The following is a 60,948-nucleotide window of genomic DNA, read 5'->3' on the forward strand; positions in this document are numbered from 1 at the left end:
GGGGAAGCCATCATCTCACTGGCAGAAGAGACTGAACAGGGTGGAGAATAGACTCATTCCCAGTAAAGTCTAGGGGACATAGGGAAGATACTTTCCTGTCAGTCACATTGGCCAAAGTAGGGGTGACCATTGCAAGCGAGGAAGATTTGAGATACTTAATCTCCTAAACAAAAGAATTTGCTCTTTTGTTTTGCTCTCTTGCTCGCTTGTACTCTTGGGACTCTTGTTGCATGGGGTGTGTTCTCCTGGCTCCCCTGCATTCACCCACATGGCCCACAGCCGAATGCTGTACTGGACCTATCTCCACCATGGAACAGAAACTGTGGACACTGGCTCTGCTTCTAGCTCTGCTGAATCCCCAGCTGCACCTCTTCAGGACTGGACTTAGGGAAATGGGACTTTGAAAATGGAGAGACATAATTCCATGAAAATAAAGCTTTCTATCACATTTCATCCTCCTGTGGGGGCCTCCAGAAATGCTTATTCCAGCAGTACTACAAGATCCCCACTCCTACCAACAACAGAAAAACCATCCACACATTTATCTGATAACAAGGATTGAGCAGGACAGATACTGAGAAAGAATTTTGGAATTGCAGTTGAGTAAGTCCTTAGAAACCATTTAGAAAAAAGTTTTTGGATGGGTAAAAAAATGGTAAGAAATGAGTAATGACAGCAAATGTTGACTAATATTAGAAGAATTCAGTATAGGTAGAAATGGAGAGAAGTGAGGGGGTGAAAGGAAAGCTATTAATTTGAAGATCAAGGACAAGAAAGCAACAAAGATTAATTTTTAGAATAGGAAATTTTTGAGCAGTTTTGTAGTTTAAGGAGAAAGAGCCCCTGGAGTGGGAGACACTGAAAATGTATTGTATTTTCTATTCAAACTGTGTTCTAAAGGTTTACCAGTCATATTTGACAGGGTCTCCAGTTCTTTGGCAGCAGAAGGTCCCAGAGCAATGGTGTGGATGATCGCCCCACTTTGCTTCACCTCTTCGAAGCATGAGCTTATTTTATCATCTTCCCCATCTGTTAGTAATATGATTTCAGACCAGAAGTGCTCTGGTTACTTTGGATAATTGCCTGATAGTGAAAAACCAAACTATTAATTACAGAATATCATATCTAGATAAATTCAAATTAAGAATAAACTTGTTATTTAGTTTTAGAAAAGTCTTCAGGCCTTTGCATCAGAGTCAGTAAAAGAAAATTGTTTTGCATTGCCACTCCACTCTGAGTTGGCATGGAAAAAAAAAAAGAGTACAATGATCTTGTTTACTTTCAGAGATAAGGTATTAATAGTTCTATTCCTTTCCATTATAGTCAAATGACAGAAAAGAGGAAGAATAAAACACTTAGAACAATGCTTAACACATAGTAAGTACTCAGTGAATGTTAGCTGTTATTATCCCAGGAGATTTTTGGGTTGGAGGTATATGACCCAGGCAGTTTTAGAAGGCTGCTGACTAGACTAGATAGCACTTGCAAATTCATGACTAAAGGCAGGTGAGCAAGGTTAAATGATATGATGTGTGCCTTTTAGGCATGTTAATTGATCACTGAAGAATCTTATTTTTTTCCTGGAAAAAAAACGTTGACTTTCCATGGAGAAGGAATTCATAAATATATCAAATATTGCTTTTTTTTGGATCTATTCCTGACTTCTACCAAGTATATTGGCTAAGATCTTTAGTCAGACATATTGAGAGTAAATTCCAGCTTGGCCTTTTGCTAAGTAGAATAGCTAGTGTTAATCTCACTCTCTGCCTCTTTCTCTCTCCCTGATACATAATAGAATCGAGTTCTATTAATAGCTCTGTGTAGTGATTAACTTTTTGGACTTTCGAGTAAGGAAGACGAGGTTTTGAAACTTAGATTTGCCAGTTACTGACTATATGATCTTGAAAAAGATATTTAATTACCCTGAACCTCAGTTTCCTTAGGTACAAAATGGGCATAATAATGGTAACCAACTAAAAAAGTAATGATGAGGTAAAATCAGATCATGTATGTAAAGCATTTAATATCTATATAATAAAAGCCTAAGCTTTTATGGCGGTCACTATGATGGGCACTGACCACCAGGGGGCAGATGCTCAATGCAGGAGCTGCCCCCTGGTGGTCAGTGCGCTCCCATGGGAGAGTGCTGCTCAGCCAGAAGCTGGGCTTACGGCTGGTGAGCGCAGCGGTGGTGGCAGGAGCCTCTCCCGCCTCTGTAGCAGTGCTAAGGAGCAGCGAGCAGAGCGTGAGCAGTAAGAAGCAAGGGCTTCTGGACTGTGAGAGGGCACTGGCTGGGCTGAGAGAACCCCCCCTCCCCCAGTGCACTAATTTCGTTCACCAGGCCTCTAGTAGTTAATAATGTAGTATATGCACTATAAATTGTAATTATTACTGTAATGATTATGTAAGTAAAATGCTTATATGTTGATATGGTTTCATTACATAAGTGATTAAAAGGTATTTATAGCTTTGAATGTGATTTGACAGATCTATTCAGCAATAGACTCTGTGGTCAAAAAATATATATCAAAATATATTAAGAAAAATATGTGTGAACCAATATATGCAAACATTATGATGCATTTTATATATAGTACTGTCATATTTTAGAAATGAATAGTTTATATGTAATAAGAATTAAGGTTATTATAATAATAGCAATTCTTTCTTGAGCACTTATCTATCTTACATAATTCTCACAATTAAATGAGATAGGTACTATTATTTTCCACATTTCCTTGGTTGAGAAAACATAGTTTCTGAGTTGGGTAACTTCAAGGTTATTTAGCTAATAAATAGTAGAGCCAGAATTTCAGGTTTGTCTGAATCCAGAGCCTGAGTGCCTTCTTAAACTAATATGCTTTACAACAAATAGACATCATGAAGAAAGCTAAGAAGTGGTATTAATTAGTGGTCTGGATAAAGGTAACAATCTCTACATTTTAGCTGAGGCAGTGAAAAGATCAGTGAAAGAAAGCATTTTACTATTTTTGTGACTTAAAGAATGACAATAAATAGGCTTAAATATAGACTAACTTTAGATTGGAAGAAATGCAAATGAGTACCAGAGGTTCAAAAGTCACTCCAATTTTTGATTTCACAATTTTATTTCATTAAACTTCCACCTGTGTGTCTTGAGTTTGGTACTATACTGCTTAGTAACTACCTCTATATTTGTGATTGTCAGATATCAATTTAATTTGAAGAACTGGGTTTTCTTTATTCCATAATACAGAAATATTACTAATTTTTTTCTTCCATAATTCCCTTAACAGCATTATTTTGTACTCATAGAAATTCTGAGTGTGGGAGATGGGAGTGAGAAAGAAATGGAGAGCTCCTCAATAAAATCATGGTGATTATGTACACACTAGATTTTCCTTCCTTCCTTAACTACTCCCAATGCAACTCAGAGAGGCTCCAGCTTTAAACAACAGACTTAGAGGAGTCTTTTAAAAAAATCTTTAAATGAGTTCTTGACCCTTGTACAAAGATGGTTGGACAAAAATAAAAGCCATGGTAAATGACAAATGATGTTTAGAAAAGCATTTTTTAAAAAATATGTGTTTTTTTAAAATTGATTTCAGAGAGGAAGGGAGAGAGAGAGAGAGAGGGGCGGGGGGGAGAGAAACATCAATGATGACAGAGAATCATTAACTGGCTGCCTTCTGCATGCCCCCTACTGGGGATAGAGACTACAACCGCCCACCCCGCTTCCCCAGAATCCAACCATGACCTCTGGGTTCATGGGTTTGTCACTCAACACCATTTGGGCTAGAAAAACATTTTTAAAAATTTACCTGGAATCCTTCTTTGAGTCCATTGCAAATTGAAGTTCCACCATTAGCTACTTGAGGCAGACTTGCAGTGATTTGTTGGTAAGCATTCTCATCAGTCATTTTTGTAAGATAATTTTGGATTGTAGCCGAACTGTCAAATTTGACCATCCCAACCAATGATCCCATTTCAATAATTTGAATCAAGTATAGTTCTGCTGTTTGATTCATTAGAAAGGGACGGTTTTCCTATAAGAAAAAGATGTCTGAACAATTCCAGACTCTCCTCAAATCTTGACATATTGGTGAAAGAAAGTTTAGGGGTCAAAGATCATGATAATAATTGATTACTGCATTTTAGAATTTAATTCTTTTATTTTATTAAAAAGAAGTAATATTAAAGAAAAAAATTAAGAATGAGGCATGTTCTATTAAGAAAAGCCTTAAAATATATACTTTTTATTTAACAGTTTTATATTCAGGAATTTCTGCTAAGGAAATATTTTTAAAATGCCTGCAAAAATGTTCATTGCCACATGAATTTTAGTAATAATTTGAAAATCTCCATAATGTTCAACAATAAGAAATTATTTAAATTAAGTTATGTGCATATGATACAACCATTAAAATTTATGTCACGGAATCATTTTTCCCTGGGGAGAGTGTTAAGGTATAGTAAATAAAAAATTTATATTATAAGACATATAAAATGTAATCACATTTTGAAGATGAAAAACAAATACACAAATAGAAAAAAGATTGGAATGACATAGGCTCAACGGTGTAATTATGGATGATTTTTTTTCTTTTTAGTTACATTATTTCTAGTTTGTTAAAACTAAAAATTAAAAATAGACATTATCCATAACTCAGTAACTTTAATATAACAATTTATTTTAATATATCTCTTAACACTTGTCCATGTAAATTACTATGCTAAAATTTATTAGAATAATAAACATATTTTAATTAGCTAAATCTAAGATTTAGTTATATTTCTATTAGTTTAAATCTTAATTTAAGGTAGCTAACAAATAAATGTCTTACTGAATCCATGCTTCCAGATTTATCGAGTACTAAACAGACTACTCTGTGTTTGGACTTGAGTAAAGAAAATGTAGGATGAGGTGGTGGATTCGTTCCTGTCATGGGAAATGCATTCTGAAAATCTTCAGATTCGCTGATTATAGCTCATGTGCTTTTGTGATCGCACATTTTGTTTTGTAGGTTTGGAGCTTCTGTATTGTGTGTTTTTGCTGTACAAAATTTAGTCACCTGGAAAAAAATCAATTAGAAGATATTACAGTAACTGGTAAGGTATTACCTTCCTTTCCCACGATGCAGTTGGCTGCCATATACATATTCTCTAGAGTTTATCTCCTGACAATTAAAAGTAATTTTATGATCTAACATTTTGACATCAATTTTTCAGACTTGAGAGGATGCAAGGTAAAGCCATTAATATGCACTGGAAAGTTTTTTGGTTATTCTTTAAGATATAGGTACAGTATAGCAGTGTGGTGTGGTGGTGGCTGGTACAACTGCTTAGGCTAACTTCTTACTTTCCCTTCTAGACTCTTGGGGGGACTCAAGCCTTGAATTAAATTTAATGGAAAAAGGAACAGGGTTTCCAGTAATTTCTAGTTGCACCCTAAAAGTGGGATAACAATGGCATTCTTTAATTGCCTAAGTATTTTCTATCTCTTTATAGTTGATCATGAAACTTGAGAACAGACACTCTAACAAAAGGGTTTGTTATTGTCTCTGGTGAATGCTGACATGAATAAAATAATCTATAATAATAAAAGTGTAATATGCTAATTAGACCAGACATCCTTCTAAACTAAGCCAGGGCTGCAGCCACGGGATCGAGGCAGCCACCAGTGGCTGCGAGGGAGGGATCTAGGCAGCTGCCCGCGTCTGCGAAGGCCCACTCTTGCATGAATTTCATGCATCAGGCCTCTAGTACTCCTATAAAAGTAATGAAAATGTAGGGAAAAAATGAGGAAATACAGCTGTTTCTCTTTTAGTTGCAAATGGCGTTTTATCTAGTAAGTCTGCCAAATGTCTCATTACTATAGAATCTATGAAAATCCTACAAGTTTAAAAAACTTAGTAACTTGGAAAAATGCTCTCATAAACTAACGCAGCATTGAGAAAGGAATTCACAGCTTTTAAGTAATACTTTTTAAAGTGTCATTCATTTTTTAAAATGTCCTCCCACTATTAAGTCTTCAAATGTAAGCTCACATTTAGAACTAAATTATTAAATTTGGATACCTTTTCTTTAAGTTTTAACAGTTTGAGACACAAGATGGCCACCACAAGATGGCCAGCAGGGGAGGGCAGTTGGGAGGGACCAGGCCTGCAAGGGAGGGCAGTTGGGGGCGATCAGGCCAGCAGGGTAGGGCAGTTGGGAGGGATCAGGCCTGCAAGGGAGGGCAGTTGGGGGCGATCAAGCCTGCAGGGGAGGGCAGTTAGGGGTGACCAGGCCGGCAGAGGAGGGAAGTTGGGGGCAACCGGGCCTGCAGGGAAGGGCAGTTGGGGGGGACCAGGCCTGCAGGGGAGGGCAGTTAGGGGTGACCAGGCCAGCAGGGGAGGGCAGTTAGGGTTGACCAGGCCTGCAGGGGAGGGCAGTTAGGGGCAAACAGGCTGGCAGGGGAGCAGTTAGGCATCAATCAGGCTGGCAGGGGAGTGGTTAGGGGGTGATCAGGCTGGCAGGCGGAAGTGATTAGGGGCAATCAGGAAGGCAGGCAGGCGAGCAGTTGGGAGCCAGCACTCCTGGATTGTGAGAGGGATGTCTGACTGCCCCTTTAGGCCCGATTCTGGTGGTATCGGGCCTAAACGGGCAGTCAGACATCCCTCGAGGGGTCCCATATTGGAGAGGGTACAGGCTGGGCTGAGGGACACCCCCTGCCACGTGCATGAATTTCGTGCACTGGGCCTCTAGTATAGGATAAGAAGGTAAGAAGGTGGTATAGTTGTGTTTTTTTTACATGTATCTGTCAAGTTTTCCCAATACTGTTTATTGACTAGACTGTCTTTATTCCATTGTATGTTCTTGTTTCCTTTGTCAAATATTAATTGACTATGTAAACTTGGATTTATTTCTGAGCATAAAATGTCTGGACACTGGCCCTATTTCTGGGACTAATGAAGACAAGGTTGAACTTTTTCCGTGGTGGGACAGAGATGAGACACTGGGAACTCAGGGGTAGTCCTTTGATTTAGCTTCTACAATGAATCTTACCGTGAAACCTCAACCTCCCATGTGTGAGTCTCCTGAAATGCCTTTTTAGCAACCCCATAAAAGGACCCCATTTTCACTGGCAGCATTGTGAAAGAAATTTAACCTGGTCAGAGGGGGACTGGAGGAGTTAAGTAATGCTACCCAGAAAAGTGACACCTCTTCTAAGAACTGAAGGATGAACATGTATTATCCATGTGTCTGTAGAAATTAGAAGTGTAGGGTGGTGGCAAGGGGTTTTCCTGGAATTGAAATGTACCTCACATCCTAACAATGAGCGATCCTGTGATATAGTGAGAGAGGGTGGCTTAGTGGGCATGATCCATGCATTTGTGCAGAATCCTGTGCTTAGTAGGTACCTGTACTTGGTTTGATACTTTGCTGTTGCTGTCTTAAAAGTCTTATTGATTTTTGAACATGGAGTCTTGTTGAACAGGGGCTACAACAATGATAGTCATTATTATTTTTCTGAATCTTACTAATTCACAATTAGCTACTGGATGCAGTCCTGGAAATAGATCTAAACCAACACCTGACCAGGAAGGGGAGAGCCCACTACTGAGACTCACCTGAGCACAGTTATTGCACCAGAGCATATGGGAGGGTAATAATAACCAGGCTGGAAGGCTTTGCTAGAGATGCGGGGTGGGTGGGTGGAAACGACACAAGGAAAGTGTAGCTGTTGCGTACTATTTCTGTTGCCAACACAAAATTTCAGGCTTTTAGTCCCCTCAGTAAAAGTCCAGGTGTCCTACACTTACCCCTTTTCTACATTTTCTTCAGGTTCACCTGTACATCCATAACCATTAGCACTGGCTGAGTAGGTGCCAGCCCACTAAAGGAACTAAAGTGCTAATAGACTTTCTGCTTCATCAGCACTGTGTCCCAGTGCCCTACTGCACAGCTTCTTTTCCAAAGATTGCTTTGAGAGTAATTCAAACTGTCCAGTAATTAGAGGTCTCCCACTGATTTCCTCTTCCCTTGCTTTACTACCTTCAATTTAAACCATAAGGCCCTTTTTGTCAGCCCTGCTAATTATACCAAATTAATTATGTCAGGTCAAAAAGTTTGTTCCATGTTTAAAGATTGTTAAAAGTGACCCCAGGTCTCAGTTTATATGGCTTTCATTTTGCTTTACTTCCAAACCTATAAATAATTCCTGCCAAGGCTACAGTAGACAAGGATACAAGTGACTATAGGCCCGGTGCATGAAATTCGTGCATGGGGGGTGGGAGGGTGTCCCTTAGCCCAGCCTGCACCCTCTCCAATCTGGGACCCGATGAGGGATGTCCGACTGCCTGTTTAGGCCTGATCCCACTGGGACTAATCCAGGACTGCTGGCTCCCAACTGCTCACCTGTCTGCCAGGACTGCTGGCTCCCAACTGCTCACCTGCCTGCCAGCCTGATTGCCCCTAACCGATTCTGCCTGCCAGCCAGATCACCCCCTAACCACTCCCCTGCCAGCCTGATTTATGCCTAACTGCTCCCCTGCCAGCCTGTTTGCCCCTAACTGCCCTCCCCTACGGGCCTGGTCACCCCTAACTGCCTTCCCCTGCAGGCCTGGTCACCCCTAACTGCCCTCCCCTGCAGGCCTGGGTCCCCCCCCAACTGCCCTTCCCTGCAGGCCCAGTCACCCCCAACTTCCTTCTTCTGCCAGCCTGGTCACCCCCAACTGCCCTTCCTTGCAGGCCTGGTCCCTCCCAACTTCCCTCCCCTGTTGGCCATCTTGTGGTGGCCATCTTGTGTCCACATGGGGCCAGGATCTTTGACCACATGGGGGCAGTCATCTTGTGTGTTAGAGTGATGGTCAATTTGCATGTTACTCTTTTATTAGATAGGATAGAGGCCTGGTGCATGGGTGGAAGCCTGCTGGTTTGCCCTGAAGGGTGTCCCAGATCAGGGTGGGGGTTCCCTTGGGGCGTGGGGCAGCCTGGGTGAGGGGCCTTTGGTGGTTTGCAGGTCGGCCATGCCCCCCGGCAACCCAAGTGGAGGCCCTGGTATCTGGGATTTATTTATCTTCTATAATTGAAACTTTGTAGCCTGGAGTGAAGCCTAGCCTCCTGCTTGCACTATGGCAGCAGCCATTTCTGTTGAGATTTATTTATCTTCTACAATTGAAACTTTGTAGCCTGGAGTGGAGGCCTCGGCCGGCCAGGGTGTGCAGAAAGCTTGGCTTCCTCCATTGCTGAGGAAACACAAGCCTCCCTCCTGCTTGCTCAGTGGTCGCAGCCATCTTGGCTGGGGTTAATTTGCATACTTGCTCCTGTTTAGATGGTGGGTGTAGCAGAGTGATTGTTAATTTGCATATTACTATTTTATTAGATAGGATGATGCTGATCTTCATGCCTGTTCTGGTGGCAAAACTATTTGTAAAGTGAAAAAAATCATCATTTGGAGGAACAAGGTAACCATATTCTTGTAAACTTGGACTCATAAGTCCACCTACTCCATGGATGAAAATTCTTTCAGTACCATGATAGGCCCATGATTATATGCTCTATGTTTCATTTTGTTTGCATCTTTAGAATTTCTGGCAGGGTTGGCCATGGCCTACCATGTGAACCTGCTCATCCCAACCTACTTTCTCTCTTTAATTGATCTCATTCATTACTATGGTTGTAAATCTTAGGTTATGATGCAGTGATAATTAAATATATTTTTTAAATTTAGTTTTCTTTATTTGAAGTATATATGATTATATTGAACTAAAATAGGGAGACTATGGTTTGACAGGTCGTAACTTATTTTTTTAGTATCCTCTATGTCAGTGAATGGCAGTAAACATGACCTTATTTATATTGTATATAGTACAATATAATTGGAAACTTTGGGCAAATACAGTAACATCAATTTACACTTAAAACTTCCAAGACTAAATTCATTTTTACTCAAATATAGTTTATTTGCTTTCTTACCCTTGTATTTGACTATTCACACAGGCAATTTTAACTTTTTCATGAAATTTGAAGTATTATTCTAGACAGCTGTTGTATCAAATAACAAACAACCTGGCATTCATGTAAAAAATGTTATTATTCATCACTTTTTCTGATAAACAAAATAATGAGTAAATAAAGTTATTAAACTTTAGCACTGACTTACAATTTTTCAAATACCCTTGAGTGTTTATACTTAAAGTATCCCTTCTAGAACTTCTGAAGTTATTTTTAGGAGTTCATGATCACACAAGATGAATTTAAAAATTCAGAAATATCCTTCACTTTTGTTGTTGAAGTGTTTTAAAACGCTGTTCTAGGTCGGCTTGAATTCTTTTTCTTGTTTAAGATACAAATAGTGACACTTAAAATAATACTAACAAGGACCACACATCCAACCACTAACAATACCAAAGAAGAAATGCTAATTCCAGGATTAGGATTTGGATGTATTTCATCAGGATTAGGATTTGGATGCATTTCATCAGGATTTCCTTGAGGAATAAACAAAGCTACTTGTGCAATGTTGGATAATTTTGATGTCAAACTGCTATTATCCACACTTTGAATGGCAATGAATATGTGGGTTGCATTTTCTTCTGAGATATTTCCTGGTTTAAATGTAAAGGTTTCCTTGGAGTTGGCCTCATTTGGTAGCAGATTAGTAGTGTTTACTTGCAGAGCATCATCAAACTTGTCTCTTAGATCGAGGATACTTCCACTTATTCTTATGATATACTGTTTAACTAAAAAAAAAAAGTACATGTAGTTTAGAAACTAGATTATACCATGTTAAATTCATTTTTATTCATTCTCCTCAAAATATTGTTTAGTTATTTCGAGTTATACTCATATCCAAAGCTTTAATAATTTTTTAATATAAACTGAATTCTTATTTTTAAACTGCCATTGCTACCTTTTTTGTTTGAAAATGGGACCAGTTAAAATGTGTTATATTTGATTGATTTAGAATATCTATACTAATAAAAGGGTAATATGCTAATTAGACCAGGTCGACTGGACATCTTCTGGACATCCGAATTCCTTCTGGACAAAACCATGGTGGCAGGGGCTGAGGCAGAGGCGGTTAGGGGTGATCAGGCCGGCAGGGGAACAAGCAGTTAGGGGCGAGATCAGGCCAGCACAGGGGAGCAAGCAGTTAGGCTGGCAGGGAAGGGCAGTTGGGGCAATCAGGCCAGCAGGGGAGGGCAGTTGGGGATGATCAGGCTGGCAGGGGAGGGCAGTTGGGGGTGATCGGGCCAGGAGGGGAGCAGTTAGGGGGCAATCAGGCTGGCAGGCAGAGGAGGTTAGGGGCGATCAGGCAGGCAAGCAGGTGAGTGGTTAAGAGCCAGTGGTCCCGGATTGTGAGAGGGATGTCCAATTGCCTGCGGGATTGGGCCTAAACTGGCAGTTGGACATCCCCCGAGGGGTCCCATATTGGAGAGGGTGCAGGCAGGGCTGAGGGACACCTCTCCGTGCACGAATTTCATGCACCAGGCCTCTAGTCAGATTATAAAATTAATACTTTATTGAGTTATTAATTAAAAATTGTTCTCCCATCCACCCTTATACTTTTGTTTTTGAATGAGCATATTTCACCTAATTAATGCTGCATGACACTTCATCCTTACCTTTTCCAACATCAAAATTGTCTCCTGGTGCTGTCCATGTTAGATTAATCATATCCCCATCAGGTGTGGCCTCAAGGTCTGTGATTTGACTTGGTGGGTACAGGTCAGGCAAGGGAAATGTTGAAATATTTGAAACCACAAATGCACTTCCAATTGCTGTTCGGGTAAAACTCTCCAAATTTGTCTGAGTATCTTTATTAATTTCAGGTCTTGGTGGATTCCCTTCAATTTCCCCTGCATTAAAAATTTCCTTGTTTATAATGAGCACAGCACTACTAGTATTTTCAATTGAATCCCCATCCTACTTGTTCTCTCTTTTTATCTGTATATATAAAAGCCTAAGCGACAATTCGACCAGTAGCTATGACAGGCACTGACCACCAGGGGGCAGATGCTCAACACACAGGCATGGAAACATGGAACAGACTGATGAATCTCAGATGGAAGGGGGGAGGGGAGAGGGCGGGAAGAGATTAACCAAAGATCTTATATGCATACTAGAGGCCTGATGCAGAGATTCGTGCACAGGTGGGGTCCCTCGGCCTGGCCTGCAGGGATTGGGCCGAAACTGGCTCTCTGACATCCCCTGAGGGCTCCCAAATTGTGAGAGGGTGCAGGCCAGGTTGAGGGACTCCACCAGTGCATGAATCCATGCACCAGGCCTCTAGTATATATATAAAAGGGTTGGGCAAAAGTAATTTTACAGTTGTGAGTATATGAAACAGAGTTCTTATATTATTTATTATTGTCTTATTTTCCACATGAACAACTGTAAATCTACTTGTGCCCCACTATATATATATATATATATATATATATATATATATGAATAAACTTGTGCCCCACTATATATATATATATACATATATATATATGTATATATATATATATGAATTAATAATATAAGAATAAACTCTGTTTTGATTAGTGATATATATCACTAATCAAAACAGAGTTTATTCTTATATTATTAATTATTGGTTTATTTTCCACATGGACAACTGTAAATCTTTTGCCCCACTATATATATGTTTTACTAAGTTTAGTGACAAAGTCATAAGCATCAATTGGTGGGAGAACTTGTTTTCTTTAGTATCCTGACCAGGATATTGTAGGATAATGAATTGTTAAGGAATTAAGTCTTTCCTGAATAGAAATAATACTATAAAATTTAATATATACTTTCAATGGGAATTCTTTGTTTCTCAATTTATCTTTAAGTTGGGAATAAACCTGGGGAAATTGTTTCTGGTTCCCCTCTAACCACTGTACCACATTCTTCCCTTCCTCCCTGTTGCAAGTGCTAAGGGATAATACTTCAGGCTGTATTCCAATTGTCAACAGAAAGCCCATGAAAAGCCACAAGATAGGGGGCAAAACAAAGGAAAATTAATAAGGAATAAATTCATAATCCTTATATCACCTTTCTCAATACATTTTTCTTTTGACTTAATAAAAATATTAAAAATAAATGTTTTACTCCCTGGCTTATGCTTAGGTACATAACATATTAGCCTGTTTCCTTCACCCTTAGTTGAAAATCTGGCATATTATTGTTGCTGTAGGTAAGGTGCTCCAAATTAATTTAATGGCTGACATTATTGAATGCTTACCATATGCCAGACACTGTACCAAAGCATAGGTTAATTTAAAGGCAAATCTCAGTATGACTGAGAACTTCATTCCAGAAATGGGAAAGGCTATACTCTGAGTTGTAAAATCTTTGAAGCCTTAACCATATCAACTCACAAGTATTCCGGCCAGCACTGCATTTCAGATATCATGAATTACTCACCGTTCACTACCCAGCCTGGTATGTATATGGCTCTATTTGGTGGGTGCCTTAAGTTTCGTGTGGCAGTGTTTGCTCCTCCATGAGCTCGTACTTTTAAACTATATCTGCCATTTTCTGAATAAGCTGTAAAATATCTGGAGTAGACCCCATCATTCTTGAAAGTGTCAGCACCTTGTTATAGAAATTAAGGAATGAATTATTATTGTAAAGAAAAAGAGAAATTTATGCGTTTTCCAAGGCAAGCATATATCCTTTGTAAGCACATCCCTTAGAATGAGCTCCCTATTTTTCACGGGGCCAACTCTTGATGATAGGTTATAAATAGTCTGAATTAATTACATTGCATAAGATACTGATAGAAATCCATGGTAATCCAGATGTCTATCAAATGGGTGTTGTTGTTTTTTTCCCTTGCTCACTGAATTCTCAAAAGAAGGTTCAGTTCCCAGAATAACCCAGAGTCTGTAAAAAAGATCTTTAAGCACTACTCACCCATGCACACCAGGGAGAGAGCATGGCCCACACTGTGTCTTGTTTCATGCTAGTCAAACCTGGTATCTGATGCTGTTGTAATGTCCCCTCCTGTCTTATGGCAGTTCTGCCTGCCCTTGGGCCTCAGTTCCCAGGACTGTATTTGCAGTTTGGGAATTACTCTTGTCTGTCCCTCTTCCCTGGTGGGGGCCCAGGTCCTACCCCTTAACCCCTTATGGTAGCTGTGTTTCACTCTTTCTGGCCAGACTTTCTTGATGTGCCCCAAAGAAACACTTGTTCAGAATTCTTGATGCTGCCCTCTGTTGAGTGAGACCTTTCTATCTGGTGATAGACATTGGTGGTCTAGGTGACGAACAATAGTGACAGTAAATAACATTTATGGAGTATTACTATGTGCAAGACACTTGCTAATCACTTTGTAGGTTTTACCTGAATAGAATCTCCTGCTGTCCCTGTTGTTCATAATCTGCATCAATTTTCTTGGTGTTTCTCACTCCCCCACACTGTCATGGAACCCATAACATATCCTGAGTTATGAAAATATAGGCTTATTCTTTAAAAAAGAAAAACACTGTGAATTACCTGCACCATTATCAAAAAGTTCCAAAACTTCTGTTTTTCCACTATTTGATTCAATGAATGCAGTCACATTGGCTCCAAGAATGGGTATATACCCTTGTAGAATTTCTGCGTAAACAATCATTGGGCTGGGGAAGCTGTTTGTGTCTTTATTCATTTTAGCATTCACTGTGATTGGGGGCACAGAAGAATTTGCTGCTCGAGAATTAACTGTTATAGTTAATATTTCTGAGTTTGCTTTGGCTTGAAGACTGTAAGTCCAAACACCCACCTAAAAATTCAATGGAAGTAGAGTATCAGATCAAGCTATTTTCTATGTTTCCATTATCTAACTCTAAAATAAATCTTAGAAATATGTTGCAGAATAAACAGGGTTTTGAAATTTTTGAGATTTTTTTAAAGGTAAATGAATGAAAATGAAGGCAATTTGGACAGGGCATTCTGGCTATTGTCATGCATGGTGTCCAAACTTTGTGAAATCTCAGCTGGGAAAAATAAGTTTTGGAAAGTTTTCCTTGGTCTTGGCCTTATGGAGTTCAGAGATTTCTAATTCTTTACTAGAGGTCCGGTGCATGAAATTTGTGCATGGGGAGTGTGTCCCTCAGCCCAGCCTGCACCCTCTCCAATCTGGGACCCCTCGAGGGATGTCTGACTGCCTGTTTAGGCCCGATCCCATTTAGGCCCGATCCCGGTAAGATCGAGCCTAAAGGGGCAGTTGGACATCCCTCTCACAATCCAGGAGTGCTGGCTCCCAATTGCTCGCTTTCCTGCCAGCCTGATTGCCCCTAACCGATTCTGCCTGCCAGCCAGATCACCCCCTAACCACTCCCCTGCCAGCCTGATTGATGCCTAACTGCTCCCCTGCCAGCCTGTTTGCCCCTAACTGCCCTCCCCTGCAGGCCTGGTCCCCCCCAACTGCCCTTCCCTGCAGGCCCGGTTGCCCCCAACTTCCCTCCTCTGCCAGCCTGGTCACCCTAACTGCCCTCCCCTGCAGGCTTGATTGCCCCCAACTGCCCTCCCTTGCAGGCCTGGTTCCTCCCAACTGCCCTCCCCTGCTGGCCTGATCCCCCACAACTGCCCTCCCTTGCAGGCCTGGTCCCTCCCAACTGCCCTCCCCTGCTGGCCATCTTGTGGTGGCCATCTTGTGTCCACATGGGGGCAGGATCTTTGACCACATAGGGGCAGCCATCTTGTGTGTTGGAGTGATGGTCAATTTGCATATTACTCTTTTATTGGATAGGCTAGAGGCCTGGTGCTGGTTTGCCCTGAAGGGTGTCCCGGATCAGGGTGGGGGTTCCCTTGGGATGGGGGGTTGCCTGGGTGAGGGGCCTGTGGTAGTTTTCAGGCCGGCCATGCCCCCCGGTGACCCAAGCGGAGGCCCTGGTATCTGGGATTTATTGATCTTCTATAATTGAAACTTTGTAGCCTAGAGTGGAGGCCTGGGGTGGCCAGGGTGTACGGAAAGCTTGGCTTCCTCCATTGCCAGGGAAACCCAAGCCTCCTGCTCTCTCTGTGGCTGCTTGGTTGGGTTAATTTGCATACTCGCTCCTGATTGGCTGGTGGGAGTGGCTTGTGGGAGTAGCAGAGTGATGGTTAATTTGCATATTACTCTTTTATTAGATAGGAAGGATTCTATGATCTGGTAATACTAATAAGCTGTACAGATTCCTTACATTGCCTCCTTAAAGTTATTCTTAGCATATCTAATTTTTTCTCTTCTTTTCCTTCCTCCGAATGCATACATTCTTCTTTCCTTTTCCTGCCACCATAATTTTCAGGACCATACAGGCATAGAAAGTACATTGTATTGTATCTAAATTTTGAAGATGATACAAGTATTGGTACTCATATTTATGATATTAAACAATGTATTTTTAGCTGTGAAACAGATTTATGTGGAAATAAAAAAGCTGATTGCTTACCTTTGCAGTTCCTGGAATACTGAAATAGGCCATTTTGGAAGCAGCATCCACTGTGGGATTTTTCATTGGCGTTCCATTGGGATCCGAGAGAGAAATAATGGGCTGCTGTTTTACCCATGTGATGAGAAAGAATGTGTCCTTTCCCACAGTGCTATCAATTATTACAGTTCCATTCATCCAGAGAGTATCTTTGAGTGTTAATCCCTTACTTTCAATCTGTATAAATATATATTTTAAAATTAGTGACTGGAGAAAAGAGTAATTTTATTCTTTTTTTTTAAAAAAAAAAACATAGTTCTTAATTTGTGGCCTGAGAACAAGCTTATATAGGGCATACCTCCATAGCCTTGTGATCTCTCTGAAAGCTGATTGGGATGTGACAGTTGTTAGTCAGAAAGTATGGACATATAGGGTCTGAGTTAAAACCATTAGAGCAGGAGAATGGGTTTTACAGTTGGAGACCTGGCTGTATTATTTTTTTCCTAGTTGTTTTTGTATCTATCCACCTGAGATTTTAGCATTAAAGGATGCTACAATGTCAAAGAAGAATTAGCTGTAGTGTGTATGTGTGTGTATGTGTGTGTGTGTGTGTGTGTGTGTGTGAGAGAGAGAGAGAGAGAGAGAGAGAGAGAGAGAGAGAGAGTTATCTTCAGTTTACCCATCTTCATGATGGTGGCTACATTACTAGTATTTGAGTAGAGACATAGTTAGGTAAGGACCAGCAAGTAATGAGACAAGCACTCATGGAGATTTTCCTGATGTGAAAACTTCACATACTTTTTCACACATCCTAGAGTTAGTAGCCCTGAACAATAAACATGTTCAGCAAGTGTGTAAATAGGGCAAAAGGATATTTATGAAGGTTGGAATATTGAGAAGTGCATGTTAGGATCTTTCTTTGAGAGGAGCCTCAAAGAAAGTTTTTCAAGTTTTTGAGGATGGCTCTTAGTAATGTACAGCAAATTTTATCTACTGATCAAGAAAGTGCTTTCTATAGATGTGTCATTTCAGGAAATGATGGGAAACTCAGCTTCTCTTCTAACTTAGTCCTTAACCAAAAATACCTCCATATCAGTACTGAGATAAGAGAGTGAATTCTGCCATTTAAACATCATCACAGTGACAAAAATCTCAGTCCTGTGTTAAGTGGACAAAATATTATTATCAAGTTAATCTGAATGTGAGTGACTTTTTTAGACTCCCTATCAAGAATGTGTAAGAAAGTTAGAAAGCTTTGACTACATAGCAGTATTAGGGGACAATAACTGAGTAAAGAGTGGTAAGCAACCTTTTCCTCTGTATTCCAGCTGCCATTTTAAGTGAGGAAACAAAACCTTTCTGCCCCTTCCGTACAGTTTAAGAAGTCCATGTTTAAAACTCTGACTACTTCCTGTATGCAAATGACCTTTTTCTGGCTGATTTTCCACATCCCACTCTTATATTTAAAATCTCTTTAGGATATCCCATTTTAATGTCCCACCATCCACTAAAAATCACTAAGGTTTAAACAGAACACAAAACAATATCTTCAAGATCAGTTCTCCCTCTTTACCTGTCAACTTTAGATAGTGGTATCATCATTTTCTAAGTCAACCAGGTTGAAACCCTCAGAAATTAGTTTTATTCTCCTTCAATTTATTCTCCATACATTACAAAGCTAGATCCAAGATGAATTTTTAATCTGTTTGCAAGGTGAAGCTACAAACCAGATCTCGACATCAATCTGCACATGCAATCCTAATCCTGCATCCTATAATTTATGTGCTTTTCACTGTTAGAGACCAGCGGAAAATAGGTTTGTTTAGGTGATCATGTCAAGTTTTAATGTAGGCATAGACCTAATGAACTGGGAGATGGAAGACAAAGTTTCACATAAGGTGACATGATGTAGATTTGGTGGGAATGGATAGGGATAAAAAAAGAATTTTGTAAAAAATACTTTCAAGGAAATAGTCTGCGTTGACATTTTGCATTGGACATGAAAGAAGAATCAAAATTTAGTCAAAGTTTTTGAATCTAAGTAACAGAAAATGAGGGTGTTATTTAAACACAGGTGAAAAAAGGAGTTGAATTCAGAAGAGAGGTGAATAAAATAGAAAGCCAGTGAAAAGAGTGGTTGAACACATAAAGGAAACCCTAATTTTTGGATCTGTAATGATTATTCATTCTCTTTCTCTAGATAAATTTCTTTCCAAGATACTTTCCTTCCATTCCTAAGCCAGGTTCTTGAGTTCATTCACCTAACCTAAATTTATTTCACAGGAGTGAAGGGTGAGATAAATCTTGAAAGTATGGTATATTTTTATGTATTCATAGAAAAATGGATGCTGTATTATTGGGCAAAGTCTATATTTTATGCAAAATTTAACATTTAAAAAATATATTTTTATTGATTTCAGAGAGGAAGGGAGAGGGAGAGAGAGATAGAAACATCAATGATGAGAGAATCATTGATTAGCTGCATGTGCCCTTGACCAGAATTGAACCCATGACCCTTCAGTCCGCAGGCTGACACTCTGTCCACTGAGCCAAACTGACTAGGGCAAAATTTAACATTTTGATGTTATTCTTTAACCAAACTCTATGTAAGAAGAAAAAGAAAAAAAATATTCTATTTCATTACTATTTTACTACTTAATTTGGCCATATCTGAAAAATGGCCATAAATTTCTATTACATACTTAGTTTTGATTTTAATTAATAACTTACTTTAAGAAAATATAGAACTCAAAACTTATAATAACCAAAGTATTTTTCTTGGTATGGCTAAATACAAACACAAAAACCTGAGGAATTGGAGCTCAGACCTGAATAGACTTCTGGGAAATATCAGCATTTCCTGATGTAAGGGCCCCGAAAGCATCAATGAGGCCATTGTTCTGGGCTTCATCTGAGGCAAACAAATGAATTCCTCCTAAAATGTAAATATATTTATTAGGTTGCTTTCTAGAAAATAAGTACTTATCACAATTTAGTGATTTTTAAGGTAACACTAAACAAAATAATAGTTTCAGTGTATATTACTAAAATAGACCCAAACCAGATAAATGTAAAGATTAACTCTGAAAAGTTAACTTAAAAATGTCAAAACCAGAAAGTGTAAGCTAACTTTATACCTCACTCATAGAAATTTCAGCTGATTGAAATGCATCAAGTAATCATGGAATAATAATAATAAAAAAAGATGTTACAACTCCATACATTAAAGCTCACAGACTTCACAAAGCTCTTTAAGGGAATTATTCATTTTTATTTTTGATATGGTTCTTAACAATGTTGGCCTTCAGGTATTCCAGCCACAGTGGACCAGAATCAGAAAATTAGAATGGTTCAAGAGATGCCATATTGAGGTATCCTGACAATAGCTGGCAATGAGGAGATAGAAAAACAGTAAGCAATGGAGACAAGCCCAAAGGTTTACTACTTTTGGGGGCTTGAGGCAGAAATAAATTTTACAGTGGCCATGAAAGCACTTTGAAACTATGCAAGTTTGTACAACTAGGCATTTAAAAAGCAAGTGTATAAGACACTTGAGTGATTAAGACTGACATCAGGCAGACAGGCAAAGTGGGCATATTGGTCCTGCCTGCTTGCAACCAAGGCTGTGGAGACAGATACAGAGGAGCGGTTGATCTCTTGGAAATTCAACATGGTGCTGATTACCCAACAGGAAACTGAGAAGTGGCAGACAAAACAGAAGAGTGGGGTCTTAAACCAACCCCCATAGGACATTAAAGCTTGGCAAAGTGAACAACACTTCACTTTTTTATCCTTTATTAAAATTTTTTTCTTTATTTTTTTTTGTTTTGTTATCTTTTTGTATTATTTTTATTTATTCTATTTTAATTTTTATCATTATTTTATTTTTTTGCCCACCCTTTTCTTCCTTGCGTCTCCCTTTTTCATCCTGTTTTCTCTGCTCCTGTCCCCACTTTAGTTTTTCTCTCTCCTTTCTTTTTATCCCTTGTTAAAAATTGATCTTCTTTATCTGCTTTATTGACGTGTTATTATTATTGTGGTTTTTGTTGGCTTACTCTATATCTAATTTCCCCTCCCCTGCTCCAAGTTCATGCACCCTTCTCTTTTCTCTTTCTTTGCTAGTCAATTTTTTAATGCTTTTGTTTTTCCTCTCCTCTCTTGTCTCTTCTTCTCCTAATTGTTTAATTAGTTTAACTCACTAAACTCAAGCCTATCTGCTCTCTCCTCTATTCTCCTTTTCCAAAAACACTTGAATAAATAGATAACTTTAAAAAAATTTTTTTAATCTTCTTATTATTTTATTTATTGATTTTCTTCTTTTCTTCTTATCCACTCATTCTCTTTCTATCTACTTTATACTGAACCGTGGTCCTTCCCCTATTCATTCAATTACTTAACCTTACTTTCCGTATATAAACTCTGCCTCTACAGATTTTGTTTCCTCCCCTCCACCCCCCGTTTTCTGGGTGTTTGTTCTTTGAATTTTTTGGTTTATTTGTTTGTTTTGTGGTGTTTTCTCCCCATGTATTTTTCCTTTTTCTTTTCTTCTTTTTCTTTTCTCTCCTACATTTTTCCTTTTCTCAACAAAGTTTTTGTTCTCTTTTCTCTATCCTAATTCTCTTTTCTCTGGTTGTCACTTTTATTGGGGTTATCAGTGTCGTGAGTACATTTGTGTTTTGTTCCCTTTGTGTTGTGTCTTGTCGAGTTGTATTTTGTGCTGTTCGGTCAACATGGTAGAGAGTGAGCCACATAACCAGACACCCTGATAGGAAACTCTACCCACGAACAGGACAAAAACTACACCAAGTATGGGGCATCTCTAGGATATCCCAAGTAGGGAGCATCCTGAGAATACCCAGTCTGGAAGACCTGAGAGATTGCACCCACTGGGTTCCACAAAACATCTACTATATAAGACAAACGCAAAAAAATCTGGCTGACATAGAAGTTTGATCTAATATATAGAAACAATCACAAAGGGCCAACAAAAGTGGGGAGGAAAAGAAACCCCATATGAAAGGAAAGGCAGGATCACCAGAAAATGAAATAAATGAAATGAAGTCAAGCAATTTGTCAGAGAAAGAATTCAGAGCAATGGTTATAAAGACAGTGAAAAGGATGGAAGACAAATTTGAGAACGTGTAAGAATCAAGAGGAAATGAAGAAGAATCAAGAAGAAATGAAGAATGACATAGCTGCAATAAAGAACACAATGGAAAGTATCAGCAATAGACTAGAAGAAGCTGAGGACTGCATCAGTGAGTTAGAAGACAAGGTAGAAAACACCCAAGCAGAGCAGTAAATGAAAACAACAACAACAACAACAACAACAAAACTTAAAAAGCAGGAGGAGAGCCTAAGGGAGCTTTGAGAAAACATGAAACAAAAAAATATCTGCATAATAGGGGTGCCAGGAGAGGAAGCTGAGCAAGGAATAGAAAACCTGTTTGAAGAAATCCTGACAGAAAACTCCCCTGATTTTGGGAAGAAAAAACTCACACATGTCCAGGAAGCACATAGAGTCCCAAACAAGATGAACCCAAAAAGACCGACACCAAGACACATCATAATTAAATTGGCAAACATCAATAACAAAGTAATAATCTTAAAGGTTGCCAGAGAGAGACAGAAAGTTACCTACAAGGGATCTCCCATTAGATTGTCAACTGATTTCTCAACAGAAACACATCAGGCCAGAAGGGAATGGAATGAAATATACAAAGTGATCCAAAGCAAGGGGACTGAATCCAAGATTACCATACCCAGCAAGGCTATCATTCAAAATTGAAGGTGAAATCAGGAGCTCTACAGACAAAAAAGTGCTAAGGGAGCTTATTGCCACCAAGCTAGCAATGCAAGAAATGCTAAAGGGACAGCTGTAAAAAGAAGAACTAGAAAGGGAAGAAGGAACCTAGGCATAAAGAATAAAAATGGCAACAAACAAATACCTATCCTATCTAATAATAGACAAATATGCAAATTGACCATACCTCTGACACACCCACAAGCCATGCCCACAAGCCACACCCACATCCAATCAGAGTGAGTATGCAAATTAACCCAAACCAAGATGGCTACAGCCACAGAGAGCAGGTAACAGAGGAAGCCAAGCTTTCTGCCAGCCGTTGCAGGCCTAAGCCTCCACTCAAGCTACAAAGTTTCAATTATAGAAGGTAAACAAATTTAAACAAATGGCGGCATAATGGAGCTTGAGAGAGCAGGCCAGGGTTGCCGCCAGCAACAGGGGAAGCAAAGCTTTCTGCACACCCTGGCCGGGCTCACCCGCTTAAGGCTACAAAGTTTCAATTGTAGATGAAATGGACATATTCTTAGAAAAATACAAGCTTCCAAGACTCAATCAGGAAGAATAAAAAAACCTGAATAGGCCAATAACTACCAATGAAGTTGAAGCAATAATCAAAAAACTTCCAGCAAACAAAAAACTCTGGTCTGGAAGGATTTACAGGGGAGTTTTACCAAACATTCAAAGAAGAACTAAAACCTATCCTCCTCAGATTATTCCAAAAAATTCAAGAGGAAGGAACACTTCCAAGCTCTTTCTATGAAGCCAGCATTACCCTAATTCCAAAACCACATAAAGACACTACAAAGAAAGAGAATTATAGGTCAATATCCCTGATGAACATAGATGCTAAAATCTCCAACAAAATTCTAGCAAATTGGATCCAGCATTACATTAGAAAGATCATACACCATGACCAAGTGGTATTTATTCCAGGGATGCAAGGCTGGTACAATATCTGCAAATCAATAAATGTGATACATCACATAAACAAATTGAGAAACAAAAATCACATAATTATATCAATTGATGCAGAAAAAACATTTGGCAAAATCCAATACCCATTCCTGATAAAAACACTCAGCAAAGTTTGAATAGAGGGATCATACCTCAACATAATAAAAGCCTTATATGACAAACCTACAGCCACCATCACACTCAATGGACAAAAACTAAAACCATATCCCCTAAGCACAGGAATAAGACAGGAATGCCCACTTTCTTTTCCCCCATTTTTTTCTTTATTGATTAAGGTATTGCATATGTGTCCTTATCCCCCCATTGCTCCCCCACCCACTCCCACTCATGCCCTCACCCCCCTGGTGTCTGTGTCCATTGGTTAGGCTTATATGCATGCATATAAGTCCTTTGGTTGATCTCTCCCCCTTACCCCCACACTCCCCTACCTTCCCTCTGAGGTTTGATGGCATGATCGATGCTTCTCTGTCTCTGGATCTGTTTTTGTTCATCAGTTTATGTTGTTCATTATATTCCATAAATGAGTGAGGTCATGTGATACTTATCTTTCTCTGACTGGCTTATTTCGCTTAGCATAATGCTCTCCAGCTCCATCCATGCTGTTGCAAATGGTAAGAATTCCTTCTTTTTTACTGCAGCATAGTGTTCCATTGTGTAGATGGGATTGCTTTTTTAGTTTCTCTTTCTGTAGGTTCACTATTGGTGTATAGAAATGCCATAGATTTCTCGGTGTTAATTTTGTATCCTGCTACATTGCCGAATTCATTTATTAAGTCTAATAATTTTTTGATGGAGTCTTTAGGGTTTTACTTCTTCTTTTCCAATTTGGATGCCTTTTATTTCTTCTTCTTGTCTGATCGCAATGGTTATACTTCTGGTACTATGTCAAATAGGAATGGTGAGAGTGAAGGGATGCCCACTTTCAAAACTCCTGTTTGACATAGTACTGGAAGTGCTAGCCATAGCAATCAGACAAAAAGAAGAAATAAAAGGCATCCAAACTGGAAAGGAAGAAGTAAAACTGTCATTATTCACAGATGACATGATTTGTACATAGAAAACCCCAAAGACTCCATTAAAAAACTACTACAGTTAATAAATGAATTTGGCAATGTAGCAGGATACAAAATTAATACCCTGAAATCAATGGCTGTTTTATACACCAATAATGAACTCACAGAAAGAGAAACTAAAACAAAACAAAACAAAACAAAAAAACCTCACCTCATTTACCATTGCAACAAAAAAATTAAGATACCAGGAATAAACTTAACTAAGGAGGTAAAAGACCTGTACTCAGAAAACTACAGGATGTTGAAAAAAGAGATAGAGGAAGATAAAAACAAATGGAAGAATATACCATGTTCATGGATTGGTAGAATCAACATCATTAAAATGTCCATACTACCCAAAGCAATCTATAGGTTTAATGTAATCCCTATGAAAATACCAATGGCATATTTCACAGACCTAGAACAAACTTTCCAAAAATTCATCTTAATATATAAAGGGGTAATATGTAAATTAAGCCAAGACACCATAATGGGACTACCGGACAGGAGGAGGTTGTGTGCACAGGTGAGGCCTGGAGCAGAGTCGGAGACAGAGACGGGGCCTGCCTGATCCAGTGTGGCAGCTCGGGCAGCCCCGGAGTGGACATAGCAGGGGGGGCGGGAGGGGGGTCCTGGGGTGGAAGTCAGGTTCGGGTCCCGGCTGCCTTGGGGATGGTCTGGCCTGACTCCTGCAGCGGCGGCCCGAGGGTGCCTCCTCGCATGGCGGGCGGGAGGCGGGGCGCCTTCTCGCGCGCAATTTCAATTGTGCGCTCGGCCTCTAGTATGGAATAAAAAAAGACCCCAATAGCCGCATTAATCCTGAGAAAGAAGAACAAAGTTGGAGGGATCACAATACCAGATATAAAGCTATATTACAAAGCCACAGTGCTCAAAACTTCCTGGTACCAGCACAAGAACAAACATATAGACCAATGGAACAGTACAGAGAACCCAGAATTCAACCCAAGACATTATGCTGAATTAATATTTGACAAAGGAGGCAAGAGCATACAATGGAGTGAAGACAGTTTCTTCAATAAATGGTGTTAGGAAAATTGGACAGACACATGCAAAAAATGAAACTAGACCACCAACTTACACCATAATGGATAAAGGACTTAAACATAAGACAGGAAATCATAAAAATCTTAGAAGAATCCATAGGCAGCAAAATAGCAGACATATGTCGTAGCAATATCTTTACAGATACAGCTCCTAGGACAATGGAAACTAAGGAGAAAATAAACAAATGGGACTACATAAAAATAAAAAGCCTCTGCACAGCAAAAGAAACCATCAACAAAACAACAAGACAGCCCACTGCATGGGAGAACATGTTTGCCAATGTTATCTCCAATAAGGGTTTAATCTCCAAAATTTATAGGGAACTCATACAACTTAACAAATGGAAGATAAACAATCCAATAAAAATGGGCAAAGAACCTAAATAGACACTTTTGAAAAGAGGACATACAGAAGGCTGAGAGACATATGAAAACATGCTCAAAGTCACTAATAATCTGAGAGATGCAAATCAAAACGACAAATGAGGCACAATCTCACACCTGTCAGAATGGCTATCCTCAACAAATCAACAAACAACAGGTGCTGGCGAGGATGCGGAGAAAAAGGAACCCTCATGCACTGCTGGTGGGAATGCAGACTGGTGCAGCTACTGTGGAAAACAGTATGGAGTTTCCTCAAAAAACTAAAAATGGAACTCCCATTTGACCAAGTAATTCTACTTCCAGTAATATATCCCAAGAAATCAGAAACACCAGTCAGAAAGGATATATGCACCCCTATGTTCATAGCAGCACAATTTACTGGTAAGTGCCCATCAGCAGACGAGTGGATTTAAAACCTGTGGTACATCTATACAATGGATTACTACGCTGTGGTAAAAAAGAAGGAACTTTTACCATTTGCAGCAGCATGGATGAACCTGGAGAGCATTATGCTAAGCGAAATAGAACAGTCGGAGAAAGATAAGTATTACATGATCTCACTCATTTGTGGAATGTAATGAACAACATAAACTGATGAACACAAATTGATCCAGAGTCATAGAAGCATCGAACAGACCCTCAAACCTCAGAGGGAAGTCGGGGGTGGGGGTAAGGGAGGGAAAGAGCAACCAAAGGACTTGTATGCATGCATATAAGCCTAACCAATGGACACAGACAGTAGAGGGGTGAGGGCATGTGCTGGCCTGTGGGAACGGCTGGGGAGTGGTTAATGGGGGAAAGGAAACATATGAAATACTTTAAACAATAAGGAATTTTTTAAAAAGCGTGTGTGTATTTGGTAACAATAGAAGCCAACTCAATATATAATAATTGATATTCATAAAGTTGTAAATTATGTGTTCCCTACTATATTTAAGAAGGCACATGTAGTCCATTTTCATCAACTGTCTCTGTATCTAAGATAACAGCTACCAGTGTAAATGTTTATCTAAAAACTTATTTGTTAACATCTATTCATGCTGAGCCTCTGTGAATCCTATTCCCCCCCTACACCTGTAGCCAAAGTAATCTCTCGTCTCATGGATTTCTTACTATCCCTCCATGTGCCTTGTCATTCCAACATGATTTCTTTATTCATGACCTTATCATCTTTTCTAACCCCTTTTTTTTTTGCCAGAGAAATTCAACATCTTGTTCAAGGCCCAGCTCAGAAGTCACTTGGTCTCTCATGCCTTCTTTCTCAGATTTTATACAACCCTGGGAGAATTAATGGCTTCTTCAGCTCACACAGTGCTTGAGTTCAATAGATTCCCCCTGTTATGGTGGAATGTTATCTGAATATGTACCTGATTAGTAGTTTTATTTGTCTCTCTAGCCAGCAGGACTCTGAGCATCTTGAACACAGAGATCAGGTCTGGTTTAATTCTGGACCCTAGTTCTTGGCACAGAGCCTTCAGAACTCATGAGAAGTTGAGCTGTCAGTCTCTACACTTACACATTGCTATTAAAGGACTAGAATATATAGGTCATATTTTACCTGTTACATTGCTCATCTCTATGACTGCTTTATCAGCAGATGGTCCCAAAGCAATGAAGTGAATAATGGCCCCGCTTTCTTTTACTTTAACAAGACAATTTTTTGCAGAGCTATCCTCCCCATCAGTCAGCAGCACTATTTCAGATCCATCTATTTGGGAGTATGTTTTTCTTATTACCTGTAAACATAATGAGAGCATAATTACAACAGGTTCCTAAATCAAGTAGACTTATGGGAGATTAGGAAAAGGTGTACAGAAAAATAAAAAAGTATACAGAAAAGAATAGAAAGCTTCTGTTTTAAAATTGTAGGATCTGCAGGCAGCAACCCCCAAGGTAACTTCAACATGACTCTATTTTCTGTCTGTCTGCTTTAGGGAATGTTTGCTCAAATGAAGTTATGAGGGAGTAGGGCTTTGGAACATCATACTTGGGTTAAGTATCAATGATATCTCAGTCTGGCAAGTCAGGTCAACCAGATACCAAAAGTATAATTGCAGAGTGTAGCATTAAATATTTCTCTTCTTTCTTTGACTAGACTTCCCTCTGACAAGGCTTCAGTGTATAAAATCTGTTGCATAGACAGCTAAATGCATTAAGAAACCATTCAACATTAAAAAACACACATTATGATTTCAAATTAGGGAACCCTCAGTATACTTATAGAAAAAGAGTATAGGAAGTTCTAAGCAGGTCAAGATTAGGGATCTTGTTATATAACTTTTATTTTACTTCTAAATCTAACAAGCACAAAACTAAGTATATTGATGTTGCTCTGAGAATACATGAATTATGTTTATTGAGATGGAATTCTATTGGTAGCTTGAACCCTTTTCCTATAGTGCCAATCAATTTACACTCAGATTTCTGAATCTAGTCTCCTGTAGAAAAGGATAAAGAGAATTTGTCACAGGATAGCAACTACGTTTCATCTTCTCTGACACATTTAATTGGCAGTGGCTTCTCGGTGTACCATTTTGAGAAACTGAGTGTAGGCCAAGAGATAAATATGACTGATTTATCAGTGGCTTTCATGGACTTGGAATGGAAGTGTGAGTAGATTTGCAGAAAAGATTGGAATGTAGAAATCCCTAATAAACTTGGGGTCAGGGAACAATATGAACATCCTTGTTTAAATTTTTGCATGTTTTAACCCTTTGCACTCGCTTGCTTTTTTCTCAATTCCTTTATTCTAATGCTAACCGTGTTGAGTCACACTCAACATCTGAGTGCAAAAGGTTAAGGCAAATAATTACACACACACACACACACACACACACACACACACACACACAACATTTTTGGGGAAATATGCTCTGACATGCACTAAAACAAAACTGAGAAATAGGAAATGTTTTTATTCATTTACAATATTTATATAGCATCCTCATCACTTTCCCCCTACACATTTCATTGAAAAATGAATATCCAAAGATGAAATCGATTTCTCTTGTTCACCTCTCCCTTTCTTGTATTAGTTATTCACTGAGCATTTAATATATGTTAGTCACTGTCCTGGCTGCTGGAGATTCAATAGGAACTACATGATTCCTGCATTCCTGGAAAGAATGGAATTAAATTTAAAAAATATGTATTGAGGTATAGATGAGCAACTAAGGAGATATAGAGATGATTGATGAAGACACAATTAATATGTCCCATAGTTAATAGAAAAAACACAATATTATAGTGCTACATTTTTTGGAACATTTGCTAAGTGTTAAATGTATTTCATATAATCTGTAATTTAATCCAAGTCCAAGCTTCCAATCTGTCATTAGACCTACCCTACTATTGCTCTTACTCCCCACAGTTCATTTTATACAGAGCAACCAGAATCATTTTCCTAAATCATTATTGATGACCAATTAAAAATTTTTTTATTGATTTCAGAGAGGGGGGCAGAGGGAGAGAGAAATAGAAACATCAATGATGAGAGAGAATCATTGATCAGCCACCTCCTGCAGGCCCCCTACTGGGGGTCAAGGCTGCAACCCAGGCATGTGCCTTTGACCAGAATCGAACCTGGGATCCTTCAGTCTGCAGGCCGACGCTCTATCCATTGAGTGAAACCGGCTAGGGCAATGATCAATTCCTGATACTTAAAACCCTTTTGTGGTGCTTAAAGTAAAATAAAACTTCTTACTTTTTAAAGCTTACTTTTAAATCTAGCCATTATCTACCTGCCAACTACATTTCATACGCCCTCATTTGTCAAACATCAGTGCCACTATCTCTATCAATTTTTAGAATAATCCAGTTATTTTCCACCTCTTTCTTAAGAGAGTTTGCACTTTCCTTTCTGCCTGAACCAATGGCTTTCTCGTCCTTTAAGTCATAGCTTAAATGTTGCTCTTCAGAGAAAGTCTCAATGGCCTCTTCACCCAAAGTAGGCACTGCCCCTCCTTTCCCAGTTAGTCTGTCACATCACCCTATTTGGTTTCTTCACAATACTATTTTCACAATCTACAGTTATTTTTTTATTCATTTATCTACCTATATACTATCGGTTCCCCACTGAAATTGCATGAGCCATAAGAACAGGGAAGCTTTGCTTGCTACATAAATATATGTTGAATAAATTATAATATATTATATGTTTGCCCTCTACTTAATATGATAAATACCCTATATAATAAAAGGCTAAAATGCAAATTGACCGAATGGCAGAATGACCGGTCACTATGATGTGCACTGACCACCAGGGGGCAGATGCTCAATGCAGGAGCTGCCCCCTGTGGAAGCACTGCTCAGCCAGAAGCCAGGTTCAGGGCTGGTGAGCACAGCAGCGGTGGCGGGAGCCTCTCCCATCTCCATGGCAGCACTAAGGACCCCTTGGGGGATGTCCGACTGCCAGCTTAGGCCCGCTTCCTGCGAGAGGGTGCAGGCCAGGCTGAGGGACCCCCCCCCCCCCCCCGCCCAGTGCACAAATGTCGTGCACCAGGCCTCTAGTATCTTAAATAAATTAAAACATGGCCCTGACCAGTTTGGCTGAGTGGATAGAGTGTTGGCCTGCAGATTGAAGAGTCCCGGGTTCGATTCCGGTCAAGGGCATGTACATTGGTTGCGGGCACATCCCCAGTAGGGGGTGTGTAGGAGGCAGCTGATCGATGTTTCTCTCTCATCGATGTTTCTAGCTCTCTATCCCTCTCCCTTCCTCTCTGTAAAAAATCAATAAAATATATTTAAAAAATAAAACATGAACAAACATATATTTATTACTTCATTATAAATATATATCTACACTAATAAAAGAGAAACATGCAAATTAACCATTGCTATGCCTACAAGCCATGCCCACCAGCCAATCAGGAGCAACTATGCAAATTAACCCAACCAAGATGGCGGCCGGCCACAGAGCTGGAGCAAGCAGGAGGCTTGGGTTGCCCCTGGCGATGGAGGAAGCCAAGCTTCCCACCCACCCTGACTGGCCCTGGCCTCCACTCAAGGCTACAAAGTTTCAATTATAGAAGATAAATAAATCCTAGATACTTGCTTCCAGCCGGCCCTGGCCTCCACTCAAGGAGGTGCTAAAAAAAAGAAAAAAAGGAGGGGCTGGGACCTTGGGTCTCTGGGGGGTGATCAGGCCAGGATGGGATGGCAGGGGCCGTTGGGGGTAAGCAGACCAGCAGGAGGCCCAGTTGGGGGTGAGCAGGCTGTCAGTGGGGGTCAGTTGGAGGTGATCAGGATAGTGGGGGGGCAGTTTGGAGTGAGCAGGCCAGCAGGGGGGCAGTTGGGGGTGAGCAGGCCAGTGGGGAGGGGAGGAGGGGGTGAACATGCCAGCAGGGGGTGCAATTGGGGGTGAGCTGGCTGGCAGGGGGGCATTTGGGGGCGAGCAGGCCGGCAGCGGGGGGCAGTTGGGGGCGAGCAGGCCGCCAGGCAGAGTGGTTAGGGGCAATCAGGCAGGCAGGCAGGCAGGCAGGTGAGCAGCTGGAGCCAGCAGTCCCAGATTGTGAGAGGAATGTCTGACTGCTGGTTTAGGCCTGATTCCTGTAAACTGGCAGTAGGACATCCTTCGAGGGGTCCCAGATTGGAGAGGGTGCAGGCTGGGCTGAGGAACAACCCCCGCCCCCGTGCATGAATTTCATGTACCGGGCCACTAGTTTATTACTAATGAGGTAATTGATGACTATAGAGATGAAGAATCATGCTTAGTGTTACAACTAGTAATGATAGAGTTTTAAGTAAGACTTCATATTAGAAAGCTACACTAAAATGCCATGCAAATTATAAATGAGAGAGATTTAATAGGGTCGGGAATAACAGGAAATGCTACATGAAGGAGCAAGGATTTTGAAGAATTGGTAGAATCTTAACGTGCAAAAATGGAAAGAAGGAAACATTTTAGGTAGAGGAATTGCCTGGGCAAAGGAACAGAGGCTGTTAGTGCATGGTGGGCTTGGAGAACAATGTGTGCAGTAACTGAGTTAGAGATGTGGTTCCCAACATGGGGCACATGCCCCCACAGGGGAACAATTTGATTTTGAAGGGGGGCAATTAGAGAATGAGTTATTAACAGTAAGTTTTTTGCATGGGATTCTAGGGGCCTCATATACAGTATGTAAATATATATTGTGACATATTTATGCATTTCAGTTCTCTATTATATGTTTTGAAACTTATTTGCTATTTTTCATATCACTTCATATTATTATTATTATTTTAATAATTTCTTAGTCATTTCTTCCTCAGTACTTCAACTGTCCTTTTGTTCTTTTATTTTTCTCTTTCATGAATGCCATATTCTTTGGAAGCTTGTTTAGACCAAGTTAATGGCCCTTTAAGCTTCCTCCATGTGAATATGAGTTCACTTTTTGAAGAATAAGAATTATATGTCACAAGGTGGGCATCGGGATTTTTAGAGATGCTTAGGTGGGGCATGGCCAGAAAAAGGTTGGGAACCACTGGGTTAAAGCATAGAGCATCAGAAAGGAGAATTGAGAATTACAGGCTGGAGAAAGAGATTAGAGCAGTTTTACTGAGGGAGTGATAGACATTTTGAATAGCATCAGACTGAGGAATTCAAATATAATTTTATAGACTGTGAGGGAAGCATGTAGATTTCTAAGCAGGAAAGTGACACATTTGATATTAATTATAAGCTCAGGATACAATTTGGAAGAAAATAAGGTTTACAATAATAGTAGTAAATTATATATTTACTATGTAATATTTCGAATATTGTCATATGTATGTAAATATTTCATTTCATTCTCATGATAATTCTATGAAGTAGACATTCTTATTTGCCTATGTTTTATAGATAAGGCATTGAGAGTCCAAAAATACTGAAAATGTTGCCTAAGACCACAAAACTTGTAAATAGCAGTCAGTACTTTGATGTCAAAACTCATGTTCTCACCAGTATTCCTTACCCTATGACTAACAGTCCTTGCTACATCTGCTTCGTAAGTAAACATCAGTTTATCTGAATGTCATAGAGACTGAAACAAGGATTGACCCAAAATGGAATCACACCATTTAACTTGTTTCATTGCCTTAAAAGTTGATGACTTTTGATGCTCAGTCACTCATTTATTTAACTAACATTTATTGAGCACTGACTATTGCAAGGTAAAAGAATATGTAAACAAACCATAAAGTTCCTGACTTTATTGGACTTATATTCTAGTGGCATTCTTATATTAATATACTAGAGGCCCAGTGCATGAAATTTGTACATGGGGCAGGGTGGTCCCTCAGCCCAGCCTGCACCCTCTCCAATCTGGGACCCCTCAAGGGATGTCTGACTGCCCGTTTAGGCCCAATCCCACCGGACATCCCTCTCACAATCCAGGACTGCTGGCTCCCAACCGCTCACCTGCCTATCTGCCTGATTGCTCCTAACCGCTTCTGCCTGCCAGCCTGATCACCCACTAACCACTCCCCTGCCAGCCTGATCAACGCATAACTGCTCCCCTGCTGGCCCGATTGCCCCTAACTGCCCTCCCCTGCAGGCCTGGTCCCCCCAAACTGCCCTCCCCTGCAGGCCTTGTCCCTCCCAACTGTCTTCCCCTGCAGGCATTGTCCCTCCCAACTACCCTCCCTTGCAGGCCTAGTCCCCCGCCAACTGCCCTCCCCTGCAGGCCTGGTTGCCCCCACTTGCCCTTCCCTGCAGGCCTTATCCCTCTCAACTGCCCTCCCCTGCAGGTCCGGTCCCCCCAACTGCCCTCCCCTGCAGGCCTGGTCACCCCCAACTGTCCTCTCCTGCCAGCCTGGTTGCCCCTAAATGCCCTCCCCTGCAGGCCTGGGTCCCCCCAACTGTCCTCCCCTGCAGGGCTGATTGCCCTCAACTGCCCTCCCTTACAGGCCTGGTCCCTCCTAACTGCCCTCCCCTGCTGGCCTGATTGCCCACAACTGCCCTCCTCTGCTGGCCATCTTGTGGTGACCATCTTGTGTCCACATTGGGGCAGCCATCTTGTGTTGGAGTGATGGTCAATTTGCATATTGCTCTTTTATTAGATAGGGTTTATCCATCAGTTTATTTATTGATTCACTGACTCATTTAAAAAATCAAGTGAATTTTTAAAGTTCTTATTTCTGTATTTCTTAGAATTAGTTATGTTAAAATTAGTAACTATATGCAGCAGCACTAATAGAAAAATGTTCTAATGATAAAAAACAAACTATTTATGCAGTATGATTTTCACCTGAAATGCTAAATCAATTCCAGCGCAGATGGAAGTTCCCCCGCTAGCTGCTGTAGGCAAGCTGTTCAAGAGCATATTTCTTTCGTTGGTGCTTATTATTTGGATTAGCTCATTTTTAATGTAGGCAACACTATCAAAGTGCACCATTCCCACCCAGGTTCCATTTTCAATAGCTTGCAGCAGGAAATATTTTGCTGCTTGATTCATTCGATTTAGGCGTTCACCCTGAATGAAAAAGGACAAGAAAAACAACCAATTGGTTTTGACTGGAAAATAATAGTAGATTACATAAAATGAGTAAACAGAATTTATTTAAAGTTTTCTATTAGTAATTGGTATCATTAAAGAAAGCAATCTTTTAATTGATACAATTTAAAAACATAGTTACATGTATTATGGAACATATGGTAAGGAACACAGGCTTTTAACTAGAAGTGATTCTTGGCTGCTTAGCACCTAAATTACAGGTGCAGGTTCAGGGGTTTGGGTTGGAATTGAGGGGTGATGACTCACATCTTAGAGACTTCCTAATTACTCCTGGGGTGTTGTCAAGATGAAACCACTCCCCATGTCCCACAATATCAAACCAGACTGTCATGGACTCCAACTAGAGACTGAAATCTCCCTACCCACTGGAGACTAGACAACTCAAACGTTTCTTGAGTTGCAGCAAATTTCTGAGAGGCTCTGTTCCTACTTCTGCTCCTAACCTCTCCCCAACATTTCTCCACCAGTAGATTAATTGGCATTGGTTCTGTGGTAACCCATTAAGACTCACATCCCTCTTACCTAGGTGAATGCCCAGGAAGTAAATCTCTTCATACATTTGCCTTTTCCAATCCCTCAACACCAACTTATCTGTAGTACCTCCCCTTAACACATGCCCAAATTTCCTTCTAAACTCCCTAGATCCAAGTCACAGTGAGAGACTTCTTCAGTCCCATCTTTGAGGGCTCTCTTCGCCACTTTGCTTTACCTTTAAACCAGGCTCTGTCATCCCTTCCCAATGACACCTCCTAGAGCACTTCTATGTGCTGGTGTCTAGCACTGATGCTCTTTCTGAAACCCGGTGCTAATGTGGATGATTCTCTGCCCTTTCCATAACCACGCAATCCCCCATTTGTTGAATACATTCTTTTTTATCTTCAGTATGATCAGTCCTGTCTCAAATGTGCCTGCTCTTTAACCTTTTGCACTCGGATGTCAAGTGTGACTCGACACGGTTAGCATTAGAATAAAGGAACCGAGAAAAAAGCAAGCGAGTGCAAAGGGTTAATAGTCCATTCATTTCAATAATTATTTATTGAGCACCTATTTATTTATATGTGATAAACCCTGTTCTAGACAAAAGGGAGATGAAGATGAATAAGAAATGGTTTCAAGTACTAGAGGACATGGTTTCTAGAGGATACGGTTCCAAGTGCTAGAGGAGCTCCTAGTCTAGTGGGGGAGAAATGTGTAATTTCAATATAATATATAGAGGTTTGCAAAGTTTATTGTGGGAAACCAGCAGAAGGGCCTTTAGCCCAGCCTGGAAGACCAGTCCATCTCCTGCAGGATGTGGGCGCCTATAACCAAATTTTGAAGGAGGAGTGTGAGTTAATGTGGTAATGGGGAAGGGAAAGTTTTCTCTGTGGAACTTTCAAGGATATATATGGGTCTTTATTCCTAGAGTCTAGCACAATGCCTACCGTTTACTAAGTGATAGAAGGAATAAGTGGCTGAATCTGACATAGCTTCCTTATGGTGATGCTTTATGTTTGTACCTTTGATCATAAAGAATCACTTATATAGATGATAAATAAGATTAACTCTGAATGGAGTTCAGCAATCCACTGTATCCTCATGTCTGTCAAGTATTTCCAGTAGATAAAGGAGGTGGGTAAGAAAATATTTCTATATTTCAATCTCTCCTTCTGATCTTCTAACTAAATCTTTACTAATGGGCCTAAAAGTTCTCCCCAGTAAACCCTCCATTTTATGGAAAGAAGAAAGAGTCTTTTATGTTAAGTCTTTTCACCTGTATTGTCATCCTGCTTTCATTACAATATTCACTGCCCATCTGAGGTCGTAATCATAGGACATGATGGGACTTATTCCACCATGCAATTCAGAACAAGCCAGGTAGTGTTCAGAGTGTTCTTAGGCATTCAATCATCCACTAGTCACTCTATCTAGGAAAACTGGGCCCATGAACATACCGACATGCTTCCAGATTTATCAAGAACTAAGCACACGATTCTATCTCTGATCCTCAGCAATGAAAAGACAGGTGACGGGGGTGATTCCACCATAGGCATGGTGTTTTTAAAATCCTCAGAGTTGCTGATCACCTCCCATGTGCTTCTGGATTCGCACATTTTGTTTTGTACACTTGGAGCTTCTCTATTATGGTTTCCTTCATTACAGAATTTAACAACCTAAAAGGTTAATAAGATGAAAAGGTGTTATATATGATGCATTTAAACATTCAACTAAAAATTGGATAAAAATAAAAAACCTACTATGCAAATAGGCATTTTGTTTAATGAAATTTGATTCATTGAGGAATCATAGAATACTAAGGTGGATTTTCAATGGTAGTAATAATAAATAACACTAGCTGAGTGCTTACTATGTGCCAGTCAATGTTCAAAGAACTCTATATTAATACATTTAATCCCTCAGGTCACCTGCACAGATATTTTATAAACATGATAACATGTCCTTTGATTATAAATATACTATATGAAGAAATAATGAACATACTTACAGAAGTAATAGCTTGCATAAACATTATGGATATCTCTTCAGTTTGAACTTTGTCAGGGAAAAATTGACAATTTTTTTCATACAGTTTTGTCTTAGGATCAATTTTACATTTATCAAATATACAGCTGTTTCCTTGACATTTATAAACTCTATTCATACCAGTAATACCTGTGGAACACCTGAAAATAAGTGACAGTGAGTCTTTGAGGCGACCTAACCAGTAACAATTTTTTGAAAATCTTAAGTGTTTCTATTCACAATGATCCTTATATCAAGGTTTTTATTCTTACTTGACAGTCAAGTTTAAGGATTTCTACCAGAGCAATTCTCCAAGAAATTTCAGAGGGAAATTTTAAGTGGTATCCCCAGTACAGTAGGTCCTCGGGTTACGTCAGAGATCTGTTCCTATGGCACAATGTAATGCGATTTTCGCTGTAAGTTGGAACCCACCTAGATAAGCACCTGCGTCACTCACATGGAGTACATACACAGCAGTAATGAAGTGACACAGTAAAAAAAAAAATTAGAAGAAAGATAACAATTCCTGACCTTTACTTGTGGTAAATACAGTAAGTCATAAAAAACATAAAGCACATACGTATATACTTCGAAATGACGGAACTTTTTTAAAATAAATAAATGGGAGATGGTGAGGTAACCACGAAACGACGTATGTCCAGTCTGAGGTAACCCGAGGACTGCCTGTATATGCAATAGGTGAGATTAAAAAGTTGCTGCTGACATGTTAACACTAATGACTCTAGGCTCCCCTTTTCCAAACATCTCTCCTAGTAGCCTTATGGAAGTAAATGCATTGTAGGCATCTGGGCAAGATAACTTGTGAAACCATTTACTCTTGGTTCCACCTTAGCCTGAAGTTCTTTATAGACTTCTTTTGTTCAAAAAAGTTACCTCTGAAACAATGGGATGTGGCATAACTATAAGTATTTTGATTATTCAAGGAGCATTTTTATCCAAAGTGAAATGTGGCCTGAAGGAAAGACCGAAGTATTGCCTAGGACAGTAAAGAATGTTGGAGGCATTTTAGACATATATTTTGTTGCATGGATTTGGCCACAAATGTCAGTGATTATAACAAACATGCAGGCATGTGAATATATCCCATCTATTCAATGTTTTTTCCAGTTATATTTAAGAAACAATGACTAGCTTTCATTCAGTAATTTAGGGAGTATCCTACATATGTGTATGCTACTATTGCCTCAAAACTCAGTGAATATAATGATGTTATCTCTATTAACAATCATGATGAATTTTGCACAGTATAAACTAGACATTTAGGGGGAATATAATGTAAACAAAAGTAGTCAATGTAATATTCTCTAAAATATGTGTCCTGAAAGTGGTGCTATGGCTGATAAAAGGGCTTTCACTGAAATAATATATCTTAGAGTTTATACATTTTTTGTAAGTCCCAAGCCCCAGCAGGGCATTTAAGATTGAGTAAACTGATGGCAGACAATTTTAGATAGATTTCCTCCACTCATTCTGCACTCTTGACCTCAGAACCAAGAGGATTGTCTGTTATTAACTGTGATGTTAGATTGGTATTTTTTAAGTGAATTTTATAAATCTTGGGAAATTTCTGTTATGGTTCCTTGAAGCTGGTTGATTTTTTACTCAGCCTAAAGTTACTACTATTTATTAACCATTTTCCCATTCTTGTTTTGACCTCCCAGCATATAGTACAACCCTTTACACAGAGCCCAACTTCAATGTAAATGAGTTCTGGTGGCCACGGTGGAGAGGTATAAAAATATGTCAACTTGGCTTCCAAATGTTCTTGAAGTTATGTGTATTTTAAATGGGAAACCAGCCACTTTGAGATACATTTTCTTTTTTTAAAAGGACACTGCTTTTATGTTATAGTGTCTATTATCTGCATTGGGACAAAGGAATGATTGGAATTTCAAATAAATATAAATCAAACTAAGGAAAAGAGGAAGTTACAGCCTGAAGTAATTGAAGAAAATGTAAATGATCATGCCTTGTTGCTTCAATTCTTTTAGATGAAGCACTGTAGAAAGTTTTATTGTCATTGTACTCATCAAACACTCCCCAGCGGAGATGGGCCCATTCATGGACAAGTAGTCTGCCTGTGGGAAAATATTTCAAATATATGATCATAATTCAAGTGACAAATTTTGCCCTTCAAATATTTTAAGCAGTGGTTTTTTTAAATAAAAAATAATTATACTTAGGTTTTAAATAATTGCCAATATTTATATTTTTGTTTGTGAAAAAGCATATAACATTATATTGAATTATAATATGGTATATAGTATATTATCTTTTTATTCTACAACATTAAATCAATGAAACATTTTTTGTGTATGTATGTATATACTATGGACAGAATAGACTGGGCTTTAGGTTTTGGTTAATGGGGGTGGGGAACAAATAGTCTTACACATTACAATGGGTTTTTGTTTCTACAAAGTTCACTCCTACTAACAACATAAACAGACATGTAAAATTTGCGGTACTAAAATTTCATGAGGGCACAATTAAATGTTTAAAAATGTCTACAAATGTTCCTTAGGGATTTGTTAATGAAAAAATAAAGATTGAAAACACAGCTATAGATTACATATAAGGGGTTAACTAAATGAAGTGATTAATTTATTATAGGGAATTAAGTATTAGTAATTATATTTTCAAAACTATACTATAAATATAAAATAAGTAGGGTGTATTCCTTTACTAGAATAGACTTAGAGAGAAGGAGTCAGAATAAAAAAAAACTTTTCTAATAATTTCAGGGTAAATGGAAGAATAAAGGTACACCCATAGCTTGAAATACAGAAAGAAAAAACAGTAGATTTTTGCTTTATCAATATTAGGAAAAACTTAAAAGGAAATAGAAATGGAGAAGGAGAAGATGGAAATATAGTCTGTTCTGCTACCATGTGTTTCTCTAACTCAAATGAACTCATGAAATCTGAAAATTAGAGCAAAATATCAGTAATATGCAAAAGTCATTTTTTCTTCTTTAAGTCTTTGCTACTCAAAATGTGTTCCTTGATCCACCACTATCAGCATTATGGGGAAGCTAACAAGAAATGCAGAATCTTGGATCTACTCTAGATCTATTGAATCAGAATCTGATCCCTAAGTTATTCTTCTACATATTAAACTTTAAAATCACTCGTGTAAGATTTTCTAAGCAACTGGAGTCAGATTAGTGATTTTGGAATTATGTATAACCTTCAGTTTAGGAGGGAAAAATCCCTTATATCACTTAAATTCCTCAGATCATAGAAATTTGGTGAATTTTAAGAAAACATAAAATTGCCTGCACCTGTGACTTCCTTTTTACAGTGGTCTCCTCTTACATTTGTTTTATTCACAGCTCATGGCAGGTTGCCCTGTCTCCCAAGCCCATCTTAATTTGCTAAGAAAGTAGAGTTCAGATCTCAACACACACACACACACACACACACACACACACACACACACACACACACGTAACTATGTGACGAGATGTTATGCTACTTAGCTTGACTATAGAATAAATTCAATATGTATATGTATAGCAAATCAACATGTTGTGTACCTTAAATGTATACAATTTTTTATTGAAAGAAAAGCAGCACCTCTAACTTAGAATTTCATTCACATCTATATCATTGTCTCAGTTCCTACTAGCCCTGTTCTCATTTCTAATAGCATTTCACTCTATGTGTGTGCTTGCATCTGTACTTTTAATATCTACTATGATGGCAGCTTCCAGCCATACTGAGCTATGGCCAAGATTGTTTAAATGTTCTTTCCAGGTACCTATTGTTATTGTTGTTATTATATTTATTACAAATTGCATATATTTTGAGGACTCTCTTCTTAACCTTGTTGTTCAAGAGCCATGTTGTTTTTAGAACATTGTTTTTCAGCATGTGAGATTTTCACAAGCACATGTATCACATTATAGGAAAAGCTCCTGTCTAAGAGCAAGGGGGGAAAGCTACCAGTTACGGAATAGGACTGAGGTGGGGATATGATAAAAGAGCAAGAGTGCAAGTGGGGATGTTAGCTTTAAAATTAGATAAAATCCTTATTGTCGAATATAGGAGCAGGTAGACATGAATTTGGAAGTAGAGAAAAAGGTAGGGGTTCTATTTCTCAATCAAGGCATCTGTTGATTGATGGGATTGAAAAAAGTGGCTAGAGATCTTGAGAAAAATGGTACAAGTTTTAGAACAGCTGCTTAGGAATGAGAAAGAGAGTTGGGAAATGCAAGTACAACATTGTTGAGTAGCTGTGATGGCTTCACTAAGTTTGAAAAACGTATTTTTTTTAATGATACCAATTAGCTTTGTAACTTTTTCACAATCTTGAAAACATTAACAGGAGCAAAAGGAAACTAGCTGGAAATTTAGTAGAGAGGATATGGCAAATTGAATGAAACATCAGGATAAGAGTGGTGAGGGAATTGAGCTATCTACACTTCGCTGGACCTGCCATGTAAAGAAAAAATATAGTTAGAAGGGAGCAAAGGTTAGAGGTGCCAAGGAGAACAAGCATGATTGGACTAAAGCAGTGGTCGGCAAACTGTGGCTCGCGAGCCACATGCGGCTCTTTGGTCCCTTGAGTTTTTAGCAAAGGCCAGCGTAGGAGTACCCTAATTAAGTTAATAACAATGTACCTACCTATATAGTTTAAGTTTAAAAATTTGGCTCTCAAAAGAAATTTCAATCGTTGTACTGTTGATATTTGGCTCTGTTGACTAATGAGTTTGCCGACCACTGGACTAAAGTATGGGGGAGAGTTAAGATTCAGATGGCATGAGATTATGGAGCTTTCAAGACTGGTTGGGAAATAGGTAATGAGAACCAGGGTTGAGTGTTTGACAAAAACAAGGGGCTTAATGAATGCTCATTGAAGGGACAATGGAAGAGAGGTGATCTTGTGGTATGTGGGTTCAGGAATGTTTTCCTGTGTAGTGACATGTGAAATGATGTGCTTTAAGTTCATTTGAACCAATGACCTTAACTTTTAGACTGAACTAGATGAAATTGCCATTTTTATAGGTAAAAATGATCACTAACAGACAAGTACATCTAGTTCAACCAAATAGGTTGAATAATAATATCAACAACTACAGCCCCTGAGTGTTTTCTCTTGGCCAGGAACTATAATCTTGTCTCTTTTCAGCTTTTCACACATCTGCCTTCCATTAAGGTGGCATGTGATTGATTAATATCCAGCTGTGGAGAAATGGAATATTAAGATTTGAAAAATGTGCTTAAGAACAACATTTATTATTTTTGCCATGTGTTCAAATTTCTTAGACACTCTATTGAGAACAGTTGTATGGATTATCTAACTTAATATTCACAACAATTCTATACAGTAGTAGCTCCTCTATTCACCATTTTACAGGAAATAAGCACTTGTCCAAGGTCACATAGAGCTGATAAATAGGGGAGTCAGGATTTGAACCTATAGACTCTGGCTCTAGGGTTTGTACATTTAACTTGGGTACACATCTGCTTATTGGAATCATTGCAAAACATATGTTAACCTAATTCTTACCTGCTGGTCCATATTCATTTTGATTTTTTCCAAGTACCAAGTCAGGGGTGAAATGAATGTATTCTCCTTTTCCTCCACAGGGTTTGAATTGCTTGGTGTATGGTTCATCTCTATCTGGTAGGGTAGGTGGTGCAACTAAAACATCAGTCTGAGAATGTTTAAAAAGATTTTTAAAACATCAGAAATAGAAATGACAACATTTAGTCAGAAAAACTCTAAAACAATCAATTTGCAGTTCAATGGAGGAGCACCAGAAAATATAATATTTTCAGAGACTTTTTGATTCTTACATGTGTGTAGCTTTCGTGTTTTGGTCTCTTGTATTGAGGCTTTTCCTTCCAAGTATCCGGAATTAATATTGATACATTTTTGAAAAAAAATCTTCTTTCTGTGGCTTCAAATAGGTAAGTAGAAGCTGCAGTCACCATGTCCTGTTATAAAAGAATATATGGCAATGAACTGAATGATCAGAGGTTCATCACAGGCGTTTCTCAGATCAAGAGTAGATAGAAAAAGCCACTAACTAGTGAGCAGAGTCTCTGCCTCAGAATTTCAACCCTGTCACCTTTCAGTCCAAAATTATAGCTTAATCCTGCACATTTAAAGGTTTTGAGTATAATTCTGCATTGAAAGGCAAATGTTTCTATTTGGTGTTAAGAGAAATTGCATACTATGATAGACTTTGAGTCATCCTCTTGGTTCCAATACTGGCCTTAGCACTTTCTGGGTGATAGATTTTGGCCCACTTATATAATGCTCTGAAGCTTAGTTTTCTTATCTCTCAAATAGACTATTACTACCTATCTTTAAGGTTGGCATAAGCATGAAACAAGTGCTTTGCACATAGTCATAAAACTGGTTGATATCATTATTGTTTATAAACCTAGTAGAAAATAGTCTTATTTGATGCAAGTTTAGAACACTGTGTAGGCATGAGTCATAAGAAAGGTTTATCATTACACATCCATTCCCCTAATAGAAGCAGCTGGGTTGAATTGGAGCCTGGGGGTTGGGTGATGGAAAAATTTATAGGTAGAGTTTTTTTTTATCATAGACATAACTTGTTCCTCTGTTATCGAGGTGAAAATAATATCATCTCATGTTGTTCAGTATTCTGAACCTCAAAATGCAATGATTAATAAGAGAAATAGTCCCACTCTAGAGATTAGTGGGGGAAATAGATGATGAATAAAAGGGATTTATGGTAATTTAATCTACATGATCAAACCCACTGAATAATTAAGAAATCCTGGGTGCTAGATGATGATGTCAACCTCTTCATCTTGCCGGCAACATCCCAGTCTATATTGATGTTTTCTTCAAGGCAGGATCGTGTCCTCTGTGATACTCCTGACCTAACATAAGCCCAGGATAGCACGGTCCTTCTTCAGGAATTCCAGGGCTCTATTTTCTTTTCTGTTGAAGATAGGCCAGGGTGCTCATATGTATTGAAAAGAACAGCAAACTGATTGGGTCCAGAGCCATGAGTTCAGGAAGGCCCAGAGGACTAGCTGGCAGTCAGGAAAAGAGCTTTGAAGAGCTCCCATGGTAGGTTGGAGGTTACATCATCACTGACCAAAAGCAGATGAAAGAATTCTCTACCTGTTCCCTAAGGATACCCCCCCTGCTCCTTGTGTTTTGGGATATTTAGGTCTCAATGGATTGCTACCTTCTGCTTGAAGTGATGGCTCTCTCTGTGCCTATGAGATAAAAATGTAAATGGTGGTCTAACTCACTAGGAAGAAAAGGGAAAGGACTGAAATAAAACCAGAGTGAGAGGAAATGTTATAACTGATACCACAAAAATACAATGGATTATAGAGACAATTAAATGCCAACAACTTGGACAACCTAGAAGAAATGGAAACAATTCCTAGAAATATACAACATACAAAGACTGAATCATGAAGAAATAGAAAATCTGAACAGACCAATTAGTAGTAAGGAGATTGAATCAGTAATCACTCCCCTGCCCAGAAGTCCAAGACCAGACAGCTTTATTGGTAAATTATATTAAACATTCAAAGAAGAATTGGAGGAAGGAACACTTTTTTAATGAGGCCAGCATTATTTTGATACTGAAACCAGATAAGGATGACACAAGAAAAGAAAATTACAGGCTAATATCCCTAATGAACATAGATATAAAAATTCTCAATAAACTATTAGCAAACTGAGTTCAACTATACATTAAAATGATCATACACTATGATCAATTAGGATTTATTCCAGGGATGCAAGAATGGTCTGACATTTGCAAATCAAATAACATGATACACCTGATTAACAAAATAAAGGATAAGAATCATATAATCATATCAATAGATACAGATAAAGCATTTGACAAAATTCAACACCCATTTGTGATAAAACTCCCCACAAAGTGGATATAGAAGGAATGTGCCTCAAAATAATAAAGGCCATGTATGACAAGTCCACAGCTAACATCAGACTCAATGGTGAAAAAAATAAAAGCTTTCCCTCTAAGGTCAAGAACAAGACAAGGATGCCCACTCTTGCCACAGTATTGGAAATCCTAGCCAGAGCAGTTAGGCCAGAAAAAGAAATAAAAGACATCAAAATCAGAAAGGCAGATGTAAAACTATCAGTATTTGGAGATGGCGTGAAATTATATATGAAAGCCCTAAAGAATACACACAAAAAAGACCCACAGCACACAAAGAACCTGTTGGAACTCATAAATGGATTCAGTAAAGTTGTAGGATACAAGATCAATATAAAGTATATGTTTTATTTATATACACCAATAACAAGCTATCAGAAAGAGAAATTAAAAAAATAAAATGCCTAGGAATAATTTTAACCAAGGAGGTGAAATTTCTGTACACTTAAAACTATAAGACATTGATGAAAGAAATTGAAGATGGTAGAAATAAATGGAAAGCTATTCCTTGCTCATGGATTAGAAGAATCAATAGTGTTAAAATGTTCATACTAGCCAATACAATATACAGATTCAATTAAATCCCTATGAAAAATGCCAATTGTATTTTGCACAGAAATAGAACAACTAATCCTAAAATTTTTGTGAAACCACAAAAGATCCTGAATAGCCAAAGCGATTTGAAAGAAGAAAGCTGGAATCATCACACTTCCTAATTTCAAACTATACTACACTAGAGGCTCAGTGCACGAAATTCGTGCATGGGGGGGTGTCCCTCAGCCTAGCCTGCACCCTCTCCAAACCGGCAGTTGGACATCCCTGTCACAATCCGTGACTGATGGCTCCTAACCGCTTGCCTGCCTGCCTGCCTGCCTGATTGCCCCTAACCACCTCTGCCTGCCTACCTGATCACCCCTAACTGCTCCCCTGCTGGCCTGATCACCCCTAACTGCTTCCCTGCCTGCCTAATCGCCCCTAACCACCTCTGCCTGATTGCCCCTGACTGCTCCCCTGCCAGCCTGATTGCCCCTGACTGCTCCCCTGCCTGCCTGATTGCCCCTAACCACCTCTGCCTGTATGCCTGATCACCCCTAACTGCTCCCCTGCTGGCCTGATCACCCCTGCTGGCCTGATAACCCCAAACTGCTCCCCTGCCTGCCTGATTGCCCCTAATTGCTCCCCTGCCTGCCTGATTGCCCCTAACTGCTTCTCTGACAGCCTGATCACCCCTAACTGCTTCCCTGCTGGCCTGATCACCCCTAACTGCTCCCCTGCTGGCCTGCTCACCCCTAATCACCTCTGCCTCAGCCCCCACACCTGGGACCCAGGCTACCTTCCCTCTGGCAGGCCGCAGGCACCTGGCACCTAGGCCAGCTTTGCCCGGGCTGGCCGTAGGCACCTGAAACCATGGGCAGCTTTGCCCAGGCTGGCTGCAGGGGCCCAGGACCACCAGCAGCTTCATTTTGGACCAGCTTTGTCAGGAAGGACATCCAGAAGGTCGTCCAGAAGACGTCCGGTCTAATTAGCATATTACCCTTTTATTAGTATAGATAGCAGTAGTAATAAAAATGTATGACATTGGCATAAAAGCAGACACATAGTTCAATGGAAAAGAATCAGAAGTCCAGAAATAAACCCACACATATATTATCAATTAATTTATAACCAAGGAGCCAAGAATATACACTTGGGCAAGGACCATCTCTTCAATAATTGGTGTTGTGGCCCACCAGGAGTGGCTCAATTGGTTATGCATTGTTCTGTGCACCAAAAGGTTACTGGTTTGTTCAATCCCAGGTCAGGGGTCAGGGCATGTACAGAAGGGAACTGATCGATATTTCTCACATTGATATTTCTCTCTCTCTCTCTCTCTCTCTCTCTTTCTCTCTCTCTCTCTCTCTCTCTCTCCCTTGCTCTCTCTAAAAATGTCCTTGGGTAAAGATTTAAAAATTACCTTTTTTTTTTAAATTAAAAAAATGGTGTTGGGAAAACTGGGCATACCTGCGTGAAAGAATGATACTGAACCACTATCTTACACTATATCAGTGATGGGCAACCTTTTGAGCTTGGTGTGTCAAACTTCGCCAAAAAACTGAGCATAACTCGGGTAGTGTGTCACTTTGAGGAAAAAACATTATTTCGCGGTATTTATAGTTTAAATAACATAAATGTATAATTGTTATATATAATTGTATTTAATAAACCAAAAAACTAAATATTTAACTTACCTGCTTAGTGACTTCTTTGTTCATCCATCAGTCAGTTTCTTTTGTTGTCTTGATATTATTTAGCTTGTGTGGGGTGCCGTGAACTAAGATAAGTGAGGAGGAGGGGGAATTCTTTAACTAACCTGCCTATTAGTGACTTTTTTATTGCTGAATTTTATTGGCTAAATCTTCAATTGAAGGTTGGTATTTTTTACACTTCAGGCCCAAGCAAGCGCTACTAACTTCATCTGTCAATCTGTTTCTTTTGTTGGTTTTGATATTATTTAACGCTGAGAATAAGGCCTCACAAAAGTATGTAGAGGGAAAAATTGTGAGTAAAGCCATTGCTATATTTTTCAGGGTGCTAAAAGTGTCTGGTAGTCGGTTCCAGGCACTCCAAATTTTCTGTTCATAGTGGCACTCCTCTTGATTCTCCAAGCGGCACCTTTCCAGATTCTCAAGCTTTGACCTCAAGTCGACAAACACCTGAGCCCAGATACTGTCTTGAAATTCTGCAAGTTGCATCTCCAAATCATCAATTTGCATCCATTGGAAACCATTTAATTCCAAACTACTGTAGACTACTACATCAGGATACTTAATTATTTTCATGGTCTGTTCTAGACTTCTAAATTGACTAAATCTATCACTAAACTGGTCAAGTAATGAGTCTAAAACATGCTGGTACTTCATATGCAAGAGTTCTATTTCATTTTGTACAGCTGCACTGGCCTTCTCAAAATACTTTGTTACTCGAGGAAAATACTTATAAGTTTTAGTTTCTACATCTCGGTTGAAAATTTTAACTTTACTTTCAAAAGCTTTTATGTATCCAAACATAACGTCAATACTTTTGCCAAAACCTTGTAACTTTAAGTTCAGTTCATTAATATGAACAGAGAGATCTGTAAAAAACATCAGGGTGTTGACCCACTTATCATCATTAAGCTGAGGAAAGTTTCCCAGATCCTTATCGTCAAGAAATACCTTAATTTCTTCAAAGCACTCCACAAAGCGCTCAAGAACTTTGCCTCGGCTCAGCCATCTTACATTATTGTACATCAGCAGTCCACTGTAGGTAGAATCAACCTCCAGTAAAAGTGCCGAAAATTCTCGCTTGTGAAGGGGTGAGCAGCTATTAAATTAACTATTTTTGTAATAACTGACATTAAGTCGTTTAAGTTGGTGAATCCTGCCTTGGCACATAAAGCCTCCTGATGGATAATACAATGAAAAGGCACAATCGGATGTCCAATAGCTTCTGTAAACAATTTGACAAATCCGACTTTTTCCCCCACCATATTTGGTGCCCCATCTGTCATCACTGACACAACTTTAGAGATATCAATGCTTAGGTCATGAAATGTTTGTAAAACAACCTTACATATTTCGCTTCTTGATTTACTTGTTGACACTGATACTAACTTTATCAACTCTTCTCTCATTGTGAGACCATCAGAATATCGACCAATAATGGCCAACTGAGCATGTGATGTGACATCAGTAGTTTCATCAAGAGAGATCGAAAAATATTTACACTTCCTTATGTCTCTCTTTAATTGATGTTGTACGTTTGTGTTCAGTCTCATTATTTGGTCTTTTATGATATTTCTACTGAGTGGTAATTCAGATATTCTCTTAATAATTGCATCTTTATTCTGCATATCGTGAAATAGAACTGGTGCACATTTTAGGAGAGTTTCTTTAATAAATTCTTCCTCACTGAGCGCTTTTCCATGCTGAGCTATAGAGTGAGCAATGCTCAAACTTGCAGATGTTAAATTTGTAGAGCCTTTCATAAATTTAAGAATGGAATTAGATTGGCTCTTATAAAGGTGTAGCTGCCTGGAAATGTATTCCTTCCTTTCATCCTCACTTTTTTCCAGGAGCTGGGAATGATTAGTTTCAAAATGTCTATTTATATTCACGTTCTGCTTACTACCATTTCAGTACATAGAATGCAAAATGATCTGCCATTTTTTTCTATAAAGCCATACATACATCTCGGTCCATGTCTCTTGAAAGGGTCGGCCACTGCTACTACCACTTCCTTTACTTAACCTTATTTTTTTATTTTTTGGATTCTCCATCAGGGGGGCAGTGACCGAAGATAGAATTATAGATTGCTTGTTAGGCCTGAAGGCAATTAGGGGTTAACTAGCCTAACTAACCACAAAATGGTGCATATAACTGTCTTTTAGGAAAGGGCAGGGTTAATAAGCAGAAATAGGGGTTAATAAGGATGCACAACAGTAATAGTGGTGAAATGGAGTCTGCACTATGGAGCAAGATGGTGTTCCTTATGTGAATTAAAATGGCTGCCACTATTTCTAATGGCGGGAAACGGCACCCATAGCACGCCACAAACCCTCGCCTCTCTCTGCCTCCCCCTCACTTATCTCAGTAATGATGGATTAGAAATCCATGACACCCCAGAACAGTAGATAATGGTTGCTGTGGTTAACTGTTATTTGGTTACTGGTAATGACAGGGCCCCCAGAGATGCGACCCCCGCTGCATTCCGCTGCTCCCTGCTCTGCAGGCGGAAGTGAGGGCAAAGATCCCGGCTTAACCGGAAGTCCCAGAACTAGACGCTCTGTGCCGGACTTCTGATGTTTTGGCCTACAGACCTCTGGCACAGAGTGTCTAATAGGGGAGGATGAAACATTTGTGACTAGAGTCTTGGATTTAACTCCAAGACTCTAGTCGCAAATGTTTCATCCTCAGGAGTAGCAAATGTTTCATCCTCGGCATGCAGCCACCTCAGCAGCCGCGTGTCATCAGAAATGGCTACGCATGTCAGTGCTGACACGCGTGTCATAGGTTCGCCATCACTGCACTATATACAAAAACTAACTCAAAATGCATTAAAGATCCAAAACTATAAAACTCCTAGAAGAAAACATAAGCTCACTGACATTGGTTTTGGCAATGATTTTTTTAAATTTTACATAAAAAGCAAAGATAATAGCAAAAAAACAACCCAAACAAAGAAACAAAAAGCAAACTAATTGAAAAATAGGCAGAGGAACTGAAAATACAATTTTCCAAAGAATACACACAAATGGCCACCTGGTACATAAAAAGTTGATCAACATCACTATCATCATGGAAATACAAAACAGGACCACAAAGAGGCATTGCTTCACCCCTATAAGAATGACTGTCATAAAAGAGATATGAAATAATAAGTGTTGGCAAGGATGTGGAGAAAAGGGAACCCTTGTGCACTGTTGGTTGGAATGTAAATTGGTGCAGCCACTATGAAAAGCAGTATGGAGGTTCCTGAAAAAAATTAAGAATAGAACTAACATTTGATACAGAAATTCCACTACTGGTTATTTATTAGAAGTAAATAAAAACACTAATTTGCAAAGATATATGTACCTTCATATTCATTGCAGCATTATTTACAGTGGCTAAAACATGGAAGCAACCTAAGTGTCCATAGATAGATAAATGGATAAAGAAGATGTGATATATATAAACAGTGGAATATTATTAAGCCACAAATAAGAAAGAAATCCTGTCATTTCTAACAACATGGATGGACTTCAAGGGAATTATGCCTAAAATAAATCAGAAAAGGACAAATATGGTACAATATCACTTATATGTGGAATAAAAAAAGAAAAAAAACAACAACATCAAAAACTGAGCTCATAGATACAGAGAATAAATTGGTAGTTTTCAGATGCTTTTGGGTGGGAGAGGTGGCTCAATGGGTGAAGGGGGTCAAAAGTTATAAACTTGTAGTTATTAATAAGTCATGGTAATAAAATGCATAGCTTGGTGACTATCTATATATATAAAAGGCTAAGCGACCATTGATCATCTGACTGGCTGGTAGGCATGACATGCACTGATCACCAGGGGGCAGACGCTCAATACGAGCTGCTGAGCTGCTTGAGACTCAGCAGCAGTGGTTCTCTGGTGACACACCTCGGAACTAGAGAGGAGGGTGATCCCTGCAGGCCAGGCCGGAGGGACCCCACTCACCCGCAGATGCCCTTCGAGCACTGCCCCAGGTGTGGCCAGCCAGGGAGGGACCACAGGAGGTTGGCTCCAGGTTGTGTCTGGCCCATCTCGCCTGGTCCCACCCTACTGGCCACCTTCTAATTAATTTCTTTTCAATGTGCACTAATCTGTGTACCGGGCCTCTAGTAGTTAATAAGACTGTATTATATATTAGAAGTCACTAAAATAGCAAACCAAAAGTTTTTAGTAAAAAAATTTTGTAACTATGTTATAGTGATGGATGTTAACTAGACTTATTTTGGTGATTGTTTTGTAACATATACAAATATAAAATCATTACATTGTACACATGAAATAATATGTCAATTATATCTCAAAAAATTTAAAAAGGTATATATGATGGTCTGAATGATAATAACAACTGGAAATGTAGGTTTATTAACATACAGTTGTGTGGGCTGTGCATTGTATAATACCAAAGGATTTTATTTACTTGGAGTCTGCATGGTCCTTTGGACAGTCTTGAATAGTGGTATGTTCTCAGGTCATGGAGGTATTTCAGAGACCCTATATCAGATGACTGTGATCTCCTGGAGCATAGTAGGGTAGCCAATAATTGTTCCTGAAAGCTTTTCAAGCAGAATTCCTATAATATTCATTATAAATTGTTTATCAGAATTCCTCTAGTATTCTAGTTGTATTAAGGAAGATTAAGATATCAGTGTTTCAAAAAATAAGTACTCTCAAACTAAAAAGACATAAATGCAAGAATAATGAAAGTTGACAAGTGACATCTCATGTCATAAATAACAAATTGATTCATGATAAATTTTATCATGATCCGATATTATTCTAGGAATAATGTTATGTTCACATGTTGGTTCACTGGTTACATAAAAAGAGTGATTTTTGTCATCTTACACAAACCAGAACCCAAATTCCGGTTTGTAAGTAAGTCTTCAAAACCTATGTACTGGATCTCTTCTCTAATTGTGCTACTTAGGAAACCCTTGAAAAATCATTTAATTTCTCCAAATCCAGTTTTCTCTTTTGTAAAATGTGGATGATAGTGTTTTACATGCTTTTCTGATATTTTAAATGCAAGGACTTTGTAGAGGACTGAATGAATGTTAGGAAACATTGTGTAATCTAGGAATGTCTGCTAATAATTGAATTTTTTATTTATGCTTTCAGTAGAGGACTATTTTAGCAATTTTTTTTTTTTGTCGCTACAAATAAGTCTTCCAAATACTGGTTTCTGAGGTTCAAAGTATTTGAAACTGATCTACTGTCCTTGGACATGAAGAAGCCATCATTTAGAATCAGCTGCATTAACTGCTATTCAAGCCTGTGTCATTGACTTTTCTATCTCTCTCTCCCTCTCCCTTCCTCTCTGAAATTAATATATATACTAGAGGTCTGATGCACGAAGATTCATGCAAGAATGGGCCTTCCTTCCCCTGGATGCTGGCACCACCTTTGCTCTGGCCGCAGCCGCCTTTCCGCCTTCCCACGCTGCCCAGAGGCCCGGAGCTGCTGGGGCAGTGTGGAATGCCAGCATCCCACCCCGCCCCACCCCTGGCCACCTGGTGCCTGTGTATGCAAATGAACCCGCCATCTTTGTTGGGTTAATTTGCATACGCAGTCCTGATTGGCTAGTAGGTGTAATGAAGGTACGGTCAATTTGCATCTTTCTCTTTTATTAGTGTAGATTAAAGAGTTTATACAGAATGAGTGATAAATGGCACCTACAGAAACACCTGCTCACAATTCAGGTCATGCCTATCAGCTTTTGCTGGATAACAGTACCCATGCAAAAGGCTAAAACAGTGAGCATAAGGACACAGTAGTGGAGGAATCCTCTCTAATAAAATGGTAATATGCAAATTAACCATCACTCCGCTACATAAGCCACACCCACCAGCCAAGCCACACCCACCAGCCAATCAGGGCAAGTATGCAAATTAACCCCAATCCAAGATGGCTACAGCCACAGAGAACAAGGTTTCCCAGGTAACAGAGCAAGCCAAGCTTTCCATAGCCGTTGCAGGCCTAAGCCTCCACTCAAGCTACAAAGTTTCAATTATAGAAGGTAAACAAATTCAAACAAATGGCGGCAGAATGGAGCTTGAGAGAGCAGGCCAGGGTTGCTGCCAGCAACAGGGGAAGCAAAGCTTTCCGCACACCCTGGCCGGGCCCACCCGCTTAAGGCAACAAAGTTTCAATTGTAGAAGGTGAATTAACTGCCACAGAAATGGCTGCCGCCCCAGAAATGGCTGCCGCCCCAGGCTACAAAGTTTCAATTGTAGAAGGAAAATAAATTCCAGATACTAGGGCCTCCCCTTGGGTTGCCAGGAGGCGTGGCCGGCCTGCAAACCACCACAGGCCCCTCGCTCAGGCCGCCCCACACCCCAAGGGAACCCCCACCCTTATCTGTGACACCCTTCAGGGCAAACCAGCTGGCCCCCACCCATGCACCAGGCCTCTATCCTATCTAATAAAAGAGTACTATGCAGATTGATCATCACTGCAACACACAATATAGCTGCCCCCATGTGGTCAAAGATCCTGCCCCCATGTGGACACAAGATGGCCACTACAAGATGGCCAGCAGGAGAGGGCAGTTGGGAGGCACCCGGCCTGCAAGGGAGGGCAGTTGTGAGGGACCAGGCCTGCAAGGGAGGGCAGTTGGAGGTGATCAACCCTGCAGGAGAGGGCAGTTAGGGGTGACCAGGCCGGCAGAGGAGGGAAGTTGGGGGCAAACAGGCTGGCAGGGGAGCACTTAAGCATCAACCAGGCTGGCAGCGGAATGGTTAGGGGGTGATCAGGCTGGCAGGCAGAAGTGGTTAGGGGCATTCAGGAAGGCAAGCAGGCAAGCAGTTGGGAGCCAGCAGTCCTGGATTGTGAGAGGGATGTCCGACTGCCCGTTTAAGCCCGATCCCACCAGGATCGGGCCTAAACGGGCAGTCGGACATCCCTCCAGGAGTCCCAGATTGGAGAGGGTACAGGCCGGGCTGAGGGACAACCCCCCGCCGTGCACGAATTTCATGCACCGGGCTTCTAGTTAAATATAAGGAATTAGTAGATGTTGATGTCAGGGACAGGGGAAATCTACATGGCTATAACACAAATCTCTTTATTACAAGGAATGTTACAGTTTAAAGAATCTTTAGGAATACAGTTCTTGGTTCAATTCTGTTGTCTTTCTCTTCACTGTCCACACTACTTAATGAACTCATTGGTTCTCCTGGCTTTAAATCTCACCTACATACTGATGACTCCCAATTTTTATCTGCACCCAGATTTTATTCCTGAACTCTGATTCCTATCTCCATCTACGAGGGTGTCTAATAAGCATCTCAGTTCAAAATATCCCAAACTAACTCCTGATATCTCAGCTGCCAGATGATCACTGAAGTCTTCTCTTTCCTGGTTGATGATAATCCCATCTTTCCAAGTGTATAGGCCAAAACCCTTGAAGTCTTCTTTGACTCCTATCTTTCCTTCCTACTTTCCCCTACTCCACATACATCTAAATCAACAAATTTGTCTATGACACCATCAGAATATGTTCAGAATCACATCACATCACATCACATCACATCACATCACATCACATCACATCACATCACATCACAGAATCAAGATCTCTACCAGAATATCCTTTTTCCTAATCACCATCACTTCTCCCCTACAACAGCTTCTTACCTGATGTCCCTCTACACCTCCATGCTATGCAGAGCTTATACAGGATTAGTGACAAGTGGAAGCTTTCTACCGAGTTTCCTCAACACTACAGTCAGTGTGATTTTAGAATATATATGAGAGAGCACACCGCTCCTCTGCTCAGAATCCTTCCATGGATTCCTGTCCCACACAGAGTAAAAGCTCAAGTTTTTCCATGGGTCTGGGCCCTGCTACCTCTCCAACTTCAGCTCTCCCACCCTTCCTCCTGCTCATTTACAGTTATTTCCTTGGTCCAAATAAACATGCTATCACCTCCATGCTGCTGCTCCCTCTATTCCCTACCCAAGATTTTCAATGGGCTCCCTCCCTCACTCATCTCAGGTCTCTGCTTGGAGGTCACATCAACAGCGAGGCTTTCCATGTCTTCCCTACATTCTCCCCCTAACCCTCCCCGACCAACAGGGCCTACCTCCCTTTGCTGGTTTATTTTTATGCCATAGCAACTCACCACCAACTGTTCTGCTATCCATTTACATGTTTAATTATCTGTATCTGAAAAGAATGTACACTGTATAAGGGAAGGGACTCTTTCATTCACTGTTGTCTTGCTATAAGCATACAATAATTGTTTAAAGAACAGACAAGTCCAAGCCCTGGCTGGGAAGCTTGATTCGTTATAACATTGTCAAGATACACCAATGTTGCTGATTCAATCCCCGATGAGGGCACATACAAGAATCAACCAATGAATGAATAAATAAGTGGAACAACAAATATATGAATATTTATCTCTCTTTGTCTCTCCCCACCCCCGCTTCTCTCTCTCTCTCTCTCTCTCTCTCTCTCTCTCTCTCTCTCTCTCTCTCTCTCTCTCAAATTAATACATTAAGAAAACAAAACAAAAACAGAACAGACAAGTCCAACTGCTCATCTACACATGAAGAAACAGGATCAGGGAGGTCCTGTGCCTTGTCTTTGGTCTTATGTTGAGACAGCGGAGAACCCCGTGTACAGCCTCCAATTCCCACTGCCCTCACTGCACATGCTGTTTTTAAACTTTCTGGAGCATTCAGAAGTTTCCATAATATTTATTAACTACTAACCTTTTTTCCTTTTCTAGAATCCCAACAGAAGAAAACCCCGTTTCTTTCTTACCTTTATTTTTTCAATCAGTATTTCATTTTCTGGCACACCAGGGTTTATAGCAATGATAATGCCTTCATAGCCATTGTTATTCAGCCGAACAAGGGAAGTATCGGACCCCTGCAGCAGGTACAGGACTAAGAGGAAGACAAAACTTCTGAATAACACCATTGCTCCTCTCCAGTTTTCCTGGCTGCAAGTGGCTTTGCTAGCCCCTTCTCTCTCTATATCTACTCCTAATCCTTCTAGGCGTGGCTGATTATGGGTTGCTGACTGAACAAAGATCAGTGTTACATATGAGAGAAAATATTTGAATTTATGTAATCATTTTATTGTATGTTACTGTAAAAGTGATCAGAAAAATAGAAGCAATCAGATTGTTTTATAAAATACATTCCACATTTTTCACTTGGGAAATATTTTCTAATTTTGCTTGATTTCCTAAATATGGACATATACTTTGTATTTTCTGTAGAGTACAATGTGAAAATTAATAAAGTTTCATAATGAAATGAATAGAGGCAATAATGCTAATGTTTTTTTTCAGTTTTACAAAGCAATTTATTTATTTTGATTATTTACCAAAATATAAATAATGGAAGAAAATGTAAGATTATTAAATGTAAGTAACACCAAATTAGGTAAGATGTCTGAAATATAAGTTAAAAAACTTGAAGTACTTTGATAAATTAAAGAAGATTTGATAAAGTCAGAGCAAAATTTTAACAACTCCTGCCCACAAAATAATGAATAAAATTTGCTTTCATATAAGCATGTCAAAAAAGTCTGGTAGAATGTGGACTATAATTAAACAACAACAACAAAAAGAGCCTGGAAGTGTGCTGGTTTCTTTTAAAGCAGAATGAATAATATTAATAGCTAATATTTATTTGGTGCCAACCAGGGCAGAGATTCTCTCACTTAATCCTCACCACAACGCTCTCAGGTTAAGCCTGAATATGATCTTCATTAAGCATGGGGAACTGAGGCACACAGCGTTTCAGGAACTTGCCAAGATCAGGTAGCTCGTAAATGGCAGAGTCAGGCTTTGTACCCAGCATTCCTACCCCAGAACCCATGGATTTAATTACTTCAGAATAAGGCAATTTTGTTTTATATGACAAATAACATAATAAGACTTTTTAAAAAAGGAGGAAGGGAGTCACTTCAGGAGTTGTGATGATGAATTAAGAATGTCTAGTCCTAAAGCAAAATTAGCCAGGACTCATTAGAAACTCAAAAGATAAATAACCAAAAAAAAAAAAAAAATAGAATCATAAAAAGAAAATATCTTTAAACTAAAAATTCAAATAGGAGGATATTTTCTGTCTCAAATGGATGTTTTATTGCTGTGATAAGGAAGGGCAGAGCTCACAGCTGAATGAGTAACACTTTTTCAAGAGCCACAAAAAAATGAGCTTTGTCCTTTCCCTCGTTTAAGTTTATCAACGGGAGAAGTATCTTGTATTCCTTACAGAGAGAATGAACACAGCAAGTAAAGAAAATGGGATATTAATGTTATGGTTTTTTTCTTTTTAACATCCCATCCCAGATTCTTTTCTTCTCCAAGAATTTAGCTGAATAACTGAATTCTCCAGGGAGGGTGAGACTTCTGATTACTACAGCAACACAGAGGTCTCTTATCATGGGACTTTTAAATCATGGGTCAGTAACATGTTAATAGAGTAATAATAGCCAGTTTTTATTTTTTCTTATGAGAAGAGGATTTGGATTAGTTTTATTGAGGCAGGAATATGATCTATGATTCCATGGAAAAATGATATTTGGAATATTTTCATTTTAAAAAATGAAAGCTTCTTTTTGAATTGCAAAGCAATTACTCATCCTTATATAATTTTCCTAAGGCAACACTGAATTCTATTATGAGTTATTAACTAGTTTTTAAAATTTATCTTTATTGTTAAAGTATTACAGATGTCCCCCTTTCCCCTCCACTTCTGTTCTCTCCCCAGGCCTTCACCCCACTATTATCTGTGTCCATGGGTTATACATATATGCATGTAAGTTCTTTGATTGATCTCTTCCCCCCTCCCCCCCCCCCACACACACTTTCCTCTGAGGATCGTTGGTATGTTGCATGCTTTCATGTCTCTGGACCTATTTTGTTTGTCAATTTATTTTGTTCATTCGATTCCACATATAAGTAAGATCACGTGATACCTGTCTTTCTCTGACTTATTTCACTATTAACACAGAACCTGGGGTATAAATAGGTTGGGATCCATTGGGTGAGACTTCATTTCCTCCTCCTTCTCGTTTGGATCTCCCTGTCCATGGTGTGTTTAATCTATCCTAGCTTCCTTGTGCTAAGCCTCCTGTCCTGCCTTGTGGAGGTAGATCTGGAAACCAGTTTCTCTTTCCTTACTACTAGTGACTTGTATCCATCATTTGTCCACTCTCTTTTCTGTATCTCCCTCTCTAGTGCCTTCTTACTCCAATCCTTTTTCATTTTAAAAAAGAGAATCTAGTAACTTAGATACAGTGTTTCATGCAGTGAACAGTTTGGAGTACTTCACCTTACTTGACCTCTGTAATATTTGATGTTGATCATTCCCCCTTCTTTGAAACTGCCTTTTTTCTTGGTTTACACGACAGACTCCCAATCATCTTTGTAAATCTCTGGCTGTTCTTTCTCAGTCTAGTTCACAATGCCTCTTTCTTTATCCCCCATTTGAGTGTTGACTCTTCTCAAGAGTTCATTTTTGGCTCCCTTCTCTTCTTTCTCTCTATGTTCCATATGGGGATCTCACTCTTAGCATGGCTTTAGTTATTCTCTGTACACTGATGATAACCAAGTACACATCCAGCCCAGACTCCTCAATAACCACCCTAGGTGAAAGAAGAAATGGAATGATATTTTCAAAGTGTTGAAAGAAAAAAAGTTAAACTTAATATTTCAGGTTAGCCTCAGACCATCTAATACACACTCTAAAAATACTCTTAAAGGAAATGCTCCAGCAAGAAGCAAAATAAATAAAAAATAAGAAGATATGAGAAATAAGTAAGTTAGTAAAATTTATTATCTAAATAAGCAATAAATAAAACAACAAACATTTATTAATTCACAATTTAAACTAGAAAATGCCAACTTGAGGGAGGTTGGTGTTAGAATCCAGTTAGAGACAAGAGCTTGCTAAGGCATTTCTATTGGAAGAGAAGAGAATAAGGGGAATATAGGTAAGTGTTTGAATTCTATTACTATGGGAAATAAATAAATGAATAGTACATATAAGAATGGATCTTTCTTTTAAATGTTTGTTCTTTTTTATTAATATATATTTTGTTGATTTTTTACAGAGAGGGAGAGGGATAGAGAGTTAGAAACATCGATGAGAGAGAAAGATCGACCAGCTGCCTCCTGCACACCCGCTACTGGGGATATGCCCGCAGCCAAGGTACATGCCCTTGACCGGAATCGAACCTGTGACCTTTCAGTCCACAGGCCGACGCTCTATCCACTGAGCCAAACCGGTTTTGGCAAGAATGGATCTTAATAAGTTGAGATAATGATCAGAAGACAAAAATCATAATGTGTAATTTTTAAACCAGCAGTGTCAAATTTAATCTATTCAATGGAAGTTAGGAAAGGAGGGGGCCAGAAGACACAAAAACAAATATGTGAAATGGAAAAAGATGGAAAATAATTTCTAACAAATCATTAAACCTGTGTGAATTGGTTAAACTCTTTTGGTAAGACAGACTCTCAGCTTAGATTTTGAAAAGATGAAATAATATGCTGTCCATAGAGATACATGTAAAATGGTTATGTTATAACAATTCCTGCATTATATATGTGTAAAAGAAAATCTAACAAAGATAGGGCACTTGTAACAGTAAGTAATAAAAAAAGAAAAAAATCAGTTGACCCTGATTTTATTTTACCTCATTATAAGTTTACATAATAACTCACTAACTCAAAGACTGCAATCTCTGTTTTTACAGAACTCCTTGTTTCTATTCTGATTGATCTCAATATATTCTGCAGCATGAAATTGTCCTGCTGTAACTTTTTTACTATCATTCCCCCACAGGGTGAAGTCCTAAATCTTTTATTCAAAACCTTCCTTCATTTGTAGCTTAGGTACTTCCCCATTGCCTCCCAATATAGCCACCTGCCCCCTACAATTCGTGCCTTAGGCAAACAGAAGGGTTCACATTTTTCCAAACTGAACATTATGCCTTTGTCTATTGGCAATTTTTGACTAGAACTTCCTTCTTTCTTTTCTACTTGTCCTTCAAGACTTAGATAAGGTGTAATCTCTTCCATGGTGCTTTCCCCCTTATTCTCCTATAATTATGTATATGATATCATATCTCATCACATCACATTAAATTACTCTGTTTCCATGACTAAACTGTATGTCACTGGAAGAGCAGGGACTATGTAGCCCCAATCTCCGGCATGATGCCTGTCATACAATAAAATACAATGACTAACGGCATCCATGTCAACAAATATCGTCCAGGCACTAGACGATACTAGATTCAGACCAATAGGCAAGAAACAAAAATTTAGAAAATAGGTGCTGTGTACAAAGTCTACAATGAATGTGGGTTTTCTTTCCAGTTCCAAAAAAAGGGAATCAAATAAAAGAAGTTATTTTTAAAAATCTTAATTTTATTGTATGAGTATTTTAAGCAGCACTCTGGTTGTATGTGACAGAAAACCAACTCAAGTTATTTACATATTTATTTACTTATTTATTGGAAGGATATTGGGCAAATCTTACATAACACTGCAAAGGTGAAGTTGGGAACTGGGGATGCTAGGGATGTGAATATGCTCATTTCTTGGCCTGTTGGCCTCATCATCTCATACCAGCTTCCCTCTTTCAGCAGGAAAAAAATGGACAGAGACCAGTCCTGAGCCTCACAACAGATAGCTTTGCTGCCACAGAGACATTAATCATCTTCCCTACTTCGGGTTCAAAAGTCCTGGAGAAGAGCTCTGATGAGCTTGTTCTGAGTCAAGTGGCCATCCTGAGGAGTCATCTGCAGCCAGGAGAACACCTCGATCTGCCTGAGTCAGGTGCCTATCCTTGGTGAATCCACGATAGCAAGGAGGGCAGGGTCAAATAGCAAAGACATGAGAAGTGGGGACAGTCTCAATCCTTGCCACCCAGAGTGAGGTCCTCCAGATCATGTGGGGATTGATAGACATTAAGAACCTTGGGCCCCTGGACCTACTGAACCGGAATCTGCATTTTGCTCCCCAGGTGATTTATGTACACACTCAAATTCAAGGAGCACGGGACACATTAACCAGGGACAGTTGTTCTCTATTTCTTCAGAGGTTGGGAGAATTAGACCTGGTTTTAGGTTGTAGCAGAAAGAATTTCAAGGAAATATTTGCAAGAT

The 60,948-nt window shown here is 39.3% G+C and overlaps 1 protein-coding gene across 1 annotated transcript; it reads right to left on the reverse strand.

Annotated features, from left to right (window-relative positions):
• Positions 1 to 9,808: 9,808 nt before the first annotated feature.
• Positions 9,809 to 55,757, reverse strand: CLCA4 (chloride channel accessory 4). The gene is made up of 14 exons (XM_079777363.1): positions 55,582 to 55,757; positions 42,441 to 42,581; positions 42,151 to 42,298; positions 38,606 to 38,714; positions 36,599 to 36,776; positions 36,048 to 36,266; positions 33,847 to 34,071; positions 27,198 to 27,375; positions 19,187 to 19,293; positions 16,380 to 16,595; positions 14,461 to 14,728; positions 13,387 to 13,557; positions 11,592 to 11,825; positions 9,809 to 10,706 (listed from the first exon to the last, which is right to left on the reverse strand). The coding sequence occupies exons 1-14, from the start codon at positions 55,738 to 55,740 to the stop codon at positions 10,264 to 10,266; spliced, it is 2,796 nt and encodes a 931-aa protein (XP_079633489.1). The 5' UTR covers positions 55,741 to 55,757; the 3' UTR covers positions 9,809 to 10,263.
• Between the last annotated feature and the right edge of the window lie 5,191 nt (positions 55,758 to 60,948).

Source organism: Cnephaeus nilssonii (genome assembly GCF_951640355.1).
Source record: "Cnephaeus nilssonii genome assembly, chromosome: 7".
Taxonomy (NCBI): domain Eukaryota; kingdom Metazoa; phylum Chordata; class Mammalia; order Chiroptera; family Vespertilionidae; genus Cnephaeus; species Cnephaeus nilssonii.

Excerpts from the sequence above, each read along its gene's own strand:
- CLCA4 (XM_079777363.1), bottom strand. The coding sequence starts at position 55,740 with ATGGTGTTATTCAGAAGTTTTGTCTTCCTCTTAGTCCTGTACCTGCTG. Across the intron at positions 16,596-19,186 it reads TTTCCCAGAAGTCTATTCAG|ATTGAAAGTAAGGGATTAAC; the intron begins GTCTGAGCTCCA and ends ATATTTATACAG. Across the intron at positions 10,707-11,591 it reads CAATTTTGATGTTGGAAAAG|TTAAACAGTATATCATAAGA; the intron begins GTAAGGATGAAG and ends TTTTTTTTTTAG.